Source organism: Podarcis filfolensis (genome assembly GCF_964270895.1).
Source record: "Podarcis filfolensis genome assembly, chromosome: 8".
NCBI lineage: Eukaryota > Metazoa > Chordata > Lepidosauria > Squamata > Lacertidae > Podarcis > Podarcis filfolensis.
The window spans coordinates 37,253,512-37,325,600 of NC_139611.1; the positions used below are offsets into that span (position 1 = coordinate 37,253,512).

Here is a 72,089-nt window from a genome sequence, read left to right on the forward strand (position 1 = left end):
CTGCAATGTTCCAGTTCAATGAGTGACAAGTTAATGTTTCCCTTTTGTAAATGTTGTTCTGGCATTAAAAATGTTCACAGACATTTTGATTTAATTACATATGGAGGCCACCATGTCAATGGACTATAGTGACAACTCATTGTCCAATTACCCTTCACTAGGGATGCCACAACATTGGCTCATACAGGAGTACATTTTTTAAAAAATGTAAATCTTATTTTGCAGAGTGCAGAGAAGCAGATTTCCTAGGAGTCAGCTTTGAAAGAGGGAGACATAAAGACTTGAGTGTGTCTTTACACACAGCGGGGGGAGGGGGTCTTTTGTTTTTAATTTGTACAGAAATAGGTAGCTGCTTTAGCCAGTGGAGGGTAGCCCGTCATCTTTGAATGGGACACAGTCCCACCAACCCCAGTCTCCCCTCCGCCAGCGTCCACCTGTCTGCCTTTCTACTTAATAAGGAGACTGGGTGGTGGCGCTGCCTGTCAATTTCCTCCTCTAATGACTTCCTTGTAGAACTTAGCAGGGAAGTGGGTGGGGACATAACTAGAATGAATTGGTTTTGTCACACATTAGTTCTGGCTCCACCTATTGTTTGGGTTCCCTGCCTTCTGCCCTGCCACTCCAAATGGGCAAGAGCCACCACTGCCTTACACCACTGTCTATTTAGCTCAGTATTGTCTGATCAGACCATTGGTGGCCAGTTGTTGCACACCAAAGACTCCCCGCCCCCTTAAATTCAGATGGGATCAGACAGTTGTTGTGTTGACTTGAAGAAAGGCATTGTGGCTACATATTGGGACCACTGATCTGTTCAGCTCAGGGTTTTTGACAACTTTTATATTATCATTGTTGTTTTTTAAAAAAGCACACACACAGCCCAATTTCCTGGAAAGCTTTATCAACTGAATCTGATCTGATTTTTATTTTGCTTTGTTTTAAGTGAAATGTGAAACCCAACAATCTTGATCTGGCCTTTATTTTTGAAAGCTTGCTGCCCTGCCCTATCTCAGAGAAGAATCTTGCCTGCTATGTTGAATTTAAAGTACTGCCTAAAAGGAGCAAAATCAACAGAACGAGTGAGACAAGAGGGAGTAGAGCTACCTCACCTCTGCCAGCAATGCGAGGAATTTGCCAGCATGTTCCAGATGTTAGGGCTGTAGGCTTTGGACAAACGTGAATACTCTCACTTTCTCAACGTGCAATCATTTTTGCAATGACCCCAAATGGTTATTTGCTTGGAGATCTGAAATTCTGTTCATTGCCTCACTGAAGACTAATTCATGTAGTGCTAGGGTGATATTGTCATTTCATGGGATTCCATACACGTAAGAACATAAGAAGACCCTGCTGGATCAGGCCAATGGGTCATCTAGTCCAGCATCCTTTTCTCACAGTAGCCACCCAGAAGCATGTGGGGAACTCAGAAGCAGGACTCATGCACAATAGCACTCTCCCCTCTTGCAGTTTCCAGAATTTGGTATTTAGAAGCATTACTGCCTTTGATTGTGGAGGCAGGGCACAAACATCATGGCTGGTAGTCACTGATAGCCTTACTATTGATAGCCATGAGTGTTTAAAGTGGTGTCATGTAAGGTGTGAATGTGGCCTAGGTCCTCCTCAGAGTACACCCATTGAAATTAATGGACCTAAATTGGTCGTGTCCATTAAGTTCAGAACATCTAATCTGAGCAGAACCAGTGCTGAATACCAACCAGTATGTTCATGCCGTAAACTTTGCAGACATCAAACAGTATTGAAAGTGGGACCATATATTACTGCACTGGTACCATCATGAGCACAAATGATTATGGATGCACAATAAAAAGGAGGTCCAGAAGAGGTCAGGCCACTGAGAAGCTGAACGTCTCTCCTGTGGGATAACCAGCCTTATATAACCAACATACTTAAGTCTAATTAATGTATGAAGGGGTTAAAACCATAGCATGAGCTGCACTGCCAGGCTTACCTCACCTTGGGAGGAACTAGGCAATCAAGCCTTTGTTCTCCCCCAGTCTACCTGAGAAGCTTGGCCTGTGAATGGGCTAAGCTGGTTGCTCCAGCTTAGCTGCATAGTTCTCACAAAACACTCTTGAGTTCTGCTACCAATAATTTAGGAAATTTCAACACTGTAACTAAGTCAAGTGTTACTGCCTATGCAACTTTTTCTGAATGCTGTATGGAAAAACACATGAATCTGACCTTCAGAAAGATTATAAGCAAACCATTTTTAACCTAGCAAGCTTGTGGTCTTTTTTCGATGCTGGGGAAGAGGGAAGCTTTGGAAGGAACTCACAAGGGCATATTTTAAAGGTCTAGCAGCCTATATTTCCACTTTGCTACATGTGATTTTAAATTGCTGTTGGGGTTCTCTCACCCAAGAGCAGCTGTCCTAAACTTGGATCTTGGCATCCAGGAATTCTACATACATGTGCGTGCACACACACACACACACACACACACACACACACACACACACACATTTCTTGCACCAACATATGCTAGTATATAAAGCAGTTTTTCCATGTCTCTGTGTATATGATGTTTAATTTCCTAGCATGTTAATGTATTTTACTATCATTAGTCTCTTGTTCTCCTCTCAGACAAAACCGGTTTAGAAAATCTACTTTGCTGAGAGAGCTCTGTTCTATCTAATTTGTACACATTTACTAAAGCTTGTCAGTCACACTAAGGCATTTAATCATCTGTGACATTAAAATAAAACACTTTGAGACGCTCTGGCACATAGCCCTCCTGGTAAGAAAGTACAGTAACTGTTCTTCATTTGGCTGGGCAAATGGAATGGAGCAGTTGCAGATGCAAAGGAGATGAGGGCCAAAGAGCCTCATGACCAGGATGCAGAAAGTTATGAAGCAAACTGGAGCGGCAGCATCAATTTGAGTATGGTTGTCATTCCTGAAGTCTGCTTCATCAGCTACTCGACACTATGGAAGTCACCATACCCTGCTGTGAAAAAACACAAAGCGTTTGAGTCTTTTTAGCTGCTTCCCAAGTTGGTGAGACTCATTTGATAACAAAAAGGAACCAAACCAAGCCTTTAATGTCAACAGCCCAGTCCTTTGGAACTCCCTGCCAATACAGTGGGCGCCTTCTGTGCCATCTTTTAAATGCCTGCTGAAAACTTATATTTCTCCAGGCCTAGGCTGGCAATTAAGAGTACATCCTGCCATAATGGTTATTTGGTGTCTGTTTTTAACTGTCGTAACTCTGTCAGGACCTGGTCAGCTGAGTGCAGCCCCCTCCCCACAACATGCCATTCACTATTGATTGTACCTAGTCCTGAGATCAGTTATGATGCGTGCATGTGTGTCAGAAATATGCTGTTATGTACTGAGTTGAATAGGATCCAAACTGCAGCAGTCTGATTGGTCCTAGAACAATAGGATCCAAAAGGCAGCAGTCTGATTGGTCCTAGAACAATAGGATCCAAAAGGCAGCAGTCTGATTGGTCCTAGAACAATGCAGCAGTATGATTGGTTGGCAGGAACCACCCAATCATGCTCCAGATAGAAGTGAATCCACAACCTGATTGGCTTACAGTAGAATTCCAGAATTAGCCAATCATGTGCAGCCCATTGTGTAAATAATGTATATAAAGCAGATACTTTGAGGGGACTTTCATTCATTCCTCCTCACCACTATGAGCTGAATAAAGAGGATGAAATCACTTTGCGACTCTGAGTATATTTCGTATGCTAAATAAGTAAATAAAACAGTGGGGGGGGGGACAGATCTCAGTTGTCCCACTGTTATGCTTAGTCTGGTCCTTACACCAGGGAGACCAAGGTTCAAACCCTCATTCAGCCAGGAGGGTAACTCAGTGACACCTTGAGCCAATCACATTCTCATTCCACTCTACCTCTCAGGGTTGATCAAAGAATAACAGCATCTAGTCCAATCCCAAAATGCGGGTCCCCATCTAAATTTAAAACCATACCAGACCCTGCTTAGGTTCATAAATGTGCTAGCAGTTTTATTGCTGCACCACTAGGAGGATTTGAGGATAATCTAGGAACATAGGAAGCGGCCTTAAACTGAGTCAGACTTAATCTTGTCTACACTAATTGTCAGCAGCCTTCCAGTGTTTCATAGAAGGATCTCTCCCAGCGCAATGTGGAGATGTCCAGGGCTTAACTTGGGACCTCCTGCATACAAGGCAGATATTCCACCACTGAACTATGGCTCTTCCCCAATATGAGTCAGGGAAGAGAACCACGTGTAGCCCCTTGGTGGAAGAGGAGAAGAAAAATGGCTTCTGTGGGGGTTGTTTTGCTTTTTTATAATATAATGTATTTGTGTTAAGGCTTTTAGATGTGTTGTAAGTCACTTGGAGACATTTGCTTAACAAGTGGCTAACAAAATAATAATAATAATAATAATAATAATAATAATAATAATAATAATAATAATACAATAAATAAGAAAATCTTTTTAAAAATACCTCTCTTCAACAAGTAATGAGATTAGCAGCTTCTATTATACTATCCACTCCAGTGGCTGGGAGCAGAGGTCCTCAATACGATATCAGTATTGTTGGAATAACACTATTTTTAATGTGTTTATCTGAAGAAGTTGGTATATCTTCAGGGGTAGTAGTTTGCCTGTTCTTCAGTGCTTATAAACCTTTGTTCTTTTCTGATGCATATTAAGCACCCGATGAAAAATCCTGTTTCTCTGTGGCGTTACAATGAAATACCTTGTAGGAAATGAAAAGGTCAAACATTGCTTGTCAGTGATTTATTATAAACACAGCCTCCTCCTCCTCCTTTTTTATTTCCTGATGCTTTGCATTGGGATTAGCAGTGATACATCACCCAGCTGCTAGATAAAATATGAAGTTGTGAAACTCTGGTCAAACATTGCTGCTAAGGAATGACCCTGTAATCAGCTCCCGGCACACGCAGGTCTCACTTGATTTATCAACCCAAACCTTGTGGGTTCTAAAGGGATGAATTAGTTTAAAAGATATCCACGGGATAATAGCAACAGCAAAAAGGCTATAGGAGGACCGTTTGTCAACTGCCCCGGCCTGCCCTCCTTAATTGCAGAAAAATTGAGAGTGGATACCTCAGGCACCTGACATATAAATCATCGGCCCAACAACAAACGATGTATCAAGCAGGATGCAGCGTGCCTAGAGCCAGCTCGGGTTGCATAAGCCAGGACCAGCCTTGAATTGGCAAAATGAGCAATGCCAGCAGAGTTCAAACCCAAAGGAAGGCTGATGCCTGAGTGCAGCGGCTCACATGCTTTAGGAGCTGGGATGGTGGGAGAAATTCAAAGCAGGTTGCATTTCAACATGAATCTCTCTAATTTGCACTTTATAAAACAATATGCAAACTGAAACACAGCCCTCTTTCAAACTGCGTATTCCTCCAGATTTTGCAATGTGGTTCTTCTGCCAAGTGTTGTGGACATAAAATGCACATCTTCGGGTAAAATGTAAATAAAAAGGCATGCTTAGGGGAAATTGCTCGTTTGGACAAAATTGCTTTAAAAAAAATACGGTAGGTTTGCTAGGAGACATTCACACTAGAATACAGATTAGGACCCTTCAAAATAAAATCACAAACGGATGTGGAGATGTGGGTGCTGAACTTAAGATCAGAAATATTAGAAGTGAAGTCTGTGTGTGTGTGTGTGTAATTTGCTGGGGGGTGTATCCAATTAAATCCTACTCCAAGGAGGCGCACTGAAATTAATGGGCCTAAGTTAGTCGTATCCATTAATTTCAGTTGGGTCTACTTGGAGCAGAACTATTATTGGATGCAAACCAGTTTAATCCAAAGTACATTTTTAGGCAATGAAAAATTATTCTCATCAATTAATCTAATTAATTAATTTGCTTAATGTGGGTGTTCTAGTCCCACCGCTTCTTGACGTATGCATGTGATCCTCTGCTGTCCATCACAGTACCTCCTACAAGTTGTTTCTTTGTGCTCAGTTTGTTATCTTCCTCAGCCCCTACACATGTATTGACAAACCATTCTGCCCAGCCACTTATCACCATCGTATGCTCATCCTTCTTTCCGCTATGTGAGATTATTCATCACATCCCCACCATACATTTAGGAACCACTCTCCTTCCACTTTAAGAGTAATGGCTTCTCACAAAAGGATGCTGGGAACTGTAATTTGTTAAGGCTGCTGAGAACTGTTAGATCACCCCCTTAGAGACCTACAACTCCCAGCACCCTTAACAAACTACACTTCCCAGGATTCTTTGCGGGAAGCCACACCTGTTAGAATGGTATAAGTGCTTTAAATGTATGGTGCGGATGTGGCCACTTTTGTGGTGCTCAGCTGTTTCTGTTATTGGCTGTCTTCAGGCAGAGAAGAATACATGAGACAGATTGTTCCACTGATGATGAAAAATCCCTTCAAATGAATCTCAGGTGTATGTCTTAATTTTTTGGCAGATGATCTGTCGAAAGTCTGTAAATAACAAATGAGCGTAGATTATGATTCTAGGTAGCTCCCTCTAGATTCATGGTATCTCAGAGTGCCTTCATCACTGGTGGCGCAAGGGGAATAAAAATGCCACTGGTAAATGTGTTGCCTTTTAAGCTTAGTTATAGCTTCCCATACAGCTGTGGACAATAGAAACCATTCTCTGTCTCTCTCTTATGATTGAGGGTCACCAGATTGGCCCTTCTTCTTTAAAAAAAAAATGCTCTGGGATTTCTAATTTCCACCTGGATGATCAACGGCGACAGACAGAAAAGACCACAGTTTAATGTCTCAGGGAAAGAATGGATGAATGATTGTTAGATGATTAATGGATCACCTTGTGCTGAAAGATGACAGCTTCTTTATAATGGAGATGGCTAATGTGTAATTTTCTCGATACTGCCATTTCACAGCCTTAACACACACATATCTATTGGGCTGTTTGCACCAGGATTATTGTTGTTTTTTTGGTGGTTGTTGTTCTGTTTTTAAAAAGAGCAGCCACATGCTTCATTTTATACAGGGAATAACACAAGCAGTACGTGCAAAAGGTTGCAGGTTCTATCCTTCAATTTCTTTATTTTAAAAAATCCACAAAAGATGGGGCAGAATTTACCTACAATTGAGCACATGCCATACTGACACAGAATGGGAATAAGCTGATGTGTCCATCCCTCTGTCTACACCCTCCTCCTGTCAATAGATATTGTTTGCAACCAGTGCCACCTTTGTAGTTTAGTGGACATTTAAATTTCTAGGATGATCATAAGGAAGCAAATGATTGCTAAATGAACTTTCGTTATTTATGTATGCATTTTTAATTGTGTGTTTTTTTTTTTTTGGAAAATCTTGTGCACCAAATTGTGAGCAACCTGACAGGACCTCATGATCTCAAGTGCTTCACTTTGGCTTTCCCTATGGTCTGGGTTCTTCAGCTTGGTAGCAATAAATCTGCACTCTCCTTGACTGTTTTCTCACCTTTGGTGGTAATGTGTTTCATTCTCTTTGTTAGGGCTATAAATGTTTCATGATGCTTAAAAATGTTTTCACTTCATTATTCATGGTGGAAAAGGCCATTACTTTCTCCATAACTTGCATGCCAAAGATTTAGCATCCAAGAAGAAGAAGAAGAGGAGGAGAAGGAGGAGGAAAGATAAGCATGTCAGATTTTTAACACATCATTTTAATCAATGTTTCTGAAGACACTCCTTCAGACTCAAGACTGGATTCTTGTGATTTAAAGCAGTAGACTGGGACCAAATACAGTGCCAGGGGATCTAGGATTGGCTATGCAAGCCACTCTCCCCATCCCCAGCTCAGATTATTACAAGTGGAATCAAGTTGGGCACAACATCCTGCAAATTGCTTCCTCACAACCCTTGAGTACCTGTGGGGACTTTTCTATTTTGTTTCTATTTGTTTACTAAAACAACAACTTGGGGGAAAGGGGACTAAGAGTTGTGTATTCCCATTGACATGTAAAGTGCTTTCCCTACAATAAACAGCTTTATCATTTTCTTACCTACAATCAATCTCTTTGTGTGTGGTTGCAACAGGTAAAGGCTAGTCTCTAACCAAGATTCACTAGTTTAAACACTGCTTATTATGCATACCAAAAGAGTTTCAATAAGTAATTATCCCTGTTATTTCATTACTTGTGAAGAACAACCAGCCTCTTAAAATGGTTGAATATGGAAGATGTAACAGAAGTAGACAAAAAGCTTGACTAAACAACCTTCCTCTCACAGCCAAAGAAACCCACCTCATCACCTCTGCACTGTTCCTGCCTCCAATAACTGATTTTTAGATGCTCCCCAAATTCAACCTCATTTATCATACTTGGCTCACTTCCTAAGACTGCATTAGGGATTGTCTCTAAAATTAATGAGAGAGGAATTCTGCATCAAAGTGCATCTTTCCTTTTCTCTTTTAACTGTTATTGCCCTGATGAGCTGAGTAATTAGACTATCCCCTTAATCAGTGCTTCCTTCTTCGCTTGAAAATCGCCCAGGTCTTATCACTTAAAGACAAATAAGTTATTGAGAACTAGTTTTCTCAAAGTCAGCCAGGGCTCTTTTAAAGTCCAAGGAAGCTCCTTACCATTTAGTCGCATTGGACAGGCTTGGCGCCAACACTTGGTAACCCTGGGTGCTGGGCTTACAGCCAACTTGCCTGATGTCTGCTCTGGGCCTAAGTCAACTCGCCTGCTACACTTCCCCTAAACGCAGCAATGGACAGCTGTGACCCTCTTGAATTTCAAATTTCCCACATTCCCTACAGCGGACCTCTGGAGACAACACTGTTGCCAGTAAGTTCATAGCAAGATTGGGGTGGTCAATGCTGTTCAGGGTCTGCTGCTGTCAGAGGGACCTTTTGAATCACACTGTGATTTGACCTGGAGCCAGCCTTGACATCTGATATTCATTTCCATAATGCATATAATGAATTAAAATGGGAGACCTCAGTATGTACACCCCCTTATTTTAAGAGTGTCTTTGTGTGAAGGGGTGTTACTGTAGGCTGGATGAGGCTAGCATTCAGACAGGCACAACTGCAAACCTACTTGAAGAAAACCCTGCTCTTGAATGCCAATGCTTCTTCAAAGTAACACAATGGCACCTTATGTGCCATTTTGGTCAGAGCTGGTGTTTGGTTTTTGTGCACAATTGTAGGGAATAGTGCTGAACTTTGTGACTGGCCAGTTTTGAATAAAAATGTGGGAATGCTCCCCTCTGATGGTTCTTCTCTAGTGTAATCTGGCTCAGACTGAAGCCCTACCTCTGATACATGGTGGCAACAGCAGCAGCAGCATCAAGGAAGGGTCTGAACAGGAGGTGGTGGTGGCAGAGCTAGAAGCAGAGGAGCAGGACACAGTCTTGTCACTGAGAACCAGGCTCCATCTCTATTGGTGGGATGAGACACATCTACATGAAGAGCATGTGTGCACACTCAGAAGTCCCATAGAGCAAGAACGTCTCATGTGTGAGCTCACCCTGCCTCATCTTTAAAAGTTTGGTGGGATGGGTGTTCCAACTGTTGGGAAATTTTCATACAGTAGTTTGGATCTGAACCTCTTGTCTTCCTCATGTATCTTGGTCTTGTGACTTTTGGACCTTGTGCTTGCTCCTGAGCCTGTACTGCCATCAGCCCGAATAAATATCTCTTTCTTACTCTCAAGCAAAAACCGCTGTCATCATCTTTGGGGAAGGGAATGTGGTACACAGAGACTAAAAGGGAAACAGCATTTTTGAAGGACTGCAGTAGTACTTATACCTCTGCTTCAGACCCACAGACTCCATCTGCATTAGGAGGAAGAGACCGTTCAAAATTGCCTTAGGACAATGACTTTCTTTAGCTGCTGTGAATAAAGATGTCCACTGGAACCCATCCAGTAGGTACCAAGTGGCAGAAGGCAACGCTGCCATCTGCTGGATCCACCGCTAGCTATTGAGACAGCTTTAAGATTCCTGCTGTGGGGCAGGGAGGGCAGAGTGTGAAACATTTGACATGGCCAAAATGTGAATAGAGAAATGAAATCTGCCTTTTGTTTTCAAAGTCTCTGCAAAGTAGGTTTGTCAGTGATGTGTATCATTTTATAAGGGGCTATTTTTCTAAGCTTTCTCTTGTCATTCTTTTAGAGTAGTAAGGGAAGGTAATTGTGACATTTATTACTAAAGGAAGGGGTGAAATATGTACTAGTGAGAAATAGTACTGGAATGAATTAGCTGCTATGTTTTACTCATTAAAAGCACAGATAATGTAGGATATTTTGGAGCCACTAGTGACATAAAATAACCAGTTACAGATAGGTAGCCGTGTTGGTCTGCCATAGTCAAAACAAAAAAAAAATTTTTTTCCTTCCAGTAGCACCTTAAAGACCAACTAAGTTAGTTCTTGGTATGAGCTTTCGTGTGCATGCACACTTCTTCAGATACACTGAAGAAAAATATAAAATAACCAGCTTGCCTGAACTAAAGATATGAAAACTAGCCTTACTCTTGAAATAATAATGATGATGGATATGTGTGAAACTGTGCCTTTATTTTTGAGGATATTACCACCTGCTTGCATGTTCCATGTTTAGGACATTGATTCACTTGCAGAATTACACAATTTTTGCATTATAGAACTGATTCAAGACCTCTACTTTCCAGAAACTTTTGAAGTTTTGGCAAGCTTATTTTGTATCCCCCTCCAACCCTGTCTTAAGTTATTTTGTGTACTGTTTGAATAACCATTTGTAGCTGCTTCTATTATGTGTTTGCAAATTGTCTTGACACACATGTAACAAGGGCCATTCATTAAAAAATACAGTGTACAGTAGTCACCTCACACATGCATTTAACTTTCACAAATTCAACAATACACTGTTTACCTCCCTCCTATTACCTTCTGCCTTCTTCTTCACCACTTGCCTGCTGGTCGCAGCCAAGGGAGCCGGGTGTCACTCAGCATACTATAAACAGTCAGAGTTGTATCCATTGCTCCACCCACATGGCCCCCAGAGGGAAGATAGTCCTTCAGTTGCAAAGTGTCTGCACCCCCAGTGTAGGCTGGTGCCCAGTGGGACTAGGTGGAAGGTAGGGAAGCCAACAGTAGGTGGCACCAAAGCCAACAGCTGATGGAGCCAGAGCCAGTGGCTCCATTTCTGGCTTTGTCCCCATACTCCTCCTTGCTGAATTCTACAAGTACAATACAGAGGCTAAGGAGGAAGAGGCTGATAGCCAGGTCCACCCCCTGGACTGACTATGTAGGGTCAGCCAAGGGAAGACTGAAACAGTGAGGCAGTGCCTCATTTTCCCTGTTCTTCTCCCCTGCTCTGGAGCTCCCTTGCTTTGTCCAGTTCTGAGTGACGAGCTTGGCCACAATTACCTACTGGTCATCCTCATCACCTAGTATAAGGGGAGCTCTATGGGCTACAAGCACAGTGGTTGGATTGTTGTTTCCATTCTTCATAGCCACAAAGTAAACTGCTCTCAACAACTTTAGTCTTCTATAGCTACACGTCATATGATAGTGGTCACCGCAGTGTCCTCTGGCATTGAACTCCATCTGTTTTCTGCAAAGAAGTCCTTCGTTTTGAATTGCTTTTGATCGGCACCTTTCTGTCTGCAGAAATGTGTGTGTGTTTATTTTATTTTACTTTTTAAAAAACCTGTGTTTGGCAACTCCAATGAACAAGACTTTTTCTTTTCTAAAGGTACATTATGGAGCCTTGCAGCCTATAATCACACGAATCCAAAAACATGAGAAGACGATCAGTTTATACTTAAATCTGGTCAGTGTTTTATTTTATGTGGTTGTACCCTGACTATTTTTTGACTTGTTTGTATCATACTAGATGAGCGTTTCTGTCCAATAATATTTCATTTCAGCCCAACCAGTTATTTAAACCAAGTAATGTGCTGTTTTTGCTATTGAATTGAGGGACTAGCACCACCATTATGGTTAGTTGTTCTGTGGATTTTTGGTACCCACCCATTTATTTTGGTTTGTCCTAATTTATATTTATCTAGGGATGACAAGATGAACTTGGAAGCAAAGACCATGTTTAAAGTTGCATTCCAGCTCACAGGATATAAATCATTATGGGCTTCAAGTTCCTCCAACCTTTACTAAGCTTTTCTTGCCTAAAGACTGAAAATGGTGTGTGTGTGTTAACTGTCAACCTTTTTTTGTTTCAACTGTCTTTTGGGCTTCCACAGAAACCTGTTTATTCAGCATTCATCCAGATTGATCTTGGGGCGCATTCAGATGTGGGGAATATTACATTAGTTTCCCCATCTTTAACTCTAGCACTTTTGCCCCATTTTCTAATGTTCCTTTCACACTGCAGGGTCTGTAATGCTATGGAACTGTGGCTACATGACCAATATACCAACAGGTCATGCTAAATTTCATTCACACAAATGTATGACACTTCAACAGACATCACTGGATGGTGTTTGCACATCTTCCCATCAACCATTCATTCATCCCACATTTATTAGGATATTTCCCTGTCACTTTCTTAACAGCAAGTAAAAAGTTTTAAAAATCATTTTAAAATAAAAAGTGGATTGGTTGTGACAGAATGCTTTAAAACGGGCTTCCTCAAACTCGGCCCTCTAGATGTTTTGAGATTACAATTCCCATCATCCCTGACCATTGGTCATGCTAGATAGGGATCATGGGAGTTGTAGGCCAAAAACATCTGGAGGGCCAAATTTCAGTAGACAGCTTCTGGCCTCTGAAATGAGAGGAAAACAAACTATTGAATAGTAAACCCAGAAAATGGTCCTGCAGCAAACTGTGTGTGTGTGTGTGTGTGTGTGTGTGTGTGTGTGTAAGGGAGGCCCTAAGGGAGTCACCGTTTATATGGAAAATAGTGGGGTACTGCTAGGGGGCGGGGATTTGAATCAGTTCACAATTAAAGGCGAAGCTACCAAATTTGCATGTTCCCAAAAAATGCACAAACCATAAAACAGCCATCCTTCAGAATTTTCACTTGTTCTAATTTTGCAATATAGTTCTCCAGCCATGTAATGTTTCCTCACTCCAGTAATGTGTATAGAAATGCACATGCCAGCCTAACATGTACATACAGATGCTACCTAACATGTATGTACAGATGTACACACAGAAGATAACATGCAAAAAATGCATTGTATGAAGGAAAACTGCCTTGCAAAAAAATAAGTGCTTATTAGGATAAATTTGCACAAAAATGCTGACACACTTTTGTGATAATTTTTAAGAAAAAATTATTTGCAAATTGCAGAAAGGTGGAGAAATAAATCTAAAATTGGGGAGGAAATGATAAACAGGGAGAACTGAAAAAGACAGACTTTGAGGTTATGCCAGGTGAACCAGCTTTATTTGACCTACAAGAGAAGAAGACTTAAGGAAGATAAAATGTCTTCCTTTCCAAAGGGAGAGTTGCACTTTATGATTTCATTTGCCATAGGAATAATATAGTGTGGCCTATTTTATTTTTTCTTGAGAGCAAATGTTACGGAAAGCTGCTTTAAGTTCTAAATTTGATATCAGAGTGCTCTTTTGGAGTTGCTATAATTTCAGATAAAATGTCTTCCCACAGGGCAAGAGATAATTTTTCATAAGCTTTTTTAAAAAACCAATAAAGTAGTAATCTGCAGTATTTTATTATTTAAAACTCCAGGCCTTTTGGGACATGGTTAAGTAAGTTTGTGTGTGATACATGTGTCACACACACACACACACACACACACACACATAATCTCACTTCTCATATATTGTGTGAGTATGAGTACAGCGGTCTTTGATATAGTTTTCTTTTCCCTTCTCCAAATGCTTTCTACAACATCTAGTGGAACACACATCTACCTCTAAGTGGTAGTGCTCCCAGTAGAGTTTTTTAGCCGGTAGGAAAAATGATTAGGGGTGATAATGTTAAATACTCCTTCTGTATCTGCTGGCCCAGTACGATAACCTTAGGGTTACAATGCATGTCTGACAAATGCGATTCCATTGTCACTTGCGCCTTATGGCAATTTAGGAGGCTTATTCATCATTTTACAACAGACTTTTGTCAGGGATTTTGCTTACTTGCCCTTAACTGGGGTACAGTAGTTGTAGGTTTATCTCTGGGACTCCAGCCATAATAACCAATAACAAAGTGCTTAAGCTCTGAGCTTGCGAGAAATGGGCTTGCGTTATACTCCAACTGCACTTTCACTCTCCACTGATAAGACAATGTGTCTTTGAGCGAAGGAGGGATTTGCTCAAACTGATCCTGTCGCTGTGCCATACATGAGTCCATGTCAGATATTGAAGCTGAAAATGGGAGGTTTAAACTATTCAACGCCACCTGCCATTTCGAGCAGAGTGTTACCAGTTAGCATGGAAATTTCTAAACTTGCTTTTTAAAAAATGAAATATCACACACACACACACACAAACATGTTATCATAGACTTCTTTAAAAAGTCGGCTCATTTATGGGGAAAGAACATGGAAATGACAAGATGGAGTTCTTTTATTTATTCGTTAAAAATAAAACACATGCACTGATTGCCATGGACGATAATGGCTCTCAGTGACTCCTAGCCACGAAGTCCCCTGTCAGAGACACTATGTTTCTGAATACAAGTTATTGAGAACCGCAAGTGGGGAGAGCACTGTTGTGCTCAGTTTCTGCTTTATGGGCTTGCCATGGGCATTTGGTTGTCCACAGCAAGAACAGAATGCTGGACTAGATTAAATGGGGGACTCTCCTCTCTTACAGTAGGATATCTGGTCACCCTTATGGCAAACTGGAGAGGAGCAGGAAGGAGAGGAGAGGAGAGGAGAGGAGAGGAAGGCTGTCAGCAAGAACCAGGCAGAAAACAGGGACAACGGAGGAAGCGGGAGAGATCTGTGGAAACTTGAGTGCTTGGCCAAGGAGCCACATGCTCATATCCTTGGTGAAGAGCAGAGGTCGCAGGTCATGGGTGGGGAGACATTTGCAGTTTGATGGCCACATATCCCTCTGGGTGATCTTCTGAGGGTCACATATATTTAATGTTTCCTTAAGAATATGTTAAATTATTCTAGGTAAATGGCTTGCAATTTTTAAAATTAAGCTGTATATAAATCTTGTTCAATAAAGGAAGGAAAAGCTCACATTTCCAAATAAATGACTTAAAGTTAATAGTGATGCCTTGGGAAGCTGTTGCTTGCCTCAGTGGGATCCATAAGAGTCATGCTGACATTTATGAACATGCTATGGCTGTACCTTAGTTTTACAAGGAACAACAAGCAAGCATTTTTAATACATTTCCTTTATGTTATCAAACTCTCTACCTCTTATGAAGACATCTTTTTGAGCAGGTTTTCCCTGACCCATAAGATTGGACCTTGTTTCACGTTTGGTAATCCCCTGAAATTTTCTTTTATGTATTTTTACATGGTTTTATTTGACTGATTTGTTGGTTTTAAACTGTATTTTGGTTTTAATGGAATTTTTTTGCTTTTATATTGTAAACTGCATAGATAGATAGATAGATAGATAGATAGATAGATAGATAGATAGATCCTTCTACGTTGATTCATATGCCTTCTGGATCCCTAAGTATTATTTAGAAAGCAGTACCCACTCAGAGTTGCAGTGGTGGTGAGATTATGCTGTTCCTGTTCTAATAAGCCAGAGAATGTGAAGTAGCTCTCACCATATTGTTTTCACCATATCAGTCTGCAGTGAAGAAGGGAAGCAGATGTATGCAGAGACAGACAACACAGATGAATGACTCCCTCAACCCCCACTCAAGGGCATTGTGTGCTCAGAGTTTAGAGCTTTAGAACCCGGCAGATTCAGAGCACGAGGGGTCAGCGCTTGAGAAGTGTGATGCAGAGAACAAAACACAAAGACCGGGCTGCTCCCCCCACCCCAGTTTTGAGAACATTAGTTATCCTCCCCAATCCTTTGAAGCTTTCCCGTTCAGGGAGATCTTTTCAATATGTTTCTCCCCAATAATGATTTCTTTAAGCCATTTTAATCAGGTTTTCAATCAGAAAAGGTCATCCCTTGCTGGCATATGATGTTGGCCAGGCAGTGTGTTTTTTGCTTTTCTGTTTCTTGGGAACATCATATTTTATTTTATTTTATTTTAATTTTTAAAAAAATGTCAAGTGCTTTATATTATAATTGATGAGGAACGGGTTTTTATTTTATTTGCCATTCTTCTATTAGATAGAGAGGGAGGAGAGAGTTCAAGATGGCGGTGACAGCTACATATTGATAGGATCTTTGGAAGGGGGTGGGCAACCCTTTTTAGCCCAAGCACTGCATTCCCTTATGTACAACTTTCTGAGGGCAACATGTTGGTAATGGGAGGTGCCAAAAGGTACAAAGGTACCATTTTTGCCTTTCTCCAGTAGGGTAGTTTCTGCACATACTCACACACCCTCCTCTAACATCTATCCAGACAAGCAAGAGACATGACCAGAACTCAAAGATGCATTCCAGGTAGGCAAAGATTCTGAGAGTGGTGGAGAAACCAATAGGACCCTCTCTTCTGATGTGAACACGCAAGGTGGCCTGTAAAGGAGGTGGTAGATAGATGGATAGATTGATAGAATCATAGAGTTGGAAGGGACCCTGAGGATCATCTAGTCCAGGCTTCCTCAACCTTGGCCCTCCAGATGTTTTGAGTACAATTCCCATCATCCCTGACAACTGGTCCTGCTAACTAGGGATCATGGGAGTTGTAGGCCAAAAACATTTGGAGGGCCGAGTTTGAGGAAGCCTGATCTTGTCCAACTCCCTGCAATGCAGGAATATGCAGCTGCCTCTTATGGAGATCAAACCTGCAACCTTAGCATTGTCAGCACCTTGCTCTAACCAGCTCAGGTATTTGAGTTGTGAGTCTATGGAATAAAGTACATTTCCTGACATACATTCAGCTTTATGCAGAGGGAATTCAGTTGCAACCAAGAGTGGTTTGTTGCATAACCAGTTATTTTATTTTTTATTGCATTGCATTGCATTGCATCCTATTGCGGGGGGGGGGGGGGAGTGGGGGTTATGTTGCAACTCAGTTGCCTTCCCCTTGTGGCAGACTTAGCTGTAGTCTCCAAGAGAGATACATTCCAATGTATGTGGCAATGCAACTCTGAAGTAGACCTGATCCCCTGCTATCCTGCCCTTCCCTTTTATAATTAAAATGACTCAGATGAGGTCCTTATTGGCAAGTCACTGGCATTGTTTGAACATTAATGGAATAATAACTCCCTCAGTGCATATTTATTTCCTGTTATTAAAATGTATGCATTTGATTCTGGGATGTTTGTAAGCGGGAGCAGCTCTGTAAACTGCAGTTGGCTCAAAAAAGGGGCCTGGCATCACCATCACACTCTCTAATTACCCATCTCTATAAGTGATGAAGCTTATGGCCTCCCCAGTGACCTTAATGCTCCCTCTCTCTGTCTCTCCGGTAATTTAAGATTGACTCGCCGCATTGAGGTTGCGGTTTAAGCCCCCATCTTGTCAGGGAAGGAAGGGGAAGATTTTGCAATTGCTCTGGCTTTTAATGTTTTTGTTTAGTCTGTTACCCCTCCTAATGGAGCTTGGTTTATTTATCTGACTAGCTAACAAACTACCAAAAAACAATGGATATAGGGCTATATAGTGTTGTGGTTCCTTGGAATTCTTTGGAATAGAATAAAACTCATTTGGAGCCACATGGCTGTCCCCTTTTGTTTTTGAGGCCAACCCCTGATCAAAGATTGACTACTGCAGTGCATTGTGTATGGGGCTTCCTTTGGAGACTGCTCAGAAACTGGAAAGTGAGTTCTAAAAACACAGCTGCAAGGAAATTCAGGTAGCTGGCTGTGACACCCCCCTGCCCTGTCCACCCCATTCAGGCCATGTAAGTGGCAGCTGTGCCTGTCAGGAGGGCAGCTCTGCGATACCCCCACACTGACCACTCATGGCTACTGCAGAGATAACACTGGCTTGCCACTTTACTGAGAACTAGGCCATACTTACTGAAGAACAATTTAATTAACTTTTGTCTCCTTTCTTCTGTGCTGCCAGGAATCTGGACTTGAGCTCTTGAACTGCCACATGAAGTCACTGACATACAGTTAAGGCAGTACACCCGGATATGAGAGAGAACAGGAGTGTAGAGCTGTGCTTGAATGGCTTCCTTGACCAAACAAAAAACAACCAGCCCTCCGTTCTCCCCAGTTTACTAGTTCTAATTAGCAACATCAATAAGCAATCAACAGCCTGTTCTGTCTCTAGGGATTTCTGTGTTGCAAGGGGAGAAACGATAATTTTGAGATCTGTATTAAGGAAACAAATGAATTTAAAAACAAATATTATTGATTAACAGAATGCACCCTTTTATAGATGTATGACAGTGTGTGTCAGGAAGCCTCTTCGAGTGCCTGCACATGCATTGCCTAAGCATGCATGCTGTCCAAAGCCATCACCAAGTCTCATTAGCCGCAAACTCCCGCAGATTCTCTTCGCTATAGAACCCTTATTTGCAGTGTCCTTATACCTTAACTTGCAAGCCCCTTGATTTTGAGACACAAAGAACAAAGTTGGGTAGTTTTCTTTCTGTCTTTAAGCAAAAAAACACTTTCTCGCAAAAGCATTAATGGAGAAGCCAAGCCTGGATTATTTCTTAAATTCATGCAGATGAGGACATGTTCTTCTCCTTGTTGACAAGCGATGTCCCAACCTCCTGCTCCCCCTCCCCCCCATTCCCCATGGTATGTGTGAACTTCCCTGCCTAACTGACTGTTTCAACCAAAGCTGTGTAATTGCCAAACTATCATGCACACAAACGGCAGGGGAGCGGAGAAGTTCAGTCAGGACCCCCCGTTGTTTGTGTTTGCTGCGAAACATTCCATGTAAAAATAATGACTTTGGCTTTTGGGCTTGCTTCTTCCCCAAACTCAATCTTTTTCTTATTTTTTAGGACAAAAAAAGCTCCCACCAGTTGCTTGATGTACTTTACACTTCAGTACTGTGTGAAAATTCGGCATAGCCATTGACACTGAGGCCACATTCACACTGTCTGTTTAAAAAATGATTATACTACTTTAAACAGTCGTGACCTCCCCCAAAGAATTATGGGAGCTGTTTTTTGTTAAGGGTGCTGAAAGTTGTTTGGAGGCCCCTACTCCCCCTCACAGGGCTACAATTCTCAGAGTGGTTTAACAACCAATCTCTTATTACGGGGAACTCTCAAAATTGTAGCTCTGTGAGGGGAATAGAGATCGCCTAATAACTCCCAGCATCCTTAACAAACTATAGTTCCCAGGATTCTTTGGAGGAAGCCATGACTGTTTAAAGCAGTATGGTACTGCTTTAAGTGTATGGTGCAGACAGGGCCTAAGAAACATTCTCAGTAAGCAACGTATATCACACCAATAAATCAACTAAGATCCAAACCAAGATAAAAATTAATGAAAATGGATATTGCATGTAAATGGTGGAAAGGAACATGAAACTTGACAATCCTATATATTTTCAAAGGAATATAGCCTTCCTCTGAAGACGAATTGATTCTTAAAGCACCTGAGAACTGTAGTTCTATGAAGGAAATGGGGGTCTTCTAACTACTCTCACCTTCTTTAACAAATTATATTTCTTGGTGGGGAACCAAGACTTATAAAGCTGCACCATAGTGTTTTAAATGTATGGTGTGAATGTGGCCATTGTTTGGTCAAAAGTTAGGGAGATTCATTTTTCTTCCCCTGGGAGAGAGAGAAACAAATTCTAATAGAATACATTTAGACTTCTCTATTCATTCCATTTTAATGGATATTTTAATTAGGCAATCACACAAGCAGAAATATGGCTGTGGATTATGCTGAGACCTTAAGCATTCAAGATCCCAATTTGCATTATTTTATTACAGCTGGAATGTATTGACTAAACACTTAAATGGAAGGGGGCAGGTGAGGACCAGTTGTGAGGCCAGCTCATATAGTAGGGCTTGGAATTGGATCAGTGGTGGCTGGTTTCCAATGGAACTGGTAGGGTGGAGGCCAACAGCAGGTGGAGCCAGAGCCAGTGACAAGGACAATTACCAACTAGCTTTAAACAAGAAAGCAGGCAGATGGGTTATGACTGTGAGTACACTGAGGTTGGTGGGAGAGTGTTCCATTTGCCCTAACAGAGTGGCCTTTATGGGTTTAGACTATTATCCCCAAACCTGGTGATTAGCTCATGTTATACTAATTCAGCACCATTTCATCCCCAACAATGTCACTGGGATCATTACACAGTCTGGTTCCTCCTCCATGATGAGTCCAACCTATAGTCTCAAGTCCCTACCAAATGTTGGCTAAAGCAACACTTTAGACTTCCCCTGTAAGCATTTTGATGGCAGTGAAAATAAATAGAAATAAATCAAATCAATAAATAATAATAAATCTGAATAAATCCAAGTTCCTTCACAGCTGCTACTGAAAGGAGAGGTGGAATATGGTGGTCCTGCTCAGCTGAACTCAGCTGGGATTTTAAGGACAGCTAAGAAATGTTCACTAAGATTAGTAACATTTCTGGGGGAAGAACGTTCATGCATCTCTTAGGAACTGTGAGCACTAAAACTTACACACAGCCCAGTTTAACAAAAGTTGCATTGCCAAGCTGTATTGCTTGGGTTTGTGTGGGTCCCCCCCTTTTCAAGATCCCAGTTCAAGTGAATTATGCCTTCTTGTCTACAAAGCTCTCAAGGACCCCCTGTGTACACTCAGGGACACCATTGTAAAAAAAAAGAAGAAGCTCATTCCTTTAGAGAGAGGATTACTTAAAAATAAATAAAAAAGATTTACTTCGACTTAATCGGGACAGGCTCCCTTCATCTAAGGGGAGGTCTGCTTCTCTTGACAGCCTTACACCACCACATACCAGGAGAGCTTCGTTTGGCTGAAGCCAAATCTCATTAAGGGCAAGCTGCTGCCCATCTTTTAATTAGCCAAGGGCCTTGATCTTAGTGTTCACCGTCTCAGCAATACTGAAGCAATACTAAGGGACATTGAAATGCACCAAAAAGGTACTGGAGATCTGAAAGCTTCATTCAAAAAAAAAAAGTACTGTGTTTTAGTCACTAAATCTTACATACATCCCCGCTTCCACCTATATTTGATGTTGTCCAATCCTCATGGCTATGATACACCTTTTCCATTAATGGTTGAGTGTGACAAAAGAAATCATCATCATTAAATTCATCACCCAGCCTTCAAGCAAGTCCCAGGGTGAGTTAGAGCAACTTTAAATGAAAAATGAAAAACTTTTACAACATATTGCAATCACAGGTGGGTCCAGAAAACCTGAAAATGCACATCTCAGGTGTCAAAGTCCAGGGCTGCGTTCACATGGCAGTTTATTCCATTTCTAGAACATTTCTTTATTTGTTTCTGCATTATACCTGTTATTTTGCATTTCATGAAAGCCACTTCTGGGACTATAGTGGAATAGTCTTCCTTTGGTAAGATGTGTGTGATAAAGGTTTAATAAAAAATAAATAAGCTTAGTAAATAAATAGCCCTACAAACCTCATGGTTCATAATATTATGTGGCTGAGCGAGACAAAATTAATAATTAACCTAAGTATATTACAGAACAGGGCATCAACCACATTGGTGCCAGTGTGGCATAGTGGTTAGAGTGCCAGACTAGAACCGAGAGACCAGGTTTCAAATCCCCATTTGACCATGAAACTCACCCAGTGACCTTGGGCCAGTCACCGCCTCTCAGACTGACCTACGTCACAACATTGTTATTGTGGGGATTAAATGAGGGGGAGGAGAAGCACATGTGCCACCATGAGCTCCTTGTAGAGATGGAAATGCAATCTATCAATAATAATAAATTATTTCTTTATAGAAAGTGGATGGCTCACAGCACCCTGACCTGGCAAAGCACCGTGCTTCTTTAATATTCCCCAACAGCTCAGCAACCTTGCCATGTTCATCTCAAGCAGAGCTACAAAATAAATACTTTTAAAATGTCCTGGTGGAACTTGACTGCAAACAGCTTCCAAATGAGTTTCTGAACAAAAAGAGCATACAAGAAAATTGGCTGAATCTACAGTATGTATTTCAGTAGTTCAACCATTAGCAAGCCCTTCTTCGGTTTTCAAGCCCCAAGTGTTCATTTTCACACAATCCCTTTGAACCGAGCTTTTTACACTTTATTAAAGTGGGCAAAAGTCAGTAGGCAATCTTTATATTGGGAAAGGCCTATAAAATCTAAAGGAGCACAGAGAAAATTGAATGAGAAAAGAAAAGCTCTCTGCATCTTGAAAGAATTTTTATTTTATTCTTGTGATGCTGGGCTAAAAGCCATGGTTTTTCTTGGCTGAATCCCAGTTCCCCATTTGCAACCAAACCATTGTTTTTGTTTTGTTCATTTTATTGGCAATATACAGGAACTGGGTCTTGCTTATGAATGGCTCCCTCGAGAACTGCCAGCGTTGAAGGTCTTCCAATGGAAAAGAATCTTGATGGGTCAGTCAAAGGCTGCAAAAGACCAATCTCTGCAGCTCCTTGCAGAGCTGAATGGAAGTGTGGCAGACATCAGTATTGGGAAGCTTGGATGGAGAGGCACAGGGATGCTATAGTAACATTCTTTCAAAAGGTGTGCAATACACAGCTCCAAGAACTGTGAAGCCTGCTATGAGATGAAGAGGGAAGGGAATACATTGCCCATTTCCATTTTTACTCCTGCTGACTCTGGTTGCAGCAGTCAGATGTTCTCCTGAACATATTTGTGGCTGAAAAGTACAAGCACAAAAGCAACAGGGCACTGGACTTAGAAATGGGTAGCAGGCATGCAGATCTGAGGGAGATGTCCTCTTCTCCAGTAGACCTCTTAATGCTGCCAACATCTGAAGTGTGTCTGGTTATTGTGTCAACAGGCATGTTTAGTGGGAGGATAGAGTAGTTTTGCCCAAGGAAACCCAATGGTGATGAGTTGTGGCTCAAGCGGTAGAGCGCTTGCTTTGCATGCAAAAGGTCTCAAATTAAATTCTCAGCATCTCTAGGTAGGGCTGAGAATGTCTCCTGCCTGAGACCCCAGAGAGCTACTGTTGGTCATTGTTGATATTACTGAGCTAGATAGACCAAATTGTCTAATTCAGTATAAGGCAGCTTCTTATGTTCCTAGACTCTCATGGTTAGCCTTCTACCAGGTAGAAGAGGCCTTGTTTTTCAGTCTGGCTTTCAACCTTCAAGGTTGACTGACTTATTCTGCCTCATAATTTCTCACATTACGGTTGTTCCCACTGGCCACTGGTTTCATCTCCTCCACTTGTGCTATGCAAATTGTTGTTTCCACAGCAATTTTATTGCAATATTGCATGGTTGTTGTTAGCCACCTTGGGCATGATTTTGGAAATGTGGGGTAGAAATGTCCATTGTAAATAAATCAAGAAACCAATACCTGTGCACAGTGCATGACCTGGATAAGAAGAAGAAATAAGAAAGTTTGGCAGAGTGATGCAATCCAGCCCCTGTAAAGGCCACAGAAGGGAGGGAGAAGACTGGTAAGAGTTTATATCAGGGGCAACTCCCTTTTTGGACCAGTGGGCACATTTTGAATTATGAGGGAGCTGTGGGTGCCAGCCACAAAATGGCTGTCATCATGGTGTAACACAAAATGGATGCCATAGGGATATGGCATAACACAAAATCTGAGAGACAACCACCCAACAACAACCTTATGCTTACCATGTCTTGCTGGTCTTGATTGTGGAGATCACACAATACTGATTGCACACCCCCACACACCGATGCTGTTGCTGTCTAATAACAACATGGAACACTCCTTAATATCACGAAAAATATGCAAGGTGGACACACCACACTCACTCTAACTTCACAGGAATAATTTCTGTTTTGAAAATGAGAGCTCAGGGTCTGAGGCACCTGGCCAGGAACACAAATAAAAGCTTTTGTGATTGGTTTGGCTACCCTGATACATAGACACTTTTATGTCCACCATGGGATAGACAGCCACTCTGCAAAACAAGACATTTAGAAAGTAAAACAAGCTGGAGCCAAGAAAAATTTATTAACAAGCTGATTTCCAAGATTCTCATTGTATTTCAAACATAAATGTTCTTCCTCAAAAGGAAACCACTCAACATATAAATGAAGACATCAATATTTGGATTGGATTCAGTCTCCTCTAGATCACTCTACATTACCAATGACTTATTGCAAACAATTGTAGTGTGATTAGATGAGGAAAATTCAGCCACAAGCGTAAAGCTTCAGGAAAAGTCCATTTACTCAGGAGTAAACTGGAAAAGACAAGATTCAGTCAGAATATCAAAATCTTCTTTTGTACAATGCATTCTTCTCTCTGAGGAAGAACATTTGTGTTTGAGACATGGTGGTGAAAAGCTTGTAAATGAAGCTTTCTTTCACCCATAGTTTCATGACTGTGTTACTCTCTCCTGTACGTGCCCAGTGAGACATCAGTAAAAGATGAATGAGGCCAATCAGAACCACATCCAGGACTGCAGCTGGCTAGCCGTGTCAATGCTTAGATTACTGGATGGGTGACTGTTCTTATGGCTTAACTCATTTACCTCTTATGCCAACCCCCTTAGCTACTTTTATAGAAGGCTATAGGAGGGCATGACTTGGATAAAACTGATGAGAACCAAGGGGTGGATAACACTGAACTACATAGGGCTTCAGGACTTCAGGCAAGAGTCTTTTCCAGCCTTAATAATGTGAGAGTTTATAACTTGAGCATTGCATTGTACTCTGTATAAGATGGCCACTTACACAATAAGAAAGAAAAGAAAAGAAGAAAGGAATAGAACATGGACCAAATGTGCCCATGCTGATTGATCTGCACATACACACATCTAGAAATAAGTTTAACGGTAAGGCAATCCATCTTTACTGAGTTGGGAAGGCTGTGATCAGGTGACCTGCATGTATCCTGCTCTGTGTGCAGTCCAGTTGCTAACTGTTGATAGGCAATTTCAAGGCCTCTGATCTCCATTTGTAGGGTGTTATTCAAGTAGAGGGCACCTTCAAGTAGAGGATTGTCCTCTGAAGGCCCTTAGGAGAGAAGGCTGTCATCTAGAAAGCAGGATACATGGTCTGTAAACAAGTTCAGCTGAAAGTTATCAAATGCTATATGTCATCCAGTGATGCATATGAAGGTGTTATTCTGAACAAGGACATTAAGTGGCCCTGGTGTTGCTTGGTCTCATATACGGGAGCTTTCATTAACCATCAGGTTTAGACCGTGGATATACATCCTTTGTTGCTGTTGTTGTTTACCTGCACTGGACCTCTGGGAAGCTTCAAGAAGAGCCTAGTTCCTGGAATGACTGGTTTAAAGTAATTAACATAAGGAACTTTGATCAGCTATGGTCCTCAACAGGAACTCTCCCATCTACCTTTCATCAGGTACAAAACACCAGCCCTGGCCCTTACCAGAGGCCAAAGGGGGAAATTGAGCTGAGCCACACCTCCTGGCCTTGTCTCTCAGATCCTTGCTTCAGCATGGTATCATCTTCAAGAGCATTACCTTTGATGGGCAGGATGAAGGGAAATCCTTGTTTCTTTGGTGATTTTCAAACACTCCTAAACAATGATGTGAGCTAAGAGTGAATTAATGAGAGATTGAAACCCAGCAAGTAGAAAATGGCTTTAAAACAACCCTGATTAGTCTTTTCTCAGTTTCTTAGAGTGCAGGCAAGAGTTGAGCACCAACAAAGACCCCACACTCTTGCTTCTTATTAGTTGGTGGGGAGAAACACCATGCTTTTCAGAGGGTGTTAATTAAAAGCTTTAGAGTCCATTCACAAGGGTCACTTGTTTCATCTTTCCTTTCTCTTTCCATGTGGTTTGTTTGCAGTGGGAGATCTAGCGCTGCTTTGGTAGGCGGTGTTGACTTTTCAAGAGCAAACCAGGATCTTCTTTGTGAGATTAAGGGTGATATCAAGTCATACTTGGAGTAGACCCACTGAAATTAATGGACTTAAGTTACTTAATTCCATTGTTTTCACTGCTTTTACTCTGTGTGTGTATGACCAATGTTGGATATCTATATCTATATCTCTATAGTATTATATAGCATAATCCATCACATCCAAGATTTCTTCTTTTTCTTTCTTTCTTTTCTTTTCTTTTCTTTTTTGATTCTGCTGCAGATGGACAAATATGTCAGTTTCAGTTTTTCTCAGTTTCTCGTTGTTGCCGTGTTAAGTTTAGGCCTCCAGATTCTGCATCACTTTGAGATTCTTTTCTTTTTTAAAAAAAGTCCTCATGAAAATCCATCAGTTTTGGTACAAATTTCTTCCAATATATACATATTTTTGTATGCCATTTTGCCAGATGTGGACTCCTTTTTTTGCAAGAAATACTCTGAAATATCATGCATTTTATGTGATATGTTCACCAAAATATGCATTTCTATACCAATCTCCCCCTAATATTCACATCTTTTTGTGCAGCCATTATGATTTTGCTCTACCTTCAGAGGCAGAAACAAAAATGCTTCTGGGTGCCAGTTGCTGGAAACCACAGGAGGGAAGAGGGCACTTGTGCTTGAATGCTGCTTGCAGGTCTCTCACGGGCATCTGGTTGGCCACTGTGAGAACAGGATGCTGCTCTAGATGGGCCATCCAGCAGGTTCTTCTTATGTTCTTATGTCTAGGAGAGACCTCTGTCTGAAAACCCCAGAGAGCTACTGGCAGTATGTGTGAACAATGCTGAACTAGATGGACCCATGATCTGACATAGCCAGTTTCCTATGGTCCTATATTCCTAAAAGAAACTTTTTTAAAAAAATGAAAGGGAAATGATTAAAAAATACTGCTCTGATAGCTACTTCTATTGCTATCTATTCTCATCAGCTAATATCTACATTGCACTAATAAAGAGAGGAGGAGGAGGAGTGGGTATGGTTGCTTGTTAACAGATCATGCTAGTTTGCCACACTGTGATGGAGCAACCACCTACAGTTCCTCCGTATGTTAATAGTAACATAACCCTTTAAAAAAAGAGAATTCTGCCTTTTCCCCCCTTCCACTCACTCCACCACCCCCTGTTGGAGCTAACAGCCTTAGGCATGTGCTGAGCTGCCTTTTACTTAATTGGTTCTTAAAGCGAACAGTGAATTACATTAAGTGTAATTTCATTGTCGTTGGATCTTGGTGAGTTTGAGGTGGCACATTTGCCATGGGAGTTCTGGTTCAGTGGCTACATCCGGGTGGGATGCATTTCTCCTCGAGTAATCCAGGAGAATCTCTTTTTCCCCTCTCTCTCTTTCCTCCCCTCTCTTCCTCCCTTTGAAGAAGAACAGATGTGGATTTACATATCTGGAGGTCTCCAGCCTCTGATGAGATTAGTTGGTATTTTTAAAGCCTACTGGAAGGTGCATATTTAATAAATGCCTAAAGCAAGCCTGTGTGAAATGGTGAGGCCCAGAGAGACTTGGGAGGAGAGGCGAGGAGGGAATGTCAGACGGGATGTTGTGCTGCTCTCATAATTGTTGCTGAAAATAGGCCAACACTTCTTACAACACACGCACACCATTAAAGGAGAATGAATGCTCCAATTGTTTCTGATTTCTAGTACAGGTGCGGAGATAATCACAGTCCTGATTCTGAATTATTTTTATTAGGTATTTGTGATATGATCCATACAACTTACCGCTCGTAATATGTTACACAGAACCAGCATGCCAAATTACGCCCCCCAACTCTTTCACCCACCCATTACAACTAAGGTGCAGCCCAGTACAGGTAAGCATAGCAGGCATGGTGAGAGAGAGAAGGAGAGAGAGAGAGAGAGAGAGAGAGAGAGAGAGAGAGAGAGAGAATCAGCATCCAAGGAATCAGAAGACAGGATATGTAGTCGAGCTTCTGAATCAACCAAAAGATATTATAAGCCACCCGAAGACCAGTATTGTCCACTGTATTCATATATGCAATAAAACAAAAGCAATCCATTGCAAAGGTATGCTTTAGATATGAGGGATATGAGGCAGTCAGCATCTTTTAGCCTAGACTAACCGCAGTTGTTGTGAGGATAAAATAGGGCAAAGGGATCAGCCTGTATACTCCACTGAGTTACTTGGACAAAAGGCAGGGTATAAATGTAATAATAAAAGGAAGAGAGAAAGTTGCCTTATATTGCATTGGATGAACTAGCTCAGTATTGTCTACACCAGGCTTCCTCAACCTCGGCCCTCCAGATGTTTTGAGACAACAACATAGGAACATCATCCCTGACCACTGGTCCTGCTAGCTAGGGATCATGGGAGTTGTAGGCCAAAAACATCTGGAGGACCAAGGTCTGCCTAAAGCCTGGTCTACACCATCAACAGCTCTCCAGCTGTTTTTGGCAGGAGTCTTTGCTAAACCTGCCTAAAGCTGGGATCTTCTGTGCGCTAAGCTGCCATTACTGGGTAATGCAAGATATTGGGGGATAAAGGGGGTCTCCTTTATCCATGCTCATTAGTCTTTGGCTGCATTCACATGGCAGTTTATTCCAGCTCTCTGACATTTCCTTAACTATTAATTTATGCATTGTATTTGAGCTTTCGCACAATGTAAACTAACATTTGAAAACTAATGGAATATAGTGAATGTTTAGTGCTCATTTCTGCTTTATTCAATCCTAGAAAATATTGATTTGACAAAATTTGGGGTTAATAATAATAATAATTTTATTACGTACAGCCCGCCCATCTGGCTGGGTTGTATGCTGGCATACTGTTCTTTCCTGACATTTCCATGGGGGAGCAGAAGCACACATGTTCAGAAAGAGTGGGGGGAGTAGCAATGTTATCCGGTGATGTTCATTGTTGTGTCATTGTTAGAGCGACATGCTGGTATATGAGTCAAAAAGCCACCATTCCGTAATGCAACAGGTACTGTAATATGAAACATTGGCAAATGGGACAGAAGTGCTAGCAATATAATCAGGAAAACTAATGCAATATTTGCATGTGTGAATGCACCCATTGTTAGTCACAGTCACTGGAAGTAGATGGTGTCAATGGGTGCTGATTTTAGACTCTCTCCAGTGACCTGACTTTACCACATTCTTGACACCTGAATTTCTCATTGCTCCACCCCGCTTTTTAAAATACATTTACTTAGGCTATGAGGTGGTTCAGGTAGCACCACAATGATAGCTGTTGAAGGAGTATTGACTTCTCGTGCCTCCTCTGCTATTGACTTCTCCTGTTGTGTGCTGGTTAATGGGCAGTGAAAAACAAACATCAAGCAGATGTAAGAGTGAACAGCAGTGGAAGGAAGTAGGACTGAAAAGTTTCTAGCCCTGACAAAAGAGAGGAGTCAGCCTGACAGCTCCCTTGGTGGGGAAACAGAAAAGAAAACCCATTATCATAAACAGCAACACCAAAGATGCTAGCAGACAAAACATCTCAGTAATAGGTACCCCAAGCATTCATCTACAGCATACTGTTTGATGGGCATCCGACGGCTATCTGTATGCACCTTGTAAAGAGATCATTCTCAGTCGAACTAAGAGTACGAGTCTGATGTTTTGACTCATAAAATTATATATATATCTACAGTGTATATATATATATATATATATATATATATATATACACACACACACACACACACACACACACACACACACACACATCTACAGTGGTTCCTCTGGTTGCGAACTTAATTCGTTCTGGAGGTCCGTTCTTAACCTGAAACCATTCTTAACCTGAGGTACCACTTTAACTAATGGGGCCTCCTGCTGCTGCTGCGCCGCCAGCGCGTGATTTCTGTTCTCATCCTGAGGTAAAGTTCTTAACCCGAGGTACTACTTTCGGGTTAGCAAAGTCTGTAACCCAAAGTGTTTGTAACCCGAGCTGTTTGTAACCCGAGGTACCACTGTACTTGGATGTAACTCCCATTAACTTGAATAAAACTTGTTTCTATGTAGATATGCCTGGCAGCTTCTAAAAGCTTAAACCCCAATTACATTCACACAGAGAAAAATTTGTTTATGGTTGTGTAAGATAGGAATTGAGAAGAAAATTGGTTCAGATCACATTTAAAGGAGAACCTACCTAATCTACACTTTCTGAATCACTGTGCCAACTGAAACACAGCCATCCTTTGAATTTTGCAATGCAGTTCTTCAGATAAGTGATGCATACAAGATGTGCATTACAATGTGTTAAAATGTGCGTGCATTAGTGAAAATAGCATAGAAAAATGCATCATATTGGGGGCAATTGCTTTAAAAAAACCCATACTGTATTAGGAAAATTGCATATTAGAAGAGATTTGCACTAAAATGCAGGTGAATTTTCCTGAGAATTTTTGTTGTCTTTTAGAAAAATCAGAAACTAATGTGAAGATCAGGAGAATTAAATTTAAGATGGGGGGAAATGAGAAACACAGAGAATAAGAGTGACATATTTGCCCATCTCTAGTGTGAGTTCACCATCCAGAGCTCCCCCCCCCCAGTCTCTTACCACATTTGACTTGGGCACATCAATGCACAACACAGATGTGCTGCCTTGAGTTACTGCATGAGTGCACCATTCTGGACTTTTAGTTGCATTGTGACTTGTGTGATAACCCGGAGGCTGAGAGGAAGGGTGTGTGTGCGTGTGTAACTTTGTATTAATGTAACATTTTTATACATAACTGTATTTTTGCAATAATTTGTTTAAGTTATCTGTTGCTTCAGATAACCCGGAGGCTGAGAGGAAGGGTGTGTCAGAAGGAAGATGAATGTGTGTGTGTGTGTGTGTAACTTTGTATTAATGTAGCATTTTTATACTTAACTGTATTTTTGCAATAATTTGTTTAAGTTATCGGTTGCTTCGGTTTTTTGTATACCACTTAGAGATAGCTTTAATATATTTAGCGGTGTAGAAATTAAATAATCAAATCAAATAATGCACTCGTGCAAGACTTCTTTGCCCCCGAACTGTATCGACTTTTTGTGCTGAAGGCAATCAGCTTGTGCTGTTCGGACTCCACCATTTCTTATTTCTCATGCATCCCAAGTGTGTAGCACAGACAAATGAATGTGACTAGTTTCTCCACACCCACATTATTTTTTAATAAGCATTAGAGATAATGTTTTGCACTTAATCTAACTAATGCTATTATATTCTGCTGTTCGAGAATGGGCAGTGTGTTCTGTGTCCCCTGTTTGTTTTCTCACTGGAATTTCTACATAATGTCCCTTCAGCTGTTCATCCCATGAATTATAATTGCTGTCAAATTTGATCTCTTTTCTGAAACTTCTCTCAAAGATGGAGACAGTACAGTCTATGTGTAACTATAAGTTTTCTCCTGGACCTAATTCCCCTCCTTTTCTTACTTGTAAATTCTCCACTGGTTTCAATTAGGCCCTCTCCAGATTTGTGGAATTCTTAAGCACCAGGAAGCAGGCTCCCAAGCTCCCAACACAGGCCACAATGCTCAGTACATATGAATTTATCATAGGCCATCCTTGTGAAATCACCTCATGTGTCCATCTGAATTAGCCCTGCTGCTCTGTGGAGAGCTCTGCCTAAGTTTGCTCAGAAGGCGAGGCACAATAGTGTTTTAGGCCTCCTGTAAGATGATAGAATTCCAGTTCTAAACACACAAATGCATAAGTGGTAGTAACGTGTCAATTAAAGCAAAGCAACGCAAAACAAACAAAAGGTTTGTGAGTTCTGTATACAAGAAATTCAAGTTTTGCAGTCAGAGTTAATCTTGCAATGTTGTGATTGCATGTTTTTGTTTTCTCAAAAATGGCTGTGGTACCAATGGTATCAAATAGTATGGGACACAGCCTTACTAGAAAAACTAACCAACAAACTGAAACTGACATGGGGACAAATAGAAGAAGATGCCTTCACCCAAATATGGTTACCCTTTATCACATACACAGCCCAACAAGACAACAACAAGAACCTGCCATCAGCATTCGAATCAATCTGGTTAACCTGATCCAAAAAGACACACACACCCCACTCACACGCGAAAACAAAGTTCACCACAGCCAGTCACAAACAAACAACCACACCCTAGGCCAACCCCAACCTCTCTCACCACCAAAGGAATACAAGCGAATAGTAAAGAGAAACCGCACAAGCAACTCTGACACAAAACCCCACACATACAATAAGTAGAATAGAAGCATTGCCACCCAGCCCCACCCCACTCACCATTCCCCCCTCCACCTCTTTCTCCCAATGCAATACTAATGTCTCAACAAATGAAACTGATCTGTAGAAAATGTAACTTGAAAAAAAGAGACATTGCACATACTTTTGTAAACCAAGAAATCTTTAATAAAAATATACTAAATAAATAAAAATGGCTGTGGTGTCCTGCTCTTCCAGGAGCTCAAAATCAATAGGGTTCTCTTATTTTATCCATCTTGGACCTATGAAACTGTACAGTTGGCAAAGCTGAAAGATACTGACCTCATCCCATGAGCTTCAGAAACCTGGGTTTCTCCACCCCAAGGCAAGAACACTATCCACTCTACATCCGTGCTCACATATAAATCTCTTACTCTGATTGAAGTATTTCGGTCGGCTCAGTTTTTAGATGATTTAGGCAAGCTCTGGACTTGTAGGGGGGAAAGACTGTTGAGGCATGTTCAGGTACTTGCCTAAATCTGCAAGCTCCTGTTTGTGGACATGCAAAGCCCCCCCCCAACTCGCCTCTGGGTGCGGCCCCATTGCTAAAAGCCTGGCAATCCCCAGGTTAAGCAGGGAAGATCTGCAGAAGGAGGCTTCTATCCAAGTTCACATGATCATCAGTAGAGTCCTCTGTGTGACTGGGAAACCTCGGTAGGGCAGAAGCCCCTTGCAGATCTTTTCCTGTTGAACATGAGGACTGAGGGGGCAAAGCATGTGAGAGCATTTGGGTGGGGCTTAGGGCCCAGTTGCCCTCTTCCACTCTTTGAACATGAGCATGCGTAACCTTCAGTGATAGTGAGGATTGCATTCTACTATAACCAGGAAGCTTCAATGACATCCCAGCCTGTCCAATAAGACCTCAGCTACCCTACTGTGTGCACTCCTCAAGTGTTTTTGCCTGGCTGGGATGTGTTCTGGAACTGGGTTGATGCCTCTTGCATGCCTTGATGGAGGATGCAGAGGTTGGTGGGTATGCAGAAACCTCTGACCTCTATTGCAAGGCATGCCTGTTGCTCCACCCACTTTTGCTTCCGGCCCTTCCCACTTCTGGGAATGCAACACTTGAGCTGAAAAATGGAATAAACTGCCATGTGAATGCAGCCAGAATCTTTTAACCTTTGAGGCTTGCTGGCACTCTGAGAGTGATGCCCAAGCTGATAGCCAAGAGGAAACCCATTTCAGTTCACAAATAGTTTGTTTAAACTAACTGAGGGTTTGGAAGCCCTTTTAAAAACCAGGTCCCTGCCAGCACAAAAGGAACCTGCTGACTCCAGGGACTGCCTGTTCCCTGTCATGTTTCCATGCCAGTCATTGCAGGTTCTGGCCCCCCAGGACTGACATGGTGTCTCACCCAACGCTCTCGCATTGCTCCTGGTAATTCTGCCTTCAGAAGGTACTGTCGAATCGCTGATGCTGAAACATGATTTCCAGATGTTTTTCCTGATTTACATGAGGCGGTGCATCCGGGAATAATGCTACAGCAAAGCAGGTTAGTGAGCGAGGCTACAGATGAAAGCTGGAGGGGCGGAGAACAGCGGAGAGGCCCTGGAAAATTTTAATGCAAATGTCTTGAGGAGAGAAGCACTCAAACACCTTTGAAAACAGTATTAAAATTCAACTTGCAGACTCAGGGTACTTACACATGCTCATAAATAATATTATATTATTATATTACACACATACGCATGCATATTGGGTGGATAAGCTCAACCAAAGGGCAGAATGTGGCCCTCCAGGTCTCCCTGTCTGGCCCCTGGGAATTTTCCCAGGCCACAGCCCCTCTGCAAGCCACATCTCTCACTGGCCCTGTTCTACACCCACCTCAAGTGCTTTTGCTTGACTAAAATGGGTTCTTGAACTGTAATTATGCTTCTTGTTTGCCTGCTTGACAGTGTAGAGTGTGTGTGCTTATAGAAGCTTCTGACTCTTACATTGCTAACTTCTGCTACCTCTGGCCCTGCCCATGACTGACATGTGGCCCCTGGACCACTGACCAAGAGGCAATGTGGCCCTTAAGCTGAAAAAGTTCCCCCTCTATCTAGCTATCTAGCTATCTGAGACAAATAAAAAAGTGAACAGTGATCCTGAATTGTAGTTCTGTGGGGGGGGGATAGAAGTCTCCTAACAACATTTAAATTGGTGGTTCACATTGATGCAGTTCTGAAAGGTTCAGTCCACCATCTTGATTCTAAATGTCATCCAGTTGTATCTAAACATAGATGAAACCCGCTCCTTGATCTCAGGACCCATCATGCAAATTTTGCTGACAATATCTAGAGTGGTGTCTACATGCATTGTGAACACACAATAACTTTCCAAAATATATAGTAGATATTAGGAACATTAGCCAAACATAAGTAGTAATTAAATAATCCACCAGTAAGAAAAGAATGGGCATCATTCATGGTATTGAACTGAATTCTACAAATGAGAAAAATAAATAAATTTAAATTGCATTTTCCTGAAGGTCAATAAATTAAGAGTACACTCTCCTGAGCATTGCTAAAAACACACATCATTAGATAGATGACTATATTAGCAAATGACAGCCAGAGAAGTGGTTAAGCTATCCATGGTCAAATTAGGGCTAACTTGTCTTCTCTTATCCCTAAGTCTGATTTTGCATGTTTCATTTTATGAATCCCTGGAGAGGGACCAATTTAGTTCTAATTGTACTTTGCTTTCCCATTTAAATGATTAACTCTTTTTCAAATGTGGCTGTTTTTAATAGATATCACAATCTTTATACAGCTGGAAGCTCTTCTTTTTCTAATGTAGATTTCCCCCCCTGCCTGCAAAAGCTTTTCCTTTAAAAAATATTGCACATTTTGCGGTTCTCCTGCAAACCATGTTTCCGATTACACGTTATAATTATTTTCAATCTATATTTTTAAAAAAGAAAAAAAGTTATTTTATAGCAATAGTCAGGTGTGCCAACTCTAAGGAGCAGAGGTGCCATCAGCCCCTTCAATATTCCTTAGCAGGGGGTGCAGCCCACCCAATATTGAGGGGGCAGTGGAGGCCAATCTGCCAAGCTGAGAGCGGTGCAGCATCCAAGCTAGTTATATGGTTCCCATGGCACAACAATCACAGATTATGAGGCTGGGAGCCAAACAAGGCATTGCATATAAATTTGCCTCCCTCCTGCATTCTGACATCACAAGATTCTGCATTTCCTTGCCTGCTAGTCTGCCTCATTGGTCTCCACTGGTGAGGTGGGGAAACTCAGAACTTCATGACTATGGAAATCCCCACTCAATTTCATAGAGAGGTAGGGAATCTAGGTGCATGGTTTCCATTTCCACAAGACTAGATTCAAAGGTGCCCTGTACATGCAGATGGCATCTTCCACTCATGGAAGGCTGGTTTCACACCAGTAGTAGTGTGGGGTAGAGCCATCCTCCCAAAACCCGTGCTCTGCTGATTACCTTGACGGAACCAGAACAGAGTAAGGTAATGGCAAGGTCAAGGCTGCATGATTGAACTGATGGGACTGCCAGATGGGTGGCGACTGTTCTGCCAGGGCAAACACACCACTTTGACCTCACCGCCAGCCCTGCCCTATCCAGTCCTGTCAAGCAAAGCAGCAGCAGTGTGGATGGGTCTGCCTCTACCTTTTCACACTTTGGCCAAGAGTGTCGAGTGAGAAACCAAAAGCAAATGAAGATGTTACTGCATCAGCGATGCAAGAAGCTCTTGCAGTCTTTTGTGCCAACAGAAATGCAGAACCTATATATTATAGTTCTTTGGGAATTCAGTCTGAACGCTACCTTATTCAATCTGGTGCACTCTAGATGTTTTGGACTACAACTCCCATCATCCCTAACCCACATCTATTCTGGCTGGGGCGGATGAGAGTTGTAGTCCAAAGTACCTGGAATGATGCAATCTTATAGGAGGAATGGGCTGCCCTAATGTTTACTTTCCTTCCATTTAGTTCTTTTCAGTGGTGGCTCCCCACTTCTAGAATGCTCTCCATGCGGAAGATCACTGGGCTCCAACAATTACATATCTTTAGATGCCAGGCAATAACATTCCTTTTTAATCAGGCCTTTGGCTTTTAACTATCTGTGGCTTTTTTGCATGGGTGGGAAGTTTTAACATAGTAGTGGGGTTCTGGGCTGGTTTAAATATATTGTATGTATTCGTTTTTTGCTTAAATGATTGTAAGCTGCTTTGAGATGCTGTGGCAAAAAAGTGACTAATAAATAATTATAATCATAGCCCATTGACTTGCCCAAGACCACCCAAAGAACAAGACTTGTCTTCAGGACTAAGTCCAACAGCTTCTATCCTACAGATTTTTTTACCTTAGCATCAGTAGCACAGTGTGTGTATTAGTGAGTGTGTAGGATCAGGGCCATTGTGTTTTTATATGCATTGTTACATATCTTTTGCATCAAGTATAGAAACAGCTGAAGGCAGAGTTTATATCGACCCTGCAGAACTATATACAATATCTATTGTAACTCCTAAACCTAAAATGGATTTAAGCTTGGGTTGAATTAGGATGGTTGTGTGTGTGTGTGTGTGTGTGTGTGTGTGTTCCTGCTGACTATGATATCCCTGTAGAGCAGGTTTTCCCACTACGAATATATTTGCCCCCTCCTTTTTCCCTTTCTTTCAGAAGCTATAAAAAAACAGCTTTATCTCTAAAGAGCAAATAACACCTAGTACTCCTAACAGATGCCAAGAAATGTGTCTGTTTTGATTTTTTGAAAATCAAAATTCAACTGTGTTCAATAAAATTCAGAAGCCGTTTTCCTCTGTGGAAATTAAAGAAATCCAAGGAAGTGTAGGAAGATAGCGACCTTCCTAATTAAAGCTGTAGCAACTGCAGGAATCCAGTTTTTACAACCACCTCGATCTCGCTGTGCCGAGAACAAAGCCATCCCCCATTAATATTTTATTCCCCCCTTTCTTCCACTCTAACAATGCTCTGTGTTCTGTGTGAGCTCTGGAAAGACATGCAGAGCTATGTTAATTATGGCTTAAATAATTGACACTCTGATTGTGTTGTAGCTTCAGAATTGTATGTGGCGTGTCACTAGTTCTACACATAATTACATCTATTCACTGCCACAGTTATTTTGCCACTTACAGCATTGCCTACAGTTGTGGGCCCTGTGGAATCTTACATGGAAACACAGAAGAACTTCTCCACCAGGTGACCTTCAATGGCTTTTGGGTAGTTTTTAAAGATATGGTTGAAGGCCAGTAATGAAAGTTTGCGAACTTGTCAGTACCAGTCTGTTAATTTTCCTGGATCAACTATGAATAAAATGTAATTGGATATAACCCACAATGCTTAGGCATGTGCCTTGTGGTAAACGCAATATGGCCTCATCCACTTGATAGTGGACAATAGAATCATTATTAATGTCCTTTGGAGGGAATTTATTCATTAAATACTTTTATTTTCTTACATTTCCCGAGAGGAAACCCACCACCACCACTTGCCCGCTTGCCACCTTCCACCTTATCCTGACCAGCTCTCTCTCTCTCCCTCCCTCACTCCCCCCCCCTCTCTCTCTCCACCACTGCCTGTGAGTTGTAGCCTGTGGTCACAGGAAAAAAACCATGGCAGAGCAGAAGTGGCAGCCACAGAGTCAGAGTCCACATTGCACCAGAAGTGCATCATCATGCTTCTGGAAAAGCTAGCAGTCTGGGCCTGAGACGCAGGCAGATGCCATGGTGCAGTAGTGGCAGTGTTAGCCCAAACAGTACATTGGGAGTTACTTTCAGAAGCCGGGGCAGCTTCTGTAAATCCTGTCCCAGCAAAATTGGGACGCTTGAGTGGCATGCATGTATATATTACCTTTCTTGCAATATGGACCTCACATGTGGTTCCCTAGTGGTTTCCCATTAGAAGACTGACCAGGACCAGACCTGCTAAGCTTCTGCAAGGTCACGAACCCATGTGCCTCCAGACCATACCCTGGGGAAATGAATTCCCCAAGCCACTATATTTTAGATTCTACACATTGCTGGGTCATTAAGAACAACTAGAAGAGCTAGTCATAGTTTATCAAATCCTTCTGTTTTGGAACTCATCACTCAGGTTTGGCTATACCAAGGCATTCCTGAGGCACCTCTTTTTTGTTTCTCAAGGAAGCTCTTCAGTCAATATAGCTGTTGTGCAGACACAGCTTCCAGTCAAATGTTTGTCCATTAAATGCTAACTAAATAAGAAAACATGGTTTCCTTGTGGATGTTTCTCCATACGAACTAACACAGCTTATGGACAACTAACTACGTACATGCAGACACACACCTAGGGTCCCTTACACCCTTGGTAAGAATCTGTATCAGTGCCCCATCAATAAACTGTATCAATGCCCCCTCCCCCTCAAAAAAATCACTTTACTGCAATGCCACATTAGAAATTCCTACATTTTATGTGACCTAGGTCAGGGGTCTGCAACCTGCAGCTCCGGAGCCGCATGCAGCTCTTTTATACCTTTGCCGCGGCTCCGGGGTGGATACTAGCGAGGGGAGGAGGCGCATTGTGCGCCCCAACACTCCCCACTGTGGCGGGTGCTGTACTGGCTGTGATGTCGCATGGGGGCAGTGCGTGCGTTAGTCACGCACCGTCCCAACATCACCTTCCTGCCTGCCCGCCCGCTACATTGTAAGGGGCATGTACGCTGGTCACTGCATTGAAAGGGGGCATGTACGCTGGTCACTGTTTTGAAGGGGAGTGAAGAACACACAGACAAAAAAAGGTAACTTGTTAATTTAACGTTTATTTCTATGAGGAGGAGTAATTCTGAGGGGTCAAACAAAGAAAGAATGAAAAAGTGACAAAAAAGTTATTTTTATAATGATGAGTTTTGCGGCTCCCAGTTTTTTTTTCTTCAGAAACAGGTCCAAGTGGCTCTTTTTGTCTTAAAGGTTGCAGACCCCTGACCTAGGTACTCAAAGCACAAGAGCACTCTTCCTTCCTTTGATTTTCAACAGCTGGTATTGCTGGTATTCCCAGTGTGAAAATAGCTTTTGTCAGTTCTCTGCCTTGCTTCCCAGGCAAGGCCCACTCATTGTCCGAGTTCCAGAAGGCTAGGGATGCTCATACAAGATCTCACAGGAACTCAGATGGCCCTGCAAGATCTCACAAGAGCATCCCAGAACCAATGGGTGGAGTAGACCTTGCTCACCATCAAAGCAGAGAGCTGGGAGCGGGGGATGTGTTTGGAAAACCTGGGACAAAACAAGTTTTTAAGCTTGCATTTATCTTGTGGAATATCAACCAGCTGGCCTTCAGCTGCATATCGTTGAATTGTGCAAGTTAAAGGCACATAACGGATGCTCGTGCTGTATATAAGTTTTAGTTCTGTTTTATTCTATATTGTTCTTGTATTTGATGTGCATCACCCTCAGCTCTTTCTGAAGTAGGGTGATTTATAAACAAATACAAAACCAACTACAAAATATTTAGAAAATGGCAGCTCTCGAGAAGAGATAGCAAAAGAAATAGTGAATCAATATTTATGAAATACTTTTTAAGCCATCTCATAAATTTCATGATAAATTGTTTTTATCATACAATATTAATCCCTTCCCGTGTCCTCAGAGCAGATGGGTCCCAGTACATGAAACTACCAGATCATGTCTGCTCTCGCCACTACTCTTTAAATGCCACAAATGCTGACAGTTTTGCCTTGTCCAGGGAATAATACTATTTGTGATCCCAGGAGGTTTTGCTCCATAAGCATATACAAGCAATTTCCTCCCCACCCACCCCCAACCTCTCTGGACCTGATGATATGACTTCTGAAATTCAGCATTTTGTGATGCGCCTCAGAACAGAACTACAGGTTACATGGCAATAATGCGGTTCCAAAACTGTGTTCTCTGGGTACTGTCAGGGTAGGACCAAAGTTCAAGACTCCTCTCCGCAGCATGACCAGGAGGAATCCCAAAGATATCACTTTTTGAACTTAAGTAAAAAAAAAATAACAACCATGCAAAGTGTGTGTGTGTGGTAATGGAAGCATAAAGAAGTTGTCTCCAACTAAGTTCTACTCATTGTAGACCCACTGAAATTAATACACTCACGTTCATTCTGTCCATAAATTTTAATAGGCCTGCACTGAATAGAACTAACATTGGATGTAACCCAACACCTTTCAGTCCAGAGTCTAAAACTACCCAACTACATCACTGGCTAATGCAGAGGTATTTGCAGGGTGGAATTGACAGATGAGAAAGAGTGCTCAATATCTTCTCTGTCCATCACTACTTCCCACCCCAACCTCTTTCTCAGCTGCTTAGCCTCCTCTTTCCCCGCAGCCAGGCACCAAGGCTTACTACTGTGACAAAGAGGAAGCTGGGAAGGGCGCTGTTCACTCAAGTCCTGCTTGATGGCTTCTTGTGGGCATCTGGTTGGCTCCAGTGATAACAGGATGCTGATCTAGATGGGCCTTTGCCTTCTTCCAGCAGAACTCTTCTTATGTTCTTATGTTCTATTCTTTTGACTGGTCTACGCCAAAGGGGCTATCCTTATGCATGATAATAAACTGATTCTAGGGATGTTTCTTCCCCATGAAGAGTACAGCATTGTCCAACTATTCACCAGGTGTTATCTTGATTTGCTGTGGGGTGTACACAGTCTACAAGGATCTCTAATTCTGCAAATTTTCAATATACACACATGCTCTGTCTCACACACATGTAATGAAGTTAGTCATGAACCACGAATCTGTACTATAGCAGAGGCCTAGGTGAAATAAAGACACCAACTGATATTGGATTTCCCCTCCTCTTAAGTCTTGTCGTTAAAAATCAACCCTGATCTTGCCATAAGCAAAGTATCCACCTGCTGCATAATTGATAACAATTGATTAAACACTTGGTAGAACACCTATTAATGAAAATTTAATGTCGAGAAGGACCCCCTTGTTTTAAAGGTAAGAATGAAGTTCAAAAACTCTCCAGTAACTCTTGGAATGGAGCTTTACATGGAGAACTCCCCCTCCCCACCCCCCACAGAAAAAGAATTCTCTTTCTACCCCAATTCAGTGCAATAGCAGAAGCAACTCTATAGTATATACTGGCAAATTTGCTACCTATAGCCAAACAATAGAAATTGATGGCATCCATCTGGCACAAGACACAATGAAGTGTACCTCTGGGGGTGAAGTCAACATCAAAGTGACATTCCAGGGACGTATGTCTGCACAGTATGTATGGAGGTCCTGGACTGCCCAGACGAATGTCTTGGCCTCACTGATGTGGTCCAAAAGAAAGCAGAGCGATGCGTTTGGCACCAGCTTGGCTGCAGGAGTTGCTAGAAGGAGGCATGCAAGGTGCCATCCAACCATCTTAGGGACTCCACTCCAGATTTGTGTAGGGTTCACTCCTTAGCCTTTTCTTCTCCCAAAGATATCCTGCAAGGCCATGGAGGTTTAGGATGACAGTTTCCCTTCTCCTAGGTGGGCTACTTTCATAGGTTGATGAGGCCCATCTGCTTGTAACTTCTCTCTGCAGCATGTGCAGAATCTGCCTGATCCAGCAGGCTCCTCTTATGGTGTTCTGCAGGAGATTACAGACACTACCACCCGCTGGACCGGATGTCAGTAAGAAGGTGAGGAGGTGGAGGATGCAGTGGCGGAGCTTCATGCTCCGGCACTGGGGGGTGGAGAGCAGGCGGGGGTGTGGTGCACTGCCTGCAGGGGCGAGGTGCCCAGTGCGGGTGGGGGGACAGCCGCAATGGCACCCCACCGGGATCATGCTGCCGGGGGCAGTGTGCTCCCCCCGCCCCTCTTCCTCCGCCAGTGGGAGGATGGCTGGGGGCAGACTGAGGTTGGCAGTGGGCAGTGCTCCAATTGCTGGCATCCAGAGGTGCCAACTTGAATAAAATATTGTGGGGGCCCAGATAAGCCCACCCTGCATAATCAACCACATGACGATTATGTGGAATCATTTATACATCATTTATAGACAGGACACACACCATTTGAATGGGAATGCCCATCAACTTTGTGGGAGCCCAGCCCCCACAATATTTTATTTTGGGGGCTGAAGTCCCCATGGCCCCTAGGAGTTGGTTCCTATGCTGGCATCCTAAAACCCTCTCATCACCTGTATATTACGAAACATGCAAAATAATTGTGATGATGACGATGTTCCCACTGGCCGTACCAAAATCTAAATGTATTAGTTTGGGAATATTTTATTTTAAATGATGCACAAATCAAAAATCTACTCAACAAGTAATAGCATAAAACAAGCACTGGTTCCAATTCATGAGCTGTGCACCTGCATTGTATTCCACTCAGCTGCAGAAAAAGGCTGCCATGAATGTAGAGACAACATTGTCTTTTCTTTTTCCTCCCCCACTCCTTTTGCTACAAAAAAGTCATTAAATTTGACACGAATGGTACATTTTATAGTAATTACTCAGGAACACAAAACAAAACCTACCCAGTTTCACAATGCCTATGAATGTCCTAATGCACTGAAGATTGGTTTTTACATTCTGTTTGAAGGAAACTGATTAATTGGTTCTTTGTACCTCCAAATTGAATGCACAGTGTAACCTGGTTGTTGTTTTCTGAGCAGAGAGCCTTGGGGGATGCCAAACCTTGGACAGGAGACTGGGATGTCGAAGAGTCCCCAAACTATTGTGTGCAGCGAGCTGTAAAAAGTCATTCAGAAGAGAAACACTTTCCCATCCTTTATTTATTTGCATTGAAATATTTATCTGTGATGTGAGGCATTCATAATAGATTGTCAATCTCTTGTGCTTTGTGATGAAGCTGGGTGACTCGCTTTGTACTCAGAGCATTTTATCTGCCACAAACAATTTCATAATTCACACATTTACAATGTATAAATGATTCCTGACCTATTCCTTGTTTTGTGTTGCCGTGTGTGTGTGTGTGTGTGTTGGGGGGTGCTTGTTGAAAATAAATAGTCAACCCTTTAATTTTCTAAATGGGGGGAAAGAATATGCCTCACCAAAGTAAATTATTAATTTTGGAACTTGAAGATTAAAACTCAATCAGCCTTGAAAATTCATGTCTTCCTGCACTTTCCTGATAATTGAAGGAAATTATTTATGTAGCATAGATTAATATTGTTTCATGTTCTACCTGACACACCAGATTAAAATATGACGTTGAAATAGAGATGGGTAGGGACAAAAATACCCAACACGGGCTGCCTTGTCCTCGAAAAGCAATGTGTCAGATCTTTGGTATGCCAGGTTGCAAAAAAAAAACAACAACCTAGTTCTTTGCCTTTCTTCCTCTGCTATCCAAAGTGTATGTGCTGGAAATAAAAAATGAGCAACACATATTTCCAAATAATTCTCATAATTTGAAATGTGCCTCTGGTCTCCAAAGAATATGACCCTGTGCTACAAACAGTGACCCACTGCTTGCTAATTTTGCTTGTCTATTTCCCACCCACCCACTGCCTTCACTGCCACATAGCAACCTGTGTTGGATCACCTTTGTTACCAAATTCTGACCACTTGTGTTGTCATCCAGAGGGTACGTCATAGCAATCCTGTAAATAGTCCTTTCCTTCTCACCATTCCATAGGGAAGTCAGAACTTTGTCAGGAGCATCAGTCATACTAGCCAGAAAATTCCACAAGGCATACAGGAATCACTGAGATTCCATACATCTCCAGAAGTAGACCACATGAATCAACTCCTGTCCTGCCTGGCACACACGCAGGTTGGAACTCCCACTGTCAAGTCTAACTTCACCAGGGTATTGTCTATCCATGGCAAGTACAACACGCCCAAACACAGAACCAAAGTGCACCCTGTGGCAGAAACAAGACTGGGTGGATGCCCTGCAACAGTAGTGGCGGCTTCTCCACCCCTACCACTGAGGCTGCCTTGGGTAGTGGAGTGAGTGACAAAGCATCAGGATCCCTGTTACATCTCTTTGGCCCATGCATACTGGCTTCCTGGTGAGAGGATGGAAACCCTGTAAGTGAAAATGATGCCCAACCCACCACCCTATATTGTTGCTGTACCGGACATCTAGAAGGACACAGCTGGGACAGGTCAGGGCCACCCAACCTACCCACCCACATCTCTGTAATGCACACCTTGTCCATGATCAGATCATGGATGGTATATATTTTATTTATTCTGACCAACCTGGTCTAAGAACATAAGAGCACTGCTGCATCCAAAGGTCTGTCCTGGCCATCATTCTACTTCACCTAAAGACCATTCAAATGTTTCCATGAAGCCCATAAGCAGGATATTATTCCTCACTGACTAGCATTGCCTGTGGTCCCCTGCTCTGGCTCATACAGCAGAGAGCCAGCATCTGAACCACAGGATTGAGCCACACAGCACTAGACACCATGACACCTTTCTCCTTGGATATGCTTGACCACACATGCTATTTAGCTGTGTTGTGCTAACTGTGAGAGGGCATCACCACTGCTATTTGAGGTCTGATCCCATCCACATGCAAGTCAGGTTGTGCAGGGGTGGAGGGAATCTTCCAGTTCCTATGCTACTGTTTGGAAAAGAACAGAGGGAGTTTTAGGGAGCCACAACAATGCTGTAGAATGGAGCATGAGAGGCAAGGACACAGAATTTTAGCATCATGCAGGTTGTCACTGAAATGTGCAAGCCCAAAGTCTGCCACTGAAAAGAGAGTGGTTCTGGGCAGGTATCGGGTATCTACAACTTTGTGCACAGATGACCCCATGTGGCAAATCACCAGGATTACAAGTTAGGGCATCACCCCTGGCCATTGAAACAGATCTGAGGGACTCTATGGTCCCTTAGATGCCATAAGAACATAAGAAGAGCCTTCTGGATCAGATCAATGGTCCATCTATTCCAGCATCCTGTTTTCACAGTAGCCAATCAGATTCCTGTGGCGAACCCAAGCACCTGTGGTATTCAGAAGTACTACTGCCTCTAGCTGTGGAGGCAGAGCATATAGCCATCATGTTGCTGAACTCCAACTTCCATCAGCCAGAGCAACCATCAGCAATGGCTGGAGGTGGTGGAAACTGAAGTCTAACAACTGCTGGAAGCCCACAGGCTTCCAATCATTGCAGAAAAGAGTACCTAGGTTAAAGTGGATTTGCCATTCCCAACCAGTCATTGGCTGTCCTCTACGGGAAAGTCTGTGAAGGTTTCTGGTTTTGTCTGGAACCTTGTCTCAACAATAAATCTCCCCCAGCTCTTCATTTGCTATTACTTTTGCCTTGCTCATTGGCCAGAACTCCTGGCTCTGATCTCTGGTTGGATTCCTGACTCCAAGTTCCTGGTTCTAACTTGATGACAGTCCACAACTTAGCTAGGACTAATTTTAAATGTTTGCCTTATTATCTGTAAACAAGCTAAACTTATGATCTTCAGGCATTGTTGGACCCTCATCATTCCTGAAAATTGGCCATGGCAGAAGGAGCTGGTGGGAGTTGTACTCTAAAGCAACTGGAGGGCACAACGTTGGGGAAGGCTACTGCTTATACTATTTCTCATTCCCTGGCATTTGAGATTCTTGCGGCTGCAGAAAGGCAATTAACGAGTGTTAATTGGCAAGCAAACCTGATCTGATTGTATTTTTATTCATACAGTAGAACAAACAGATAAATAAAATTAATTGAATCTAAATCTGTGCATTGTAGAACTCAATTTTCTGGCCTGAATATTTCCCATTTGCAAGTGTAAATTTAAAAAACACAGGGAAAAACCCCTGCATAAATAGGACATTTAATTATTTATGCCCAAGACCCTTAAGTTGTCATTAATTAGCAATTTAAAATGACTTGATTAACACATTAACCCTATTTTAGGGAAACCTTTAAAAGACGCATCTGAACATGCTCTTCAATTTCTTTTTTTTAATGTGATTTTGTTATTTTAACACACATACACACACAAACATTTCTTAATGCCTTTCATCTGTTAGATTACTATGTCCTATCAGACTTTCTGGAACGTTTAATTATTTACTTTACAAATGCAGGATGCTGTCATGATATTTGTAAAAGAGCGAAGAGTTGTGGGGAGGGGGGAGGGATGAAACACACAATGTAGCATTATCAACTCACCCAACTCTTGATCAGACGCTGGGGTTTGTGGGTGGAAGGAAGGAAAATGAATCAGAACAAGATCAGCATAATGCTGTGCTAGCTAGATGTATACAAGAGAATATTCAATAAGCATTGGGAATAGTGTACAAAAGTAATAACATAATTTACCATTCTGTATGAAAGAGACATCTGAGAAGAGGTGGATTATTTGGTTTGTTTTCGGGGTTTTGTCCCCCTTTCCCCCTATCTGTGCTGTAGATAATGTTTGGAATCCTTCGCTGGCAGGCTCAATCTAACCAAGGAACATTTTGCATTATCTCTTTCAGAAGAAACATTTACTTATTTAATGATCGGTTATTTACTTTGGCTATTAATTATTCATCCGTCTCCGAGAGATTACCATGCCAAGCTGGTGCCGCTCTTATCCAATTCTCGAAGCCTTTTCCCAGGCAACCATAGCAGAGTAGATACTTGACAACTCAGCGGGGCATCCTCTCTGCCACATAAAAAGCAGATGGCGGCACTTAAGCGCTTCCGTCTCCTCGCCAACGGTTCGTTTGCCTTTGAAAAACGTTGCGCAGCAGACTGAATGGATGGCTCAACCTGATGCCTTGCTTTCGTGAACAAGGAGACTGGAAAGTTAGCCGGATAGTCACAAATCTAGAAAGGGCCTTTGCGACTCCAGTATTCTTGGTGATGACTTGATTCCATGGACATCACCAGGGCTGGCCCCTGCCCACTCCATTCCCAACTGGATTGGAAGGTGAATGTTACTTCAATAATGGTGACAGAACAGCATCCTCCGAAACACCTGAGGGGAACAAGCTAGTTTAAGAAGACAAAACATAAAAAAGCCTGCTGGATCAGACAATTTACTTCAGAATCCTGCTCTCACAGCGGCCAACCAGATTTCTGTGCAAAGCCCTCCAGCAGGACCTGAGTACAAGAGCACTCTCCCCCTCCTGTGGGTGTTCAGAAGCATTAGGAGTGAGTTTAACTATGTAATGCATGAAGAAGTGTGTTCTCCTATCTGACCTAAACCTTCCAACATTCAGCTTCATTGGATGCCCACAAGTTCTGATGTTAGGAACTGGTGTGGTAACCTGTGTGCCACACAACTCTGCCCTCTAACTGCAAGGGGCTGCAGAAGGAAGGGCCAGGACAGCACCTGTTGCTTCAGGCACACACACACCAGAATCTGCTTCCTCACTCTGCCTAATGGTAGGGCCCTAGAGACCTCTATGTGGAGTGGAACAATCTGAGTCACGCTTTTTCTATTTAGTCCCTGTATGCTGCGCTGCTTCTGGATAGGTGGGGTGATATATTCCTTCAGAGATGCAGATTGCTAGCAAAGTCTCTTTCCCATGTTGGAACCGCAGTGAGCTCTTTCTCTCAACCCCTATGAGGTTTTCTTTACTCCGACTCCACTTAAAGAGCCATCAAGCTACTGGACTGTACCAAAGATTTGTGCTTTGTCAAAAGTGCTTAGTATCTTGGGGAGGGAAGGCTCAATGAGAGTGTAGTAAGCATTCTGCCAGCATCCTAGTTTGCCTATACATGCAGACTAAGTCAAATTTCTTCCCATTCCTACTTATGGGTGAACGCATGCAAAAGTGAGATGGATCAGAAATAGACTTATTTATGAGGAGATGTCAGGGATTGGACCTAAGACCCTTTACATGCTAAGCATGAGCTCTGCAACTGAGCTATCACCCTTCCCTTTGATCTTGCTGTGTTTCCCTTGCAAAATACAACAGCATCTAACACCAAATACAATGCTATCAGTAAAATATTACCAGTCTGATTGCTTTGTTAAGCCAATTTATGAAATAGTTCAACTTCCCTGGTAAGAGAGAGAAGAAGAATTTTCAAAGGTCTGGAAAGTTTCATGCATCTATTCATTTTTATTTTTACTTTTGGGGGAAATTGTGTGTCTGCTTGCTTGCTTGCTTCCTTTGCTTAGGAGGATAATGAAAGTATCAGCATGTATTTCCCAAAAGACATTTCATTCCATATATATATATATATATATATATATATATATTCTAAGAAACGAGTGTCACCTCCCTGTTATTGTCACTGGGAAAAAAATAAGAGAAACGAGGAGACAGAAAGAAAGAGAAAAAGAGAAACAACTGATATATTTTTTCCCCTTTCAAGAAAGAAAAGAAAAAGTGAATCAAAAACACACGACTTCTTGTTTTCAAGAAGAAGGGCCAAATTTTTTATATTATAGTAACAGCTTTGAGATCAGCAGCTGTGGGATTACATGGCAGAGGTTTGTAAAAAAAAGAATCAATAGCTGATGCTGTTCGGAGAGAGGAAAAGAAAGGACAGCTAACTAGACCAGATTGTAACAGTTCTACAAGCAGCCACACTGCTCACCTTACAACGGCGCAACCCTGCAAATTATTAAATAATAAATCACAAAAGTCGAACAGTCTTGGGTGGACAGAATGCGTTTGACTGCAAAGCAGACAGAGGGCTATGAATTATTCACATCTCAAGCAAAGATAAAACAGGGTGAGAAGAAATGAGAAGAATTCTTCCAAACAGGTTCTCCTGTACTGAAATATACCTTTTGATTATATATATATATATATATATATATATATATATATATATATAGTGTGAGTGTGAGTGTGTGTGTTGCGGGAAAGGTTTCGCCTGGTCCGAATTACACTTAAACTAAGAAAGATGGAGAAAAATGTAACCTAGGTTTCAACACTATAGAGGGAATGGAAAATGCTGCAGTATTAATAAGTAACTTCAGAAGGAACATGCCTATAAAATATATAAAGGTTACGTTACGAGCAATTTTAAAAATGCTTCCTCAGAGCCATTGTCAAAGGGATGTAAATATATATAAAATGTACGCCAACGTTAATATCTTATGCCCAGCAAAGGTTTGCATCCAACTCAAGTCACACTCAGTATAGGCCCTTGGAAATCAATGGGCATCGCTCACTAATGTCTACTGATTCTGATGGGTCTGCTCTGAGTAGAGCTCAGATGGATATGGCCCCAAAGTTTTTTGGTCTCTTTGGAGATGGGCGAAAATTGAAGTTCTGTGCCTAAAGGAAAAACAAGCAATTGTTTGTTGCATTCAAAGGTCCTTCTTGAAAAGTGAAAGGCAAATAAAATTCAGTGATTACAAATTTGACGGGGCGGAGGAATACTTTTATTTATTAGAAAATAAGAGGAGCAGTTAGAATGTAAAACACCAGAAGAATAAAGCAGCAGAAGGGACTGTCAAAACAGCCTAGTTGAAATGGGTCCTTGAAGTATGATAATGCCTCTGGCTTGCTAGACTGTAATGGTGTGTGGGTGTTAAATATCTGACTTTTGCCAGAATGAATTTTGGAATTTAGCCTGCTATACAATGGCAAGAGTTCCCCTGCTGTTCCCTGTCCACTTTTGCCCTTAAGGGATGCGGATGGTGCTATGGTCTAAACCACTGAGGCTGTTGGGCTTGCTGATCTGAAGATTGGTGGTTTGAATCCCCATGATGGAGTGAGCTCCCATTGCTCTGTCCCAGCTCCTGCCAACCTAGCAGTTCGAAAGCATGCCAGAGCAAGTAGATAAACAGGTACCATTGTGGCGGGAAGGTAAATGGCATTTCTGTGTGCTCTGGTTTCCATCACAGTGTTCTGTTGCACCAGAAGCGGTTTAGTCATCTGGCCACATGACCCAGAAAGCTGTCTGTGAAGAAAACACCGCTTCCCTCAGCCTGAAAGCGAAATGAGCGCCACAACCCCATAGTCACCTTTGAATGGGCTTAACTGTCCAGGGGTCATTTGTCTTTATTTTTACTTTTGTCCTTAGCCCTGCCCTGGGTTTCTGTTTCCTTCAAGGAATGAGGCACAACAGAGACTATTGTGTCTTTATGATATATGGTTATCTTGTCTATATATGCTTTATTTACACTTATATACAACCTGAAAGTTTCAATGGAGGGACTCACAGCAGCAGCAGCCCTGTTATGGGGCGGGGGGGGGGGGACTAATGAATGCATCAGACAGAGCATCAGAATAAAAACCTGGGCTCCGCATTGCAGAGACTTGACTAGCAGCGTGGCACAGGGCCAAAGGTGTGCTCCGCCACATGGTATTAAACAAGAGTATCAATGTCCATGTTCATCTTGCCAAAATAAGGCAAGAAAACCTTAATTTTCTTCAATACCAAAGAACAGACCAATCAAGAGCCATTTTTTGTGATGGCCGGCCAATCACAGTCCGCATAAGGGACCTTTGAACTTTAAACCTCCATTGCAAGCCAGCAGCCCCTACAGGGGCAAAACAGAAGGAGCAAGCATGGCTGCAGATAGCTAGATAGCTTTGCAAAGCCTGCAAAAATGTTTATTAACACCTTAGTCAATAAAACTGCAGTGGGTTCAACAAGGGACACATGCCAGTTCAAGTTTTCCATTAAGCTGGTTTGCCCTATACAATGAATGGAAAAACATAGAAATCCACCCAAAAAAAACCAGCCAAATAAAGGATTTTATTAAACTGCAAAGGTAATAAAAATGCCATACAGGGATAAAGGGGTGGAGACCTGTGTCGTGACATCATCCCCAAAATGTGACAACATGCACTCAGGATCTCCCTCCGGCTGACAGATTGGGCTACACCAGACTTGACAAATGGCAAGACAGAAACTTAGCAAATCACAATACATGATGCAGAAGCCCATTCCAGGTGTAGCAAGAATAGATGGTGCCAACCGATTCTAAATGACAAAAGGAAATGTATATACTTTGAAAGGTGAAAGACAGGTGTATTATCACTGCCTTGAGTGACAGGGGACATGTCTTGGTCTCAGATTTCTGCTTCTCACCACACCTCTTTTCTGACATATTTCTGACGTTTTGATGATGCTTTTTGAAATGTATTATGGGTAACTTTGTAAACTTTTAAAAGTAGATGTGTGCTTTTGGTCAAGGCTTCTTTGCTTGCTCAGGAACTGAAGCCTTGTTGCAACAATAAAGATCGGGTTCACTAGCCTTTGTTTTGCTTCTTTTAACTTGGCTGCAGTCTCTGCTTGAAGCTGCTGATTCAAAATGCATGGGACTAAATCCTGATGAAGTTGGGACACCCCAAGTTTTGATTTTTCCTTATCACCCCAAAACGCACCAGCTTACTGCAAAGTAGCAGCAGCAGCATCCTTTCTTTGCAGCCTCTCTTGCTCTGCAGAACACTTCTCAGCTTAACTGTTCCTCCCTGCTTCATGGTTACATCATTGTCACCCCACTTCCCTAAACTAAGCCCTCTTTATCTACAGAGGGAGAGATGACTCCATTCATTTGTATTCTAACACCTATTTCCTTTAACCCTTTGAACTCCTAATGGTTAATTCTCCCAGGCGGTCACCTCACAAAGTGGTTTGCACATGTTGATTTGGCTGGGATTACAATGTCCAATATACAACCCAGGAAGTGTGCCTAGAATGCACACCACACTTCCTTAGTTTCTAACTCCTAGATCAGGCATCCCCAAACTCGGCCCTCCAGATGTTTTGAGACTACAACTCCCATCATCCCTAGCTAAAAGGACCAGTGGTCAGGGATGATGGGAATTGTAGTCCCAAAACATCTGGAGGGCCAAGTTTGGGGATGCCTGTCCTAGATAGTCTGACACATAATTTTTAACACAATCTTAATAAAGCACCACACAGGAGGCTAGTCCTGACTTAATTGGCTTTTGACACTTAGCTTAATTACAACCTTATGTTGTATGTTGTATGTTGTTGTATGTTGTATGTTGAGTCTAGCTATCACTTCACATCGGAGACTGGTTTTTGCCACTCCAAACCTTTATTAAATTCTGGAACTAGTTTGATCTGAAATTTGGGCTATCTTGCACTCCCAAATTTATAAGAATATCATGGGGAAAGAAACCCCCTGCTTTAGCAGCACATTGCAAGGTGCTTTGAAGTCCCAACTTCAGGATGTCAAAGCACCTTGCACCTGAAGTCATTATGATGAGAGGTAATTAACAAGTCGGCAGCCTCACCCACCTGTATAATGTTGCCTGTGAGTTCATTCTTGATAAAGACCTGGTCCATGAAGCCAAAATGGTTCCCTGCCCCTGTTTTAGAATTTAGCTTAAACTTTTTGTAAGCAATTAATTATTTCCTCTGCTGGCCACTTTCTGTAGCAGCCTTGATTATGGATCCCTACCAATTCCTTTCAAAACACCTGAGTCGTGAGGTGATGGTGTCAATTAGCAAAGACATGTGAATCTGAGGTGATTATTTATAACATTTTTACAGAGCAGGTTATCCTGGAGTCATTGGAGAAATCATCATGTGGAACGACTGGAAATTCATATTAAGACCTGGACTTACTTGAAAGTCTGCAAAATTATATTTTAAAAATACCATTCAGGGGAGGAAAAAACCCCCCACTAATGACATGCCTTTTCCTTGATGTTTAATTCAGAAATCGAGTTAATGCAAGCTCGCTTGCCTTAAACAGCAGACGAGAAGGCCTGCTTTGCTCTTAATCATTTGCTTAAACTGAATTTCATAACGAAAAATTTAATTTGCTCTTAACAACCAGAAGGAATAAAAACTTTAAATTATTGGTAGCTTCTCCTCCCACCCCAGTTCTCTTCCAAGTTTTGAAATCCAGGTGCTTCTTGTTGGCCACATAGATTTAGGAAGTTTCAGGGTAGCACTTCAACTGCTTTTTTAAAATCTTTGTCTCATCAGCACCTGCCATTTTGAGCTGGGGCAAAGTTACTCATGCCTATAAAGTGAGCTTGACTCAAGTCTAATGACTTGCATAACATAATGTCAAGAGAAATGTAATTATAAATGAATAAATATCATTGCATACACTAGAATCATGGCCTTCTGTACTTTCCTGGTCATGAGAGCAGTAGCACCTTCTGCTTTCAATTTCCTAGCTTCCCTCAAGTTCTCATACAGGGACGCTAAGCTGGAGAATGCATCCCCCAAGCCACGCATGGTCTAAACCAGGCTTCCTCAACCTCGGCTCTCCAGATGTTTCTGGGCTACAATTCCCATGATCCCTAGCTAGCAGAACCAGTGGTCAGGGATGATGGGAATTATATTCTCAAAACATCTGGAGGGCCAAGGTTGAGGAAGCCTGGTCTAAACCATGGGTAGGCAAACTAAGGCCTGGGGGCCAGATCCGGCCCAATCACCTTCTAAAACTGGCCCACAGATGGTCCCGGAATCAGCATGTTTTTACATGAGTAGAATGTGTCCTTTTATTTAAAAGGCATCTCTGGGTTATTTGTGGGGCCTGCCTGGTGTTTTTACACGAGTAGAATGTGTGCTTTTATTAAAAGAGCATCTCTGGGTTATTTGTGGGCCATAGGAATTCATTCATTATTTTTTTTCAAAATATACTCTGGCCCCCGCACCTCTGGGTTATTTGTGGGCCATAGGAATTCATTCATTATTTTTTTTCAAAATATACTCTGGCCCCCGCACAAGGTCTGAGGGACAGTAGACCGGCCCCCTGCTGAAAAAGTTTGCTGACATACAGGATTATGAGCAGGCAAACTGTTCCCCTCTGCATGCTTGGGTCTACCATTCTTCTAGCCAATGGTCAGGGATATTGGAAGTTGTGATCCAAAATATCTCATAGCCAAACCAAATCCCTATGACTATCTCACAGCCAAACCAAATCAAAAGGAGCATTAGGATAAATCCTACACACTTTTACCTGGGAATAAGTCCCAGGCATTTAGTGACACTTACTTCTGAAAACATAAACATGAGAGCCTGCCATGGATCAATGTCAGCTGGTCAGCACCCACCAGCAACAGCACCTGATCGTAATGCCTGAGAGATGCCTAATATTGGGAGAAAATATATTTTAGATGCTTTGGCCAGATGGGACTTTGCAAGCTAGTATGAGCAACTTTGATTGGACCCAAGAGCTGGCAGGCAGTGCTGTGCTTTCAGGACTAGTGACACCATGGATCCATCAAGTTGCCTCCAGACCACCTTCAATGGCAGCCCCATGTACAGTGCTTTATGGTCATCCAAATGGCAGGTCATTAAGAACAGACAACTGAGGCCCGCGCTATCCTGGTCCAGGAACAGCTGCAGTTGACAAACCAGGTAAATTGAGCATGAACATTCATAGATACTTTTAAAAGATCTTTAAAAAGATTTTAAAAAGCAGAGACATCACCTTGCCAACAAAGGTATATATAGTTAAAGCTATGGTTTTCCCATTAGTGATGGTCACCGAAGAATTGATGCTTTTGAATTATGGTGTAGTCCCATGGACTGCAAGAAGATCAAATCTATCCATTCTTAAGGAAATCAGCCCTGAGTGCTCACTGGAAGGACAGATCCTGAAGCTGAGGCTCCAATACTTTGGCCACCTTATGAAAAGAGAAGACTCCTTGGAAAAAGACCCTGATGTTGGGAAAGATTGAAGGCACAAGGAGAAGGGAACGACAGAGGACGAGATGGTTGGACAGTGTTCTCGAAGCTACTAACATGAGTTTAACCAAACTGTGGGAGGCTGTTGAAGATAGGCGTGCTTGGCATGCTCTGGTCCACGGGGTCACGAAGAGTTGGGCACAACTAAACGACTAAACAACAACAATAGACACAGAGGCCACTTGGGACTCCAGTGAGAGTTTCAAATCAAGGCATATTCACAGGTTATGAACCTATTCCTAGTATAACTCCCTGAACTGGTCATCGACCTAACTTCCAGACATATGAACCAGCCACTCACAGAATCTCTGTCATATTAACATTCAGGACCGGCCCTATAGACCTCTGAGCTCTGATTCCTGGCTTGAGCCTCTCAGCTTGACCTCTTGGCCTTTGTCTTTGGTATGGTTCCTAGATCACCTTTAACAACAGCCTATGTGTCTCCCTGGCAAAAATCTAGGCAAGTGTATAACAAATACTTGTCATATCTTGAGGAGTCCCAGATGACCCCAGTTTGCATTGGCATGAAGGGATCTCACTTATACTGAAGGTTCTTCATAGCTGTGTTGTCTTGAATGACCATCTCTTCATCATGATAATAAATTATTGCTAGTAGGTTACTGCAAAGACATTGTAATGTCTGTACTAATGGTTGGTGTAATGTTACTTACAAAGGAAATCAATAGAAATGGTTTAAAATATTAAGGAGACATAAGAGTGTTCTCCCCCCCCCAAGATGATGTAAAACAGGTGTCCCCCCCCCCTTTTCTTTTAAAGATGAACAGCATGCCAACAAACAAATGTTCCCATGTTGAAACATTGTTTTCGTTCACTGAAAAATAAATGTTTTCATTATTGGATTTTATTGGATCACCTTAAAAAAAAAAATCCTCTTGATCCTTACCTCTGCAGCTGATGGATTTATAACAAAATCTGTTATTTTACGTACATTTTGTTGCTAAAAAGGATATCTTAATATAACAGCTGATACTTTTTAAATCCACATTGAAACAACTGTTGGCTTTTTTTTTTAATGCTGTTGTAAAACTCTTTGTAGGGTATTCATAGAAAATGTTTTATTAATTGCCATATGTTTATTGATTTCTCTTTCAAGTTGGTTCTTTTGTTCTTTCTTTGTAGTGGCAAAAGATCTCCCTGCACCATCATTTGCAACTTATCTAAAATGTCAAAGGTGTTCTTTTGAAGTTTATTATAGATCACATGTTGTACAGGCCCTGACTTTGGCATATTTACAAAAAAAAAAAAAAAGCAGCACATACTTTGAAAGCTCACAAAAGAGCTAGGGCTGTATTAGTTAAGGAAAGGAAGAATTTTATTTTGTGAGGGTTTCCCCCCCCCTTCCTCTCTCCCCTTTCCTTTTTAGTTCCTTTGGAATTTAAACCATCTTGTGCTAGGAAAACATTGATGCTGGAATAATTGTGTTAGAACTTTTTTTTTTATCTTGTTCAAGATATTGTTTCTTGGGCTAATTAATGGTGGTAGTACTCAGAGATGACACTGCTCATCATAATTTTAATCCCTTTCCTGATCCACATTTCCCCCGTCATATTTTTCTACACTCTGGTTATAAGCACATAAGGAGAGCTCAACTGGATGAAACCAATGGTCCTTCTGGGACATACAGCCATGCCATGTCTGCTAGTCATGATGGCTATGCCTCCACAGTCAGAAGCAGTAATGGTTCTGAATACTGGTTGCTGGAAACCACAGGAAGGAAGAGGGATCTTGTGCTTGGTTCCTGGTTATGAACATTCCTATTGGGGCATCTGCTTGGCCACTGTGAGAATCAGCTTCAGGACTAGATGGGCTTATATGCCATCAGGACAGAAGCTCAGAGCTTCACTCGGAGGAATGCACATGAGCACGGTGATCAGGATCCCCCACCTCAAATGCAGGCAAATGCTTGGCAGCTTACCACCTTTTAAAGCAAGCAAAGTCATAACACTACCATTTAAGTGAGGGACCTCACGTAAGACCATTATGACCAGAGACTATATTCAGCAAACTGCACCACTGAGCCTAGCATCCTCTTCTCACACCAGCCAATCACATCACTTCATGAAGCCCACAAGCAGGGCATGCCAGTAGCGGCCCTCTCCTGCTGTTGCTTCCTAGCAATTGGACTACAGTGGAACATTGCCTCTGGACCTGGAGAACCCACACAGCCTCCATAACTAACAACCATTGAGAGAAAACAAAAAAAAATTTTTTCCTTCCAGTAGCACCTTAAAGACCAACTAAGTTAGTTCTTGGTATGAGCTTTCGTGTGCATGCACACTTCTTCAGAACCATTGAGAGAGTTGCTCTCCAGTTATATTCCTAATCCGTGTTTAAGGACATTTATGGACATCATCACCACATCTTACGGCACCAAATTCCACAAATTAAATGTGTGTTAAGTGAAGACGGTGATTGGGCCAGGATATAAGGGGTCAGGTGGTGCTTTAGGTATTTTGAAATATTTTTTAAGAAATTATTACAAGAACCAAAAACCTGGAGCAGGGGAGTCTCTGGTCTCACTGAGTCTTTTGAGTGGCAGTGCTACATCCTTGGGCCAGAGAGGCAGTGGCCATCGCCTTGTCTTGTGGAAGCACCTCTGAGGCTGTCCTTGCCTGCCCTTTCCCTTCTGATTTAGAGTCCTTGACTCTTGCCACCCAAACAAGAGGGATCTGACTCTTGGTCCCTTACGCTGAGGGGCAGGATCTTTTCACTGGTGGCACCAAAGCACTGCAATGCCCTGCTGAAGGAGGTTCAGCTGGTCCCATTGCTGCCCTCCTTTAGGAGATCCAAACGATGTTCACATACACTGAAAGACCTTAAGGGCTGGGGACAAAACACTGAGACTTAGAAACTGGGGCGGGAGGGGGGCCTTTGGTATGGTTGCTTTTTGTCAACCAAGCAAGCTGCCTCTATGTTTCAGTTCACTTTAGGACCTGGCTGCTTCTGATGTGTGTTCAACAACGAGCCTAGTTTTAAAGGAAGAAGGGAACAAAAAAGAAAGATAAAAAAGTTAATAGTGGAATTCACTGAGTCTTAAGCACACTATTGATGTCTAAGTCAGCAGATCTTTTTCGTTTGAAACCAAAAAGTACAGAGGGTTTTTTTTTTCACTCTCTCTCTCTCCAAATATAACCTGGAAAAGCTTGCACTTTGATCTAAAGGTGGTTCAAATGAGATCCACACTGAGTTTAATGTAAGGGGTTTCACACTGTCTGTGTGTGTGTGTGTGTGTGTGTGTGTGTGTGTGCGTGCGTGTTAAAAAAAAACTTAGTAGAACCAAGAAACAGGGATGCCCGTGAAGTTCTCAGAAATGAATTTCAGAGACTTGCAACAGGGCACCTCAAAGAAAAGGTGAGCATTAAAAAAACACACCAAATTATTCTCTGGTACAGTGGTACCTCGGGTTAAGAACTTAATTCATTCTGGAGGTCCATTCTTAACCTGAAACTGCTCTTAACCTGAGGTACCACTTTAGCTAAAGGGGCCTCCTGCTGCCGCCGCACGATTTCTCTTCTCATCCTGAAGCAAAGTTCTTAACCAGAGGTACTATTTCTGGGTTAGCAGAGTCTGTAACCTGAAGCGTCTGTAACCCAAGGTACCACTGTACATGGTAAAATCTGAGGAGAAGACCCTGAATACCACTATAGATGTTACAAAATTCTGACAAAAACAGAAACAGGAGCAGAATGGCTTATTCATCTCATGTCCAGAACAGAAATCAGCCCAGCAAATATAATCAGTATTCACTGTTGTTGCTTTCAGGCCACAAATGATACATAATTGATTATTTCCCCTGTCCTCCCCCATTTGCATTGCACATCCTTTGTCACTTTTCCTCAAAATTGTGCCCAAAGTAGCTCACAGCTTATCGTATGAACTGCAAGTGTAAGTATTCTCTCTATATAGCAACAATTAGAAACCATTCAAAATTGGAAGTGATCAATTAGAATTAATCAAAATATCAATAAATAATTTAATATAATCTATTTATACAATAATTTGTGTGTGTGTGTGTATCACACCCTGCGCAACATTTTATATAGAAAAATGCTAACTTGATTTAACAGCTTAAAACTAAGCAGAAGAGAGGATAATGATGAACTCAGAAATTCAAATAGTAGTATGCAATGCATCACCATGTTCCAGAGGCCCTTGTATCTACTATTTTGTATACAAAAGTCTATCTTCAGTCATCCAGGAACTAGGGGTTGGTTATGTGGCCTCCGTCAAGGGCCCAGGCCCAGTGGGGCACAAAAATAGTGCCTCTCAACTCTGGCTTGGAGCCCACCTGCCTGCCCATGTGTGCATTCCCTGAGCCTCTTCTTTGCTGCTCTGGGCAGTAGCAGCAGGGGCTGCCTATGATACGCCTTTACCCAGGGCTGGCCCACCCATGAGGCAAGGCAAGGCAACTGCCTCTGGCAACATAATCCACAGGGACAGCAGATCTCTATGTAGGGTGTTTACTCTTCCTTGTTCCTGTTACTTCTTCTCTGGTGGTGGGTGGGGGCATTTTGTGGTTTGCCTCAGGTGCCAAAATGTTTCAGACTGGCCCTGCAGGGTCTCCACTCTATCTCATCCCTGAGGCTCCACAGACACTCCTAAGAACATAAGAAGAGACTTCAGGGTCAGACCATTGGCCCATCTAGTCCAGCATCCTCTTCTCACAGTGCTCAGTCTAAAGCAGCACCCAGGCACAAGAGCACTCTCTCCTCCTGTGGTTCCCAGCAGCTGGCATTTAGAAGCATCATTGCTTCTAACCATGGAGGCAATGCATCATGGCTAGTAGCCATTGATAGCCTTCTCCTCTGCAAATTTGTCCGGTCCTCTTTTAAAGCCATCCAGGTTGGTGGCCATTGCTGCCTTCCTATGGAAATAGCTTAACTACATGCTGCATGAAAAAGTAAATTTCTTTTATCTACCCTGAATCTTCCAAAATTCACCTTCACTGGATGTCCATGGATTCTACTGCTGAGTGAGAGGAAGAAAAAGTTATCACTACCTTTTTCATGCCAGGCAGCATTTTACACCCTTCCTCCATGTTACCACTGACTTGCCTTTTCTCTAATCTAAAAAGTCCCAAATGCTGTGACCTTCCCTCATAGGGGAGCCACTCCACCCCCTTGACCCATGATGGCTGCGATGGAGAGGAACTGCTGCTCAGCAGCACCAGGAAGGCATCACATTGTTTGTTCCATCATGTAAAGATTTAGCTCTTGCATATTGGAAACAGCAATGAAGTTGGGGTGTTTCCTCAAAGAGATTAGTTCCCACCGTCCTCCTCCACCGCCGCAGTCATTATTTTTCATAGGTTTCATGAGGCAGACAGAGCAGTAAACGTGTGGTACTCAGGGGACCTTCCTAGATGCCTGTTTGACAGTGAATGTGAAAAACCATTTCTGATCAGTGCACACAGAAAGGAAAAAAGAACAGAAAGAAACCCACCAAATTATCCGGCAAGGACAACAGTAGTAAACAAACCTCGGTCCAGCCCCTTTTTTCAGGGATGTCATTTTGATCTGATGGGTCTGCTTCGCCCCTGTGCTCCTCACCCTCCTTCCCTTTTATGCATCAGCTACGCACAGGAAGCCCCATCTGCTCCATTTAATGATTTCTGTTTGATGAATTTTTCTGTATTCATAAAGGGAGATGCCGTCACTGGGGACAGCCTGAAGCTCGCCCACCCCTACAATTTTTATCAAGCACCTAGCCATAATCATTCAAGGCTCTGCTCTTAACACAACACACACAATGCAAGAATCATCAGTTTCTTTTTTAAAAAAAAATGGGGAGCAGGGACAGTTAGCTTCTGATTCCTTCATCAACTGTAATTTGGAGGATGCCGGTTTAATTAAATGTGTGGCACTAGTCAATCAGTCACTGAGAAAACAAGGGCCCTTTCACCAAGGGAACTAGTGGTACTGGCTCAGGCTAAATATGAAGGAGCTCCCCGGAAAGTCCTAAATCTTGTGTGTTTCCAGGACTGGAATGGAAAGAAAGTTATCAAATAAAAAAATCTGTTTGCTTGTGGCTGTGCTGTGACAGCTTTGTTAGGCCTAACAGATGACAAGGATTATTCAATCAATATAGATTTACCCAGAGAGTGCTGCTGTTTTGAGGCACCTTCAGGAAAATGACATCCATTAAATATGCACAAAGGCCAGTTCAGGGCTCGTGGTCTCTCGCTTTTAGCTCCTGCTTCCCCCCGAGTTGTGTCAGGATCAATTTTTTCTAATAGATATCACTTATCCTACATGATAATCAGCCTATCATAGCCCATTGATTACATGACAGCCCGATTTAGGTCTGGTCTGGCAGATAAGAAACACAGGGAAATCTCTTGTCGAGGAGGTAAAATCCTTTTACAAAACTTGCCCCTGAAGTTTTAAATTCTTAACACCAATCGGAGATATTCAGACGGAATGCCTAAATCATTCCTGCATCACCGAAAGCCCTTTGTAGTGTAAGAATACGTTCAGAAATATTAACAAGAGAGCATTTTTTTCCATTGGGATGCTAAATTATGGAATCAGCAGTGAAATGGCTAATCCAAAGGATCACCCATTTTGACTTGGGGCTCAAATATAATGTGGAGGTTTGCTGGAGGGGAGGTAGGAGGAATATCTCCTAAACCTTCCTTTAACTGTGCAGATATTCACCTTTTCAAAGGCTGCACCTATCAAAGTTGCCTTTATATGCTGCTGATTTAGTACCATTTATTTCATGCTTAGGAAAACATAAAACAAGAACTCGTCTTGAAATGAGCCAACCAGTCAGGGATCCCATAGTGAATGGGATGGTAGAAAGAGGCTCTGTAGCCAATCAGATCTGGTTTCATTGATGCCAGCTCATATTCTAGGGGGTTCAGATGACCTTCCCACATATTGAAATAATAAGTGAGAGGAGTTGTGGGGCCATCAGTCCCAGTCCTGCCCCCCGAGGTGGCCATGCATACCCCAGTGTACATGACATCTGTGCATTCGGCTGAGGTGTGAAAGGGCTGATCTGCATAAAACAGTATGTGCTGAGGACCACGTTGCACATAGGTTGAACGTGTGAGCATGTGGCCATCAGACATGACAAGAGTGGAGTTAGCCTGCATGGCACCCATCTTCCTCTGCACACAAACACATCCTTTCAGTATGTGGGAAAGGGATGCCTGCATATGCACACACTCTTTCGAGAATGTGAAGCTGTCACAGAGGGCAAGCCAGTTGAAGCCAAGGCTTTCGAAATAAACAAATGCCTTACAAAGAAATTTCCAAATGAAGGAGACAGCTTTTGGCCTTGAAATAAACTCATGAGAATTGCCCATTGCTCAGCCCTCTGTTTTACATCTTCATCCTAATGCTAAACATAGCTGCAGTGGTGCATAATGTGCAAGTGAGGATGGTGTGAATTTTGGGTCACCATCCACACTATGCATTTAAAGCAGTATCATACCACTTTAAACAACCATGACTTTCCCCAAAGCTTACTGGGAAGTACAGCTTGATGAGGGCAATGAGAGTCGTTAGGAGGCACCTATTCCCTGCACAAAGCTGTAATTCCCAGATTTCCCTTGGAAAAGGGAACTCTGAGAACTGTAGCTCTGGAAGGGGAATAATTCTCAGCACCCTTAAAGAACTACAGTTCCCAGGATGCTTTAGGGTAAGCCATGGCTATTTAAAGTGGTACTATACTGCCTTAAAAGTACAGTGCAGATGGGACCTTGGAATTAAAGGACAGGCATGTTATAGAACTTCAAAAATGACTACTGTCACTGTGTCTCTCAATGAGCTCTGTAGTCAGCTACATATAATGCCCTATATGTGCCATGAATGAAATCATGTAGTGAGCAATGCGGGGGGGGGGGTCTGCTCCCCAGAGGGTATATTTCCCAGAATCGAGTTAAGATTTTTTTTCAGGTGGGTATTTTACAGTGAGGGATATATCTGTATTTTACTCTGAATATCCAAAAATGTAGAGCCATCTGCTCAACTACACAAGTGCAGGCACCCTGTTTTTTATTTGTGCTGCTATATTGCCTTTGTCACATGATGCCATAAAAATAAAGGTTACATGTGGCTAAACAAATACTCGCATCATTACAACAGGCTTTGCTTTGAAGCTCTGGAACAATGGCTTATTGATTACAGATTTTTGCCTAGAATGATGCATAAAAGTAAAACCATCAACAAATAGCACTCATCTTTTAGTGACCTGGAAGAATTGGATCTGCTCTTTCTATTAAATTAATGTTGTTGAAGACATGAGCATGTTTGCATATTGGCATTTTCTGTTACACGAAGGGTTTTCAAAATACAGCTTTCCTCCAATTCTAGCTTCAGTTTGAATTGCTTTAGTTCAAGCAGAGAGCTTGCTCCAGAATAGCTAAACTGGAAGCCAGTTAGTTCCAAACAAAGGGAACAGATCGGTACAGCTGCATCTCTCTATGACAGCACCTTCATTACAATTTTGTAATGATGCAATATTTTCTTGGCAATAGAATGATGGACCAGCCCTGGAAAGAAGCCCCAGGATATCAGAAGGACAGCCTTCTCCCATATGGAGCTGTCCATGCACTGATTGGCCGCATGAACTGCAGCATGACAAGGCTCTTACATATTTATTAAACAGAGTTATATATTCCCTAGTGCACAGCTGGGAAAGCTATCACATCAGATATGTCATAGCAACTTCTTGTATGTGGCTTCTGATCCTTAATCTTCCAGCATTACTTGAACATGAGAATAATTCACAATTCTTATGACAATCTCATTGCAAATATAGATCAATGGCATAATATTCTGTAAAGTTCTGCTGTACGAGCTCCACACTGAAACCAACTGGAGAAAGATGAGTTGACTTCTTGATCAACTCACTAGTAGATGAAATAAATTAAAAGTAGCACCTTAGAGACCAACTAAGTTTGTTCTGGGTATAAGCTTTCATGTGCATGCACACTTCTTCAGATACCATGCACACGGAAGCTTATACCCAGAACAAACTTAGTTGGTCTCTAAGGTGCTACTGGACAATTTTTTATTTTTTATTAATTTATTTCGACTGCATCAGACCAACACAGCTGCCTACCTGAATCTAGAATCACTACAAGATGGTTGGCAGATATCAATGACTGCTGCCTCAGCACAGCAATTCATGCTAAGTTATCAGGCACTTCATTGGAAGTTAGGTACATTAAAACTGATGTGACATCATCCTGATTCATACACTTGCAGTCCTCTTCATGTGGTGAAACAGAGGGAAATGCCTCTCCTCTCCACTACCTGCATGTATGCATTGGCAAAAAGGGAGAAAGGCACCATTCAGAAAAGGACAAAAGAAAACGCACAATTCAAATGTATATTTGCAAATTTAAATAGAAATGTGGCACATCTCACTACAGCAGAAAATACTCTGAGCAAGTGGCCTTCCTTCCTCGTATTCTTTATCATTAAGCAGGACATGGATTGGACAGCCCTTCAAAGAGATGGCTTCAAGCAGAGGACTGTTCTGCGATGACATTTCAGACAGAGGACTGTTTCAAATGGAGGACTGCCCTCTGGAAAGTAGGACACATGGCCACTAATAATTTGATGTGTGAGATGAACATTCCGCATGGAGATCCATGCACACAGACAGGGGTGTAGGAAGGGGGGCGGTGGGGGCGGTCCGCCCCGGGCACGATCGGCATGGCGCCGGATGACACCTCCGGCACGATTGCAGCCATGCCAAATCGCACGCCCCTGGGCATAATCACCCCGCCCCCGGGTGCATGGCATGTGCTGGAGCCGCTAGCTCCACCGCTGCACACAGAAATCAAATTTGCAGGACCAGCTCCTTTTCTTTCGAGGGAAAATGTAAAACAAACTGAGCCTTTGTGTGGAGCACCTGCATGATACATTGCACAGGAAGCTGAGTCAGACCATTGGTCCATCTTGCTCAGGCAGTGTCTCTCTAGGATGTCAAACTCACAAGTCTCTCCCAGCCCTACCGCAAGACACCAGAAATTGAACCTAGAACCTTCTGCATGCAAGCAGATGCTCCGCCACCAATCTATGGTCTTCCTTGGTGTATATTATGTCTTTGGCAGCAAAGGGTATGCATCCACTCTGTCCCCATGCAATGGACATTATTGACCCAGTTTAACTGGGTCATATTTTCATGGAGATATATTAAGGCTTGGAGAGTAAGCCTTTTGTTAATTGTATGTCTTTCACTTTGCATGTATTTTAATTAATCAATAACATTTTATAAAGTGGCTTAAAACAACTGAAAATCCTGCAAACTTGACTTGGGGGGGCAGTAGGCATATGGGTTACTTCTAAATAATCAACATTTTTCAAATTAACCTTGTCAGATAGCAATGCTATCAGCATATCTTTCCTCCTGTTCTTGATCCCCTCCAAGTAATTAAAAAAAGTGTCGGGGAAAAGAGTATGTACAGTATGTCATAAAATCTCTCTGAACTACCTATATTTACCCCTGAAAGTGAATTCTTGATAAGACCTAGGATATCAAAGAAGCAATGGATCAAAGTAGTTTTAATAAGCAACGTAGTGTTTGTAGAACCTGGGCTTTCATGTCTCATGTTTTGTTCAAGTTCTTAATTTCAGTTTCTCGCCACAGAAGGCACTTAAGATAACTATCTATAACCATATTGTCATGTTGAATCCTTTGATTATTTAACATGTACACCTTAGTGAAACAAAAATGCCTTTCTACCAGCACCCCCTCCCCTGTAACATTTGGACTTCATTGTGTTTTGCACGAATGGTGGATTAGATTTTTGTCTGAAACTCTCACTGTTAAGTTGGATGATTTTCTGTACCGTTTTCAATACTTTACAAGGTAAAACATGATGGTGTGGTATGTCTGTGGCTGTGTCAGTGTGTGCATCAGCTGATGGCTGTCTTCTGTTTGGAAGGTCTCATTTTCCCCCAATTTAACCCTGAATGCCCCAGCTCCCCGCAAAGAAAAAGAAAATATAATTAAATGGGGTTTTTTTAATAGAGAAAGCAGTAAAAGGACGTTCCCCACTGAACATGGGTCTGCCCTTTTAAAAAGGATGAAAAATGTTCTTATCCTTCAACAAAACCAGGGCTTGTTGGATAGGCAAATCTCTCAGTTTTGGCTTCTCTCGCTTTCTCATTTTTCTAATGTAAAGTTCAGTTCTTCACACTTTGCAATTATTTTATATTTTAAAAAGTTCTCATGACATTTCATCAGCATTTTAGTTAGGATTTCTCCTAATACACACATTTCTGTAGGCAATTATGCTTAAAATCTGCATTTTTTTAAAAATCACATGTTAAAGTGGGAAATAAATAGGCCGAACAGACCTATGGGTAGAGATGGACTAAGGTGTATGTTTCAGCTTCTCTCTGTATCTCATTTTTCCAGCCTAAAGTTTAGTTCTCCACATTTCCGCATTAGTTTGTGAATTTTTAAAGTCCTCATGAAAATTCATCAGTGTTTTTCTGCCATCTCCCCCCATAAAATGTCTCCTATTTCCCCCAATATAATGCAATTTTGCATATTATTTACACTTCTTTAAGCATATCTGTGCACACTTAAGCTTGGTATGTCCATATCCGTACGCATTGCTTGGTTGGAGAACTGCATCACAAAATTCAGAGAAGTATGAATTTTCAAAGAATGATTCATGGGCCCCTCTGGGTGTCTCTCTCATATATATATATATATATATATATATATATATATATATATATATAGTAGCTCCTTAGAGACCAGCTAAGTTTGTTCTTGGTATAAGCTTTCGTGTGCATGCACACTTCTTTTATTGTGCATTCATGATAATGTGTGCTAACATTGGTACTGGGACAGTTATACACTATCCCAATTTCAAAACTGTACTGTTATTGCCTGCAAAGGTTTTGGGGTGCTCATAATGCTTCATCTCAAGTCTGAGTGTGTCCCGTATTTTCCTGCTGAAATTCTGTAGCTTTCCATACCACAAGTGTTCTGGGTTTTGTTGTCTCTGTCTTTTGCACTGCAAGAGTGACCCTCCAGATGGCAATAAAATGAAAGTGGAATGATATGTGGATGGTTCTGTATAGATCCACCAGCAATACACTATTATGTCATCCATGGCATGCTGAAGAAGCAGCCCAGTCTGGAGATGCTCTATATTGTAATCTGTGAATAGTCCAGGAGGTGCATATTAGGTCTAACAGAAATAAGAATAGACATTAGTTACAGCTATGGGTGTAAATGGCCATATTTATTAACATAATGATCTGTGATGACATCAGCAAAACTACAAGTGCAAGTGCAAGCAAGAAATTTGATGGAGGCAATAAGAAGTCCCACCACCTCCTTCTTGGGCAAAACTGCCTGATTTGAAACACCTGGGTCAACCACAGCCAATCCACATCTTTCATTGTCTACTCACCTGAAAGCCAAGCAGTGAGGCATAGGGATTACTCACCACCACCCATGCTAGTCAGCCTCCTTTTCCCAAGAGTTAGCTGATGGGGCAGTTTGTTTTCATATGCTATCCCCCACGGTACTTGCTTGGCTATGTCAGCCAGGCATCATCATCTCCGGTCTCAAGCAGGGAAGGCCAATCTGCCCCCACCTGCATAGCAATGAGTGGTGTTACCCTTGGGGAAGGGCCATAGATCAGTGGTAGAGCATCTGCTTTACATGCAGAAGGTCCTTGACAGCAGTGTGGACTATGCTGAGCTAGATGGTCTGATGGTCTGACTCAGCTAAGGCAGCTTCCTGTGTTCCTGTGTTCCATTCAGCTGGCATTGTGTTTGGCTGGACTGGAACAAAATGTGTTGTTATTTTATTAAAGCAGCCTTGTGGCATTAGTCAGATTTCAGAGAAACACAATAATGGCTATATATATAAGTGTATTCCTCTGATCATGAATGTTGGTAAGCTTGGATGAAAACTGAATAAAGGCTATTTCCTCCTTGTTTGAACTCAGTTGAGAATTGGCAAGGCTGTCATGCGTTTGGGCCTGTTCGAAGAGCCAGGAGCAAGACAAGGACGTGACTCGCTCCATTTTTCATTTCCGGGTGCACATCATTCTGGCTTGGAGCCAGACTGTGAACAGCAGTCTCAAAATGTACATAGATATCCAGAAAGAAGGGGGGGATTCATATCCTGTTTGATGAAAGCTTTACTGACATGAATAAAATATGGACTTAGCCCCAGCTGGCTCCTGAATCACCGGCTGAATTCAAAACCAGCTAAAACTAGAAGGTGGAGGGTGAGTTCACACAATCAGAAGTGGATGGGCATGCCTGTGCAATTGCTTCAGAGGTAAGCAATGGCATTGGATGCCACCAGTGAGCATCATGCTAGCTTGCTCTGCATCTAAGATCGACAACGTCTTAATTTTAAACTGTTCCAGCGTCCATGCTAAAAGAATTAAAACATCCATGCTAAGACTGTTAACAAAACTCCTTTGCAGGCTTATGTATAGATTTCCATTTGGATCTATGTAAACTCATTTTTCCCTGTCTCCAATTTTCTAACTTCAGTGAACTGTCGATGACAGACAAGTCGAAAAATGGATGCCTTGAACTTGGAAAATATTTCCTTTTAAATTATTGCCTGCCTTTCTCTTCCTCTTGCTATCAAGAATTTAAGATCCCTCTTTGAAGGACTCTTAAATTAATAAAGCATTCCAGAATATGGTTAACTACTTCATGTACTACAGGAATTCCTCCAAACCTGGAGGTGATAAAAGTATACCCCCCGCCCCCGTGAGCTGTTATATTATCACAGTTTGAGTATGCAAACTCGACCATAATTTATACTTGGGAACACGTGCCGTGTCATTTCCAGAGAGAGGGGAACAACAATTTACAATTAAACCTTTCCTAAATGACATCATGTTTTTGCTAGGACTTCAGAGTGCATTTCATACATTCTTATTCTTTCTCTTTTCATTCTCTTTACTTAAGTAATGTAGATCAAAGATTTCCACACTGGCTGTAACTAATATTGTTTCCTGGCCTAAACAGATAATTGCCCTTCTGGATGTATAAAAGACATCTCGCAGAGCAAAGCTGAAATATCATTAATAAGGTGGATTGATTTACTCACAAATTCCTCCAGAAGTGTGATTAATAAGCCATCCCCTGGTGTTAGATATAATCTTCAGATCTCTCTTCACGGCATGACCATATTTCTGCAACAACTGCACTATTCAATCATTAATCATTATGCTCAGTGAACAGTTTATCTTTGCTAATGTGCAGGCGACACCAAACAACAACTTTTTTGTTACGTGTAATGAAGGAGACATTTGAAAGAGGGAAAAGTGTGAAGACCACTGATCCCCATGTCTAGGGGTGGGGGGTGAGGACAGGAACTAGGCTTCTGCATTACAAACCTGTACCTCAGGTAGGAAGGCGTCCAACATGCTACTGGGGAAGAGCGGAGGACAAGTACAAGTAGATCCAGAGCTGATGAAGCGGCTGGGCTAAAGCCGAAAGGACGTTCAGTTGCGGATATGCCTGGAAGCGAAAGGAAAGTCCAATGCTGTAAAGAAAAATATTGCATAGGAACCTGGAATGTAAGAACCATGAACCTGGGTAAGTTGGATGTGGTCAAAAATGAGATGGCAAGAATAAATATTGACATACTGGGCATCAGTGAACTAAAATGGACAGGAATGGGCGAATTCAGTTCGGATGACCATCATATCTACTACTGTGGGCAAGAAACCCGGAAAAGAAATGGAGTGGCCCTCATAGTCAACAAAAGAGTGGCGAAAGCTGTACTGGGATGCAATCTCAAAAATGATAGAATGATCTCGATACGAATCCAAGGCAGACCTTTTAACATAACAGTAATCCAAGTTTATGCACCAACTACTGGTGCTGAAGAAACTGAAATTGACCAATTCTATGAAGACTTACAACACCTTATAGAAGCGACACCAAAGAAGGATGTTCTTCTCATTATAGGGGATTGGAATGCTAAAGTAGGGAATCAAGAGATAAAAGGAACAACGGGCAAGTTTGGCCTTGGAGAGCAAAATGAAGCAGGGCAAAGGCTAATAGAGTTCTGTCAAGAGAACAAGCTGGTCATCACAAACACGCTTTTCCAACAACACAAGAGACGACTCTACACGTGGACATCACCAGATGGGCAGCATCGAAATCAGATTGATTATATTCTCTGCAGCCAAAGATGGAGAAGCTCAATACAGTCAGCAAAAACAAGACCTGGAGCTGACTGTGGCTCGGATCATCAGCTTCTTATAGCAAAATTCAAGCTTAAACTGAAGAAAGTAGGAAAAACCACTGGGCCGGTAAGATACAATCTAAATCAAATCCCTTATGAATACACAGTGGAAGTGAGGAACAGGTTTAAGGATTTAGATTTGCTAGACAGAGTGCCTGAAGAACTATGGATGGAGGCTTGCAACATTATACAGGAGGCAGCAACGAAAACCATCCCAATGAAAAGGAAATGCAAGAAAGCAAAGTGGCTGTCCAATTAGGCCTTACAAATAGCGGGGGAGAGAAGGCAAGCAAAATGCAAGGGAGATAGAGAAAGATACAGGAAATTGAATGCAGATTTCCAAAAAATAGCAAGGAGAGATAGGAAGGCCTTCTTAAACGAGCAATGCAAAGAAATAGAGGAAAACAACAGAATGGGAAGAACCAGAGATCTGTTCAAGAAAATTGGAGATATGAAAGGAACATTTCGTTCAAAGATTGCCATAATAAAGGACAAAAGTGGTAAGGACCTAACAGAAGCAGAAGACATCAAGAAGAGGTGGCAAGAATACACAGAGGAATTATACCAGAAAGAAATGGATGCCTCGTACACCCCAGGTAGTGGGGTTGCTGACCTTGAGCCAGACATCCTGGAGAGTGAAGTCAAATGGGCCTTAGAAAGCACTGCAAATAACAAGGCCAGTGGAAGTGATGGTATTCCAGCTGAACTATTTAAAATTTTAAAAGATGATGCTGTTAAGGTGCTACACTCAATATGCCAGCAAGTTTGGAAAACTCAGCAGTGGCCAGAGGATTGGAGAAGATCAGTCTACATCCCAATCCCAAAGAAGGGCAGTGCTAAAGAATGCTCCAACTACCGCACAATTGCACTTATTTCACACGCTAGCAAGGTTATGCTTAAAATTCTACAAGGAAGGCTCAAGCAGTATGTGGACCGAGAACTCCCAGAAGTGCAAGCTGGATTTAGAAGAGGCAGAGGAACCAGAGACCAAATTGCAAACATGCGCTGGATTATGGAGAAAGCCAGAGAGTTCCAGAAAGACATCTACTTCTGCTTCATTGACTATGCAAAAGCCTTTGACTGTGTTGACCACAGCAAACTATGGCAAGTTCTTAAAGAAATGGGAGTGCCTGATCACCTCATCTGTCTCCTGAGAAATCTCTATGTGGGACAAGAAGCTACAGTTAGAACTGGATATGGGACAACTGATTGGTTCAAAATTGGGAAAGGAGTACGACAAGGCTGTATATTGTCTCCCTGGTTATTTAACTTATATGCAGAATTCATCATGCGAAAGGCTGGGCTGGATGAATCCCTAGCCGGAATTAAGATTGCTGGAAGAAATATCAACAACCTCAGATATGCAGATGACACAACCTTGATGGCAGAAAGTGAGGAGGAATTAAAGAACCTTTTATTGAGGGTAAAAGAGGAGAGCGCAAAATATGGTCTGAAGCTCAACATCAAAAAAACGAAGATCATGGCCACTGGTCCCATCACCTCCTGGCAAATAGAAGGAGAAGAAATGGAGGCAGTGAGAGATTTTACTTTCTTGGGTTCCATGATCACTGCAGATGGTGACAGCAGCCACGAAATTAAGAGACGCCTGCTTCTTGGGAGGAAAGCAATGACCAACCTAGACAGCATCTTAAAAAGTAGAGACATCACCTTGCCAACAAAGGTCCGTATAGTTAAAGCCATGGTTTTCCCAGTAGTGATGTATGGAAGTGAGAGCTGGACCATAAAGAAGGCTGATCGTCGAAGAATTGATGCTTTTGAATTATGGTGCTGGAGGAGACTCTTGAGAGTCCCATGGACTGCAAGAAGATCAAACCTATCCATTCTTAAGGAAATCAGCCCTGAGTGCTCACTGGAAGGACAGATCGTGAAGCTGAGGCTCCAATACTTTGGCCACCTCATGAGAAGAGAAGACTCCCTGGAAAAGACCCTGATGTTGGGAAAGATGGAGGGCACAAGGAGAAGGGGACGACAGAGGACGAGATGGTTGGATAGTGTCTTCGAAGCTACAAACATGAGTCTGACTAAACTGCGGGAGGCAGTGGAAGACAGAAGTGCCTGGCGTGCTCTGGTCCATGGGGTCACGAAGAGTCGGACACGACTAAACGACTAAACAACAACAACACCTCAGGTAGGGAACCTCAGCCTACAAGCTAAATGTGGAACTCCAGGCCTTTCTAGCTCTCCCTCAAAACTCTCCACAGGCCACACACCCTCCTTAGCCACACTCCCTCCCTAGCCTGACTCCATGCTTCCTTATTTCTATGTACAGTATAGCAATGGCTAATTGTGTCCAA

General features: G+C 42.2%; 1 long non-coding RNA gene across 1 annotated transcript; it reads left to right on the forward strand.

Annotated features, from left to right (window-relative positions):
- The first annotated feature begins 15,837 nt into the window (after window positions 1-15,837).
- Window positions 15,838-18,222, forward strand: LOC310768278. The gene is made up of 3 exons (XR_014551254.1): window positions 15,838-16,431; window positions 17,672-17,785; window positions 18,001-18,222. It is a non-coding gene; the product is annotated as an uncharacterized lncRNA (long non-coding RNA).
- Window positions 18,223-72,089: the final 53,867 nt, after the last annotated feature.